The sequence below is a fragment of the Protopterus annectens genome, chromosome 16.part0, assembly GCF_019279795.1.
Source record: "Protopterus annectens isolate FY-2018-M chromosome 16.part0, PAN1.0, whole genome shotgun sequence".
Taxonomy (NCBI): domain Eukaryota; kingdom Metazoa; phylum Chordata; order Ceratodontiformes; family Protopteridae; genus Protopterus; species Protopterus annectens.
Window position 1 is genome coordinate 563,822,031 of NC_056750.1, and position 72,089 is coordinate 563,894,119.

The window sequence follows — 72,089 nt, forward strand, 5'->3', positions numbered from 1 at the left end:
TGAGCCCCTCTTTTGCAAGCTGTTTATTGTAACAAACTTACACATGTGCATTTCAAGTACCACGCTTTCATATACCCTATAAAATGCAAAACAAGCTATAATTCTTGGAACTTTATAATACCAGCAGTACATTAAGTTATGGCAACACACTGTGGAAAGGCAACTAACCATCATACCATAGCCTAGTTATAACAGTATCAGTGGCTGTAACTTGCAAAGCTGGACTTCTGTACTACTGTAGCTCTGGTGCACTGGATCACAGCTATCCTGGCCATGCCTGGACATGATCATGGAAGTATGATCTGTCACTGAGAAGAGGTCAAGGCTGTATCATGTACACCCAGCCCCAAAGAACCACAGTACAAACTGCCAAAAAATAATCAACAGGCTATCTGTGCTGTTTCTCAGTTATAATTCATGCTTGATTATTATACCCATATGAGCACAGATGCTACATATAGGATAAACATGAATAGTGCCTTCACATTACCTACAGAGGCTTAGCAAAGAAAATGGAAAATACTGCCTCAGCCAGCTGTCACAGTACTGTCAGCCATGCCAGTGGGTCAATGAAATGTTTAATAAGCATGCAGATAAAAATGCCTCATAGTAAGGAGCATCTCATCCCACTCCTGACCTGCGATTCATAACAGTATCCTTCAGCGATGGCCTTCTAGACAGAACACAAAGCCTGTGGTTGTCACATACTGTATTATACATACTATTATCACTATCCATCAGAGAAAATCTGGCTATACACCTGCAAGTGAATGATGGGCACAACATGTATGGAAATCATGTCAACAACGGTCCATGATGGTATGTCAAGTTAGTGTCAACTGTTGGCTTCCTGTTGTATTTATTGGATGAACTAAAAGAGTACTGTTTTTTTTTTAAACGAACTTTTGGTATTCCCTACCCAGAAAAAAATGTTCCAGTATTTGAACTTTTAAGAGATGGGACAATCTTGTTGTGTCTTTCGGCTTTTCCCGGTTAGTGGTCACCACAGCGGAACTCCGGTCCACTAATGATTGGCAGTAGATTTTTACATGCCAAGTTGCCGGCCCTGATGCACAACCTTCAATGAAAGTACGCTCATTCACGCATGTCTCCACACACAAGACGCTCTAGCTAAGAATCGAACAGGACAATGTCTTACTGTGAGGCGAAAACGCAACCGCAGCACCATCACCGCAGTACAATCTAATATGTTTAATTTAGACTGAAGTATTACAGAACAGAAATATGATATATTACATTACCAGGGATCTTTCTCTGTAATAGAACTATTGCTAATTAGCGGATGTCAAAACCTCATTGGGCCACTAAATCCACTAGTGGACTGTCTGGTCACTGGCCTTCCAATGAAATACTGCAAACAGTATGGCACTGCACCAACTCACCAATGTTTCCAAATGAGATGCTGTCAATAGTCACAGGCATTCAAATGAAGGCAAAGTCATCATCATTTCTAAGTCTGAATGATGGTGCACAGCCTAACAGGCATAGGTAGATGTATGCATATTCAAGCAGCATTGCCTTAGAAAAATAGATAATCTCATGCAGGCTGCTTTGTGCAGTTCAAGGGGCACTTTTAATCTGGTTTTAGGTCGGTTTATACCAAAGGTAGATATCAAAATCAGTCAATAAAAAAAAAAATGACATGAACTATACAGACAAAACAAATCATGCTTTTTCATTTCAGTTGTTTTGCAAATTTGATCGAGCTGAAGTTCTTCTTTGGTGAAAAGTGCAAGGAAAGGTTTTAGAAGTAATATGCACTCAATTGTGATTTGTGATTGACGAGCTCATGAGCTGATACACCAATTTCCTGAAAGTGCTATTATTTTCACAAAGAAAACAGAAATGAATGCAGAAACACAAAATGTTCTCTTAACAGAAGGAATGTCCCATGTACCTCCTATTTGAGGTTATACTCCCAACAATCAGAGGTTATACTCCCAACAGACACCTTTAAACAATAAATTTGGAAACAGAGACACTTAGAAAAACAAAACACAACGTTTAGAAGTCCTTTCTTTACTAGTCTCCTTTTTAAGGCATCATCTTTCCTAGTGTTCTGTGATTTGCTGAATCAGTCCTCCATAAACCTGCAGGTCCATTTTCAGTGGGGAAGTTGTAATACTGGCAATTGAGCTACATTTTAATGGGCAAAAGGCACTTTGACAAGTATAACATTTTATGGTTTCCAAATTGTACTGTCTTTCGCATTTGCATTTCATTTGGCAACTTTTGGTGGAATAGTGAATTAAAGTTGTTTTTTTAATGTTTTAATTGGCAGTTTTGTGTTTAAGTTGAATTTGTTTCTGTGTTGTGCTGAATCAAAATGTTATGGGTACAGATTTAACCAAATAAAACTTAATTTAGCTGAAGGTGGTCACCACAATACATACCAAACTCATCTAAGTACAGTGCACATTACCTTAACTGGGACATGTGCAGTGTGGCTTGTGTACAGCCCAACGTAAGTGTGATTTATAAAACAAATGTATTACAGATTTGAACTGCAGAGTGATGCATCTTACCATATATGCTATGCCATAATCACACTTTATGGATATACTGCTCTTATTTCCACATATAACGTGTTACACATTGGTGTACAGACCTATGGAGGAACATATTAGAAATGGAGGACAGTTTCTTTTGGTGCTTATTTGGTGTACAACATGTAGATACTTTCCCCTTGTTACTTGTTCTACTACTGGTCATTTCCAGGTATATGCAAAAGCTGGGGGCTGCATAACACTATAGCAGGCTACAGTGTGACTATATCATTGTAGAAGGTGACCAGTGTTTGTAAATGCACTCAAACTCTGACCTGGCATGATGTCTCAGAGGTATTGCTGCATCTCTGGGGGCTGTCATGCTCCAATCTGAACTGAAACACATACACAATGAGTGGCTGTGCCTGAACAGAGTGCCATCTTGTGTTCAGTCTTCCTTTATGCATCACAAAATGATACTCTGGTTAGGTATATGGACAGACAACAGTGTGCTGTTGCCCTTTCTACTCCACATATATGACCCAGAATGATTTATACAATCTTAAGGTTATACTGCCATGACTTTGTAGTTGCCTTCATTTACATAGTCTGTAAATAAAAGGGTCTGACAATGTTGCTGCTGTAATTTGTTGGAACATCTTGATGTAGGGGTGGTGGGTGCCATGGACTGTGGTTGTCACACTTACTTGTAATGGTTAGTATATGATCCCCTGTGGCAATAATTTTGCTTTACAGTCTTAGGCATCTAGTGAAATAGACCATGGCACAGAAACAGCTCTAGCCTGCAGTGCATAACATCAAAAAAACTGAGACATTAGCTGTAAAATTCTGTGGATCCCCTTTTGTATACCTACCGTGTATCTGGGCTCTGGATCACAGTATGACACTACTCCGAGGTGGGATTTAGCAGGCCTCTGTTATGTGGCTTGGACTGTGTACCCACCTTGCTATAGAGCTGTATCTCATGTTTATAAATCTCATTCTCAGTATTTAGTGTTAGAATTGGTTTTTGGACAGAGGTTAGAACTGATGTTTTGGTTTGGGTAATTGTTAAGATTTATGGCTCAGTTTAGGATTTGGTTAAGGATTAAGGTTGGCATTAACTTTACAGTTGGCGTTATTGGGTATGCAGTATGGAGGATTTGCATCTCTTGAGGAACTGTAAAGATAATCAAGTCTATTGATATGTTTTATGCATTTTCTGTGAATGTGTACTTCAGTTTAGACTCACCTATGCTGTCTCCAGTGAGACTGATTTCAAACCAATGTTTTAGACCCTTAAAAACTGAAGATATTTTGGGGGCTATAAAATGTTTAATGGAAAATAAAAAAGACATCACAGCAAATTTAGTACCCAAATTAAATTTTACCGAAAGGGTAAAAAAAACATTAGAAGAACAGGCGCATGTAACCAGTTTCTAAAAGCTTGTAATTTTATTAATTAACATGGTCTTGACAGTCAGAGTTGTGCACCAGCTATTCAGTTCTGAACTTTGGCAAGATCACACCTACTAACATTTTAGATCACATCTACTAACATTTTAGATCACACCTACTAACATTTTAAATGCCACCTTAACTAACATGTCAAAAAGTATATACAAAACCACAAAACAATATGCACAGTTCATAATCAGCGTATGCAAAAACCCACATACCATGCCCTTTGCAAGCAAACCTCACCTTCCAGTAGTATATGTGACTGCATATGTGGAAGACCCAGGTACACAACTGATATGGAAATATACAGCTATATAATGGTCCATGATTCACAAATATGGAAAGGCAGATTATATTGTGCATGGGATGCCAGATATTAAACCTGTGCAACCACAGACTAGCCATACTGCATATAGGGTGCCAGACACTATGTCCCTACAACCGCAGACTAGCCATACTGCATATAGGGTGCCAGACACTATGTCTCTACAACTGCTGATTAGCCATACTGCGTATAGGGTGCCAGACACTATGTCCCTACAACCGCAGACTAGCCATACTGCACATAGGGTGCCAGACACTATGTCCCTACAACTGCAGACTAGCCATACTGTGCAAAGGGTGCCAGACACCATGTCACTACAACTGCAGACTAGCCATATTGCGCAAAGGGTGCCAGACACTGTCCCTTCAACCGCAGAGTAGCCATACTGTGCATAGGGTACCAGACATTATGTCCATACAACCAGTGGCAGCTGGTGACTTCAAATCAAAGGGGGGCTGCAGGAGACAGCTGAATGAGTGGGGTCAATGGGAAGGGGTGTGGCCAACTAGAAAGGGGAAGAGCTATGCTCAAAACCACAAAAACTAACTAAATACACTGCCCTGGGTGCAAAACGTCATTATGAAAGTCCAATCAAGACAAAATGATGTGTAGAAGAATAAAAATATTTCAATGCATTGGCTGCATGACAGCTTACTTAATATCTAGATGGAAACAAAAAGGTTGCGAGGCATGAAAAAATGAATTACTTTTTAAATATATTAATGGAATGCCAGTCAAAATCAAGTATAAGAACAACAAGCAGCACTCAAATCAACCCACTTCTTGCACTGCAGTTCTAATTATAATTTATATTTAGCTTTATTAAAGTACCAAGTAACATGCTGAAAGTAGAAATCTCTGATGCCCCCACTTGTAAAAATGTTTCTTATCCAAACAAAGACCTGCTGCCTGACAACTATCTACTTGTTCATGGGAAAAGCAAGATCAAAGTAAAAAAATGAAAAGCAAACAAGAAATAAGCTCAAGATACATTGCTTAAAAGGATTACTGTACATGTTATGGACCACACAACTGGCATTCTGTTTAGTTTATGGGTAAAGCCTGCAGAGATGACTGGAAGTCTCAAAGTGTAAACTTAGAAAGATAATAGAATAGGTCTTGCATTAGTATGAATTTTCTGAATGGTATGAAATCTGAAACTCAAATGTCTGCCATTATTTTTCTAACTTCAGTCTTTAATAATTTGTCACTATTTTGCCAAAAAAAAAAAAACACAATTTTATGAAAAAATGGACCACAAATGTGATGTAAAAATATAAAATAGCCACACAATACAGCTGGGAACCTGTCAAAGAAGGGACACTTTAATATTAGTACTGCTAACTTGAGCAGCTGACAAAATAAAATAATCTACATGCATTTCTGAAATAAAAGTAATCTATAACTCTGATTATTACAGTTATTTCTTAATTGTAAACCCTCCATGTTTTCTTCCAAAATTGTTATTTTGCAGAGGGATTATTAGGGGGAAGAGCAACATTTTGAGCCAAAATCAGGGACAGTTGAGAGGTTTGGCTATGCCTAATTCTATAAAGCAATGTATTTGGATGTACCTCTCAACCTGTTAATGCAATAAATCTGGACAAGACCAAATATATTGGGGGAGCATATAAACAGTACTAAAATTGCTCTTGTATAAACTGAAACAGTTGATAGGACAACAGGTCTTACTTTAGCATGCATTTTTCTGAAGGCTATGAAGTCTGAAACGCAGTGTGTCATTATTTAGTGACTTAATTCCTAAATGATTTGCCAGAAAACCACAAATTTTATGAGGAACAAACCAAAAATAAGAAGCAAAAATCTATTCATTCTTTGAAAATCTGGACAGTTGGGAGGTATAGTTCATCTCGGGCAGTAGGTTTGCCCCCTTCCCCCTCACAAAATCATGGTCGAATGGAGCCTCCCCCTGCAGCCATTCCAATGATCCATTACTTGGCTATTTCACTCCATTTGCCATAAACACTAATGTGCATACTGATTTACTTCTGATGACGACTTGGACTTCATTTGAAAGTTTTATTTTGCATTTTACAGCACAAACACTAAGACATCTGCTAAACAAACTTAGCATTAAAACGTCTCTGCCCTTGAAACTCACATTCATTGAAACAGCATTGAAACCCACATTCAAAGAAAATACATTTTACCAGTGGCAGATAAAGATTAATTCTGGGCTGTTTTCAAATCATAGGCCCCCTGCATATGAAACATACATGTGCTCTTTGATACACCTTCCTATTGTTTTGAACATTTTTCCAGTAAACTATGAAACAAAACGCATGCACCAATAATGACAAAACTGCCCAATTCAGAACATCTTTCCAGTAAACAATGAAACAAAATGCATGCACCCATAATGACAAAACTGCGCAGTTCAGAACATTTCCATCATAAAAGTCTACTCAAACTTCTACAGTCCATCATTATCAGTAAATATGCACAATTCTACAGTCCACCATTATCAGTAAATATGCACAATTCTACAGTCCACCATTATCAGTAAATATGCACAATCTCTGAAGAAGTAAAAAAGTAATCTAATTAATTCCATATTAAATAAATCTGTAACTAATAAAGAGGTTGCTGCTAGCAAACACCTTTTTATTTTTCGATGAAACCATGAAATATAGAGTCTGATGCCCCTGAGGAATAAATTACCTATATTGCCTCACATTAAGACACTGTCCGGTTCGATTATCAGCTAGAGTGTCATCTGCGGGGAGACATGTGTGAATGGGCGTACCTTCGTTGAAGGTTGTGCGTCAGGCCTGGCAAGCTGGTATGTAAAAATCAACTGCCAATCATTAGCAGACCGGAGTTCCGCTGTGGCGACCCCTTACCGGGAAAAGCCGAAAGACACAAACAAAAACATTAAAAATGATATGCTAGTAATATTGCAATAGGAAATGGATGGCAAACTGAGAACAGGCTCATAGTTAGTATCTTAACTTTTTCAGTATGGCAGCATTCATTCCTTGTGGGAGTAGAACCAACAATCTTCTGCATCAAAAGCAAATACACAACCTGTTGTGCTATTAACAATGCAAGCTGACTTAGCATAAGCAGCACTAAACTTCTCTTCCCCTGCAGCTCTCAGCTCCTTGTAAAATCTACTCAATACTCAACTGCATCTCAACTTAGCAGCACAAGAAATCTAGAAAAAGCCAGATTTATTGGGGGGGGGTGGTCAAAAGCCCAAAAACCAGGGACACATTAAGCATTGCTTGTATAATCTTGGAAAGTTGCTAGAATAAAATGCTGTTACCACCATACATTTTACTGCCAAGGTCCCTGTGCAAGAGAGTCAGAGCAACATACCACTATGCCAAATCAGCTGCTTTGTGAAAGAAAAATGCTGTGTTACCACCATACATTTTACTACCAATGTCCCTGTGCAAAACAGCCAGAGCAACATACTACTATGCCAAATCAACTGCCTTGTGAAAGAAAAATGCTGTTACCACCATACATTTTACTGCCAAGGTCCCTGTGCAAAACAATTAGAGCAACATAACACTACACCAAATCAGCTGCTTTGTGAAAGAGCGGAAGACTGAAACTTAAATGGCTATCATTTAATGAATTCAGTTCTCACCATAGCTGTCAACCTCTTAGCATAAAACACCTGGTCAAACCCAGTAATGAGGGAATACAGCCCTCAAACATATTCAGTGAATTCAGTTCTTGCCATAGCTGTCAACCTTAACACAAAAAACCTGGACAAAGCCAATAATGGGGTAATACAGTCCCAAAAATAAGGACAAATTTCAAATATTTATTTATAAACTTAGGTTGTGTTACTATGTATTTTCTGAAGAATATGAAGTCTAAAATTCAAATGCCTGCCAATTTTACTTCTGACGGAACAAAAACAATTTTCAGCAGAGGCCCAGGGAGAAATACTGCAGACACATGTCTTTGTAAAATGGCAGGACACCAGAGCAAATCCACACAAACACAGGGATAAGATGCAGACTCCACACAGAAGGCACCCCAGCCAAAAATCAAACCGGAAAACCTATAGCTGTGAGGCAACAATGCTACCACTGCACCATCAAATATGTAAGGAATTAAACATTGAGAAACCTGAAGTCTGAAATTCAAATGCCTGTCAATTTTATTTAACATTTGTTAATCAGGACAGTTTGACTTGGAACAAAAAAACAATTTTCAGCAGAGGGCCAGGAAGAAATAATGCAGACATGTCTTTGTAACATGGGAGGACACAAAAGCAAACCCACACAAACACAGGGAGAAGATGCAGACCCCACAAAGAAGGCATCCCAGTCAAGAATCAGACCTGAGAACCTGTAGCTGTGAGGCAACAATGCTACTACTGCACTATCAAATATCAAGCATTGCAACATTTAGAAACCACAGATATTATGAGGAACTGATCAGATCAAATATGAGGCAAAAATCTGCAATTTATTTTTACAAATGGTGGTGGGTAGGGAATTCAGGTCTTTAACACCTGCATACAAGGTACAGGGTTCAAGCCTGAGGTATTCCCTACCACACCACCAAGAGTCTAGCCACCAGTGTATAGCAACTGGGGCATTTACACACACACTTACACACACACACCAAATCCATAGCTGAAAACGACACACACACCAAATCCATAGCTGCAAACCACACACACACTTACCTGCTCCAAATCCCCGTCCACACATAAAATCCATAGCTGCAAACCACACACACACACTTACCTGCTCCAAATCCCCATCCACACATAAAATCCATAGCTGCAAACCATGCCCGTCCACATCGTGAGATCTTCCTGCCCATCCACAGCTCCAAATCGTGAGATCTTCCCCCTGACGAGACTGCAGACTCCAGACTGCTGACGTTGCATTCCGACTGCGATGAGTTTCACAGCAAGTTTCCAGGACAGTCTATTGCAGTTACAACTGCATAGACTTCTGGGATCTTGCTCTTCCATCTTTCCCAGTCCAGACTGCTGCTGAAACAGTCTGCACATGCTCCAGACTGTCTCAGCAGCAGTCCGGACTAGTACGCATGCGCAAAAGTCTGCGAATTTTGAATTTTTTTTTTTCATCTTTTATTTTTTTTTTATTTTCTTTTAATTTCTTCATTTTTTACAGCTGGGGGCGCTGCAGTCCAGCAGCATGGGTCGCCCCTGCATACAACTTCAGACTAGCCACATTTAAAGCCTGAGAATCAGAACTTTCATAAAAGTATTGTTAATATGGCTCTCAGCACACACTGGTTGAACAACAGCTTTATCAATACATGAAAAATCACTGCACATAACAAAATTCTTTGAAAGAATGTAAAAGCACTTCCAGATATGGAGTACACTGTAACCATGAGCAGTAGTGCAACCAAACACCTTCCCATCCCAAGAAGATTACATCACCAAGCTCTTGTCAATGGGCAGCAGCAGGGGTACCTGATGCCTTAATGCTGGTATCATTTAAATGCCTCCCATCCCCACTGCAATAGCATCAGAGCCTGATTTATAAAAATAAAAAAATCACTCCCTACCATGAATGTAGTGTAGGGAACATAATTGGTGTGCTGCTCTCCCACTATACTCACTAGTGCAATAATTTAGAAATTAAGTCCATCTTATTATTACTGCTTCCATATATATCCATCACAGTAGTAACAGGAAGCCATATTAAACAGAGTGCACACTGCATTTGTGCAAGTATATACTAGGATTATAAATCTAGGAGTCTAGAAATATGAAAAATGCATCATTAACTGATAAAACAGAAAAAGGCTGAAGAGGTTTACTAATGATACAAAGCCAGTACTGGTAGCAAGGACATGAAGATTCTCATTTCATTTGCTCATTTTTGTACTTATTAGCAGGCAAAATCTTTTGTCATGACAACAGGCTAGAAAGCAAAGCACTCAAAACCGCATTACTTAGTGTCACATGACTTTTCACATAATTGTGAAAAAGGACAGACTTAAGTAGAAACAATGATAAATTTATATCCAAATCTTTAAATAAACAGTGCAGTTGAAACAAGAAGGCACAACATTTAGGGCTTTAATTATTTCTAAATAAGGACTCAAGGCAGTAAAGCAACATGGTACAAATGTCACATCTTTTATAAAATAAAATAAAATAAAATAAAATAAAATGCTGGACTTACCTTCTATAGCACTGGTCTCAAACTCCGTTAACTGGAGGGTTAGATGAGGATGAGTCCATTGAGCCAAAGTCCAGACCGATGACAACCCAAAAACAAAAAAAGCCAAGAAGGCATTCTCAACAAAAAATCCTTCACAATCAGCACAAGCACACACAGCAGAGACTTTGAGTATCTAATATTCCTGTGGCATTATTTGCTGGGGCAATTGATTATCCTCACATTGAAATAACTTCATGTTTTCAGCTTTTGTTCCCACCATATGCAGGTTTGTTTTAAATACTACATGAATTTATATGATAAAGGCCTGAAATGCTACAAATGTTAACCACATGACTAAACAACCTTAATTGGTTCTTAAAGCCACACATACACAAACTAGCAAAAAGTACATACCATCTGGAGACTGTGGTGTTTTTTATTGTTATTGGTTGTCTTTTTCAACACTGAGTGAGTCCTGTGAATTATTTCATTAAAATGTATATATGCACTGTTTACTTGTGCTGCCTATTTCTACAAATACATGTGGTGTGGAACTTTTCTCTCCAGGTTTCTGAAAATGGTTTCTACCCAGTCAGACTTTGCTGGTAAACCAAGGCAAATAAATAAATAGATATCTTTATACATTCTCTGGGATTCAGAAAGACTCTTACCACCAGCACTAATTGGCTAACTTGGGACTGCCAATTAACATGACAGCAAAAATCTCCCATTCAGAGACATGTTAAAACCATTTTGAGAAATACCTTATTAGTAGCTAATTCCCATGTCTCTGAATCAAACACTGCGCTCTCAGACTTGAATGTACTAGTACTCCCAAACCTGCCTATATATCACAATTGCATAGACACTTTCCAATATATACACACACATGCACATCCAGCCAACAGCAAATAAACTGTGGCAGACATGCACACACTCATGGAACCTCTCATTCACACACCCACATGCATACTTACCTCCTGTAGGGTGACCCTCTAAACATGTACACATACACACATACACATTTACATGGTATCTACCTGTAGCTGCGCTATGCATCATGATCCATCCCATACGATTGAATGGGTGTGCGCTGCATATAGAACTATGTTTCCTTATAAACATATTATACGTAAAAGGTCTTAATATATGCAGCAAGCATTTACTTACACAGGTAGGTTAGACTCAATGCACCCTGGAACTGCTATGTTTCTGACTAAACTAAAACAGCAAAACCAAGCAAGCAGTTAGGACTTATGGGTTGATAGGTTCATATGTGTATACTAGGCTACCAACCACTAGGGCCTTTATAAGCCTAGTTGTACTACCCAAATGTGTCCCACAAGTTATATATTTTAAACATTTATTTAGGGTGATTGTTGTCTATGACATAATTTACTGACTGCCTCTGTCCATCAGAGACAGAGGTGGCAGAACAGGGGTGAATTTTCCATTACCCATCCAATGCACAAAGTTAAGCTTAAATACAGTTAGGGAGGGATTTGGTTTCACATGGATGAGGAGCCTATTCCAGATAATGGGAATTCACTGAGATACATCTCTGTCTTTCCAGTATGTCCTAGTTATGTTGCAAGCAAAGGTTAGGTCTTTAGATCTAGTAGTTCTGATGCTGTTTGTTTTGTGGATATGCATAAAAGTTTATCTGAGGGGATCCAGGCTTGCCTTGTATGCCAGGCATAGATCGCCTCTCAGTAGTCTGTAGTCGACCAAGTGCATTGACAGAGCTTTGAGGCTAACCACATAGGACATTGTGTTTCTTCCCTGTATTCTTTTTGTCAGGAATCTTTGCTGACATTCCAGTTGCTGCATGTGTCTGCTGAGGTACATACTGAAGGGGGCATTATACTCAATGATGGATCTGATGAGGGACGAGTATAGTGGTACAATGACTTTCCTAGACCTAGATGCCATGTCCTTATTTATAAGTTGAGAAACATAGAAGGATTTCCTTACTGGCTTTGACACTTGTTGGTCAAAGGCCAGGTTACTGTCTAAATGTGTTCCTAGATCCCTGACTTGTGGGTCACCATTTAGGGGATGGACAACTTCCCAAAAAGTACTATAATGCATTTCTTGGCATGAATTTTAAGAAATGGCTTTGGCAGCAGTCATTTGTCTGTGTTAGACCCTCTTGTAAAATGTTTGCATCTTGGGGGATTCTATGAATGCTCTCAGTTTGCAATCATCTGTGAACATGGTCAGCCAGAAACCTTTGACATTGGCCCTGATTTCTGACAAGTAAATGCCCTAAGGAATTCCACTGGTAACCGGCCTCTTTGTGGAGGTGGTCTCACCAATTCTAACTTCCTGTTTCCTATCTGTGATCCAGCTGGCTATCCAGCACATTATGTAGGGGTTTATGCCTAATTCTGTAAGTTTCTGTCAAATACCTTAGCCAGGTCAATGTAAGCAGTGCGCACCATTTTACCCTCATCCATTACCTTGGTGAACTTCTCAAAAAAATCTACCAGGTTCAGTAGGCATGATCTTCCTTTGACAAAGCCAAACTAGGATGGATTAGTGTCTGAAGGTCTCCTGTGTCTTTGTTGATCATTTCCATGATACTTATTTCTATGGCTTTGTATATAAGAATAGTCACACTAATGACTGTAGTTTCCGAGATCTGTCGAAAGTCCACCCTTATGAAGAGGGATGACTGTTAAGTCCTACATTTTCATGGCACAAAGCCTGTTTGAAGACTATAGTTAAACAGTAACTCAAGGGGCTCTGACTGGTTATATTTTAGTCTGTTCAGGAAGCATCTTGGGATACTATCGGGACCCAATGAGGCTGTGTTTTTGGCCTTAGCAAGCGTAGCTAGGACATGCACTCACTTTATGATTGGAGGTATTATGTTTGAAGATATTTCTTGGGAGTGGCCGGGGGTAAGTGGGGTGTAAAGATGGAACTGAATTTGTCAGCCAGGAGTTTCACTATATGCTCAGTTAATTGAATGTAACACCATTAATCATCAGTTCAGCACACTGCTGTATGTTGCCTTTGAGGTTTCTGACATAGATAAAGGCGGCCTTATGATTGTCTTTTGCCTGAGAAAATATCTTGACTTCAAAATTGGCTTTATTGGACTTAATTAACCCACTTAGTTGCCTATTTAATTTGATGAGAGAGCTCTTATCTTTATGGGTGTTACACTTCCTGATATTAGCCATGTTTATCCTGGCTAATACTAGGGGGACAATCAACCTGTAATTAGATAATCCTTTAGGATCCTTTTACTTCTAACTTATTATTCAAATCTCCCCTTCTTAAATTTTTAGCAACCATGTCTATTACCCTAAAAGAAAAAAAAAGTGTACTGCTCCCATATCACTGATGTGTTTAGCTAAATAATTAGTAGGAGCATTTCTCTTAATCTCAGATCTATGTTTATTACATTAAAACCAATTCTGAAACATAAACAGTTATGTTTGAAATAAATTTTGGCATGTTTCTTTAAGTTTTTCAAATGCTTTAATTGTTTAATTGTTAAATGAATGTTATTGCCTGTGCAATTTTTAAATTTCTATTTAAGAGATGTTGATTTATGAACTGGCATAGCACTGAGGAAGGGTTGCTACCTGAAAGCTTGAACACAGCAACATGTAGCTAAAATAAAACTTTAATGTGTAAACATTAAAGTTTTATTTTAGCTACATGTTGCTGTGTTCATTTTAGCACTGGTTTTCTGTGTATGAATTTTAGCTTTGCCTTGACTCTTGGATTTTTGGTTGTGGTTTGTGGTTTTGATTTTGAGGATTTTTGGTTGTGGTTTGTGGTTTTGATTTTGAAGGACACAACGTTATAGTCCAACTTTACCAGGGAGGATGTGATGTTGGAGGTGCAGTGTTTTCCCATATTTGTGAGTACAAGGTCCACTATGTTGGAAACTCTAGTGGGCCTATGGACTAGTCAAGAGTGCTATTATGGGCCTACAGATCTGAGGCTAAGTAGGATTCCCAATCTGCAGAAGAGTAATTAAATTCCCCCATGACTAAGGTGTTAAGTTGGATGGAGAGTGTCTCCAGTAGGTGTAAGTATGTGCTATGAGTTTCATGGGAAATTGAAGATGACCTAGGATATGGTACGGGGTTTTATCTGTGGTGACCTGCACATAGAGAAAATCCAGTGCATCATCCTGTTTAACTAACCTAGAGGTAAGCATGTTACTGATTTATATCGAGACACCTAAAACCTTAGTTCCTGTCTGTGCAGCTACTTGTCTAAAAGTGTGGAAGTCACTGAAACCTTGCATTGCTGGGGTACTGTCTGCAGCTTTAAACCATGTCTCAGTAACTGCACAGATGTCTATATTCTCCAGGGTAAGTAAGGTTTGGAAGGAGTGCAGTTTTGTGTTTGGCCTCCTGCTTGGACAAAGCATAGTTTTTTGTTTAGATTCTGAAACAAAAGATGGTTCCACATTTGTTAAATTTACCATAAGCCTAGCACTACTCCCTTTAAACTGTTATAACAATTATGTGATTTAAACATCAAAGGATCACAGAATATTACAAAGTAATTAAGTCTAAGCAAGCAGTAATGCCCAAAATACTGAGTATAACTGGGGAAATAATGCATACCAAGGGGTGCTGTGAAGCTCAATGTCACAGAAGAAGGGCAAATACACTCCTGGAAGAGTGTTATTTCCCCAGTAACACCCACAATGGAGAACATTACTGTAAATAGATGATGGGCTATTTCTTAAATTGTTTCCAATTTGATATGCATACATATAAATATATATACATACACAGATAGATAGAGTTACATGTTTATATTTTTTGATGTAAAATAGTTTTTCAATCTAATATTTCAAAGTTGCTGTAGCATATGCAATTATTGGAGGAAGTATTTTACATCCATAATATGGGTCTAGGACTATTCACTGAAAGCACATTTCACTGAAAGTCAAATGACTGTGCACAGATCACTGAAAGCACAATTCACTGAAACACATTTCACTGAAAGTTATATGTTGCCTTTTCCCCACTGTAGTGCAACCCTGGAGTTAAAATATATAGTAAGGGGGCACTGCCCCCCACATTGGGGGGGTGTGGGGGCATAGCCCCCCACATAGTTTGGATATATATTAAGTTTAGAAAAGAGTAATTTATTGAAATTGCAAGTATCCATGTGTATATTTCAAAATATTTAAAATAAATGTTCATGTATAGATAAACGTACAAAAACAAACAATGTTAAAAGTAATACATGGATTTTAATTTTAATAAGGGGCCAAGGGACAACCTATCATTAAGCCCAGGTGCAAGGCACACATTAGTTCTGATCTGCCACTTGAGTTCCAAAAACTCAAGATATAGGTCAGAAGGTCCCCCTCCAGGGCCAAAGTCCACATGGTCAATGGCCCCAAATTTAAAAGAATGTACATGTTTATCTATACATGAACATTTATACATCTATTCATGTATCTATAAATATATATATATATATATATATATATATATATATATATATATATATATACATTTGCAGACACTGTAATTATTATTTTGTAGAGAGATTTGGTGTCATGTTATTCAAGTACTACCAGTACGATATGTTTTATGATTTAGTTGCTCATGTTAAGTGGTTAGGGTCTAGTAATGTGTTTAGTGAGGAGGAAATTATGTCAATTTTTGTGGTGATTTTCTAACCAATGATATTTATTTATTCATTATTTATTTATTTATATTTGTTGACCGGGAGTGTCCGACTGGACGTAGGTCCATTTTCAGCGGAGGCCCGGGGAGAAAAGCTCCACAGTTAAAATAAACAGACAGTAGTTACATTGGATTACATAGCGATTAACAATTTACATAGCAATTACTTACAATATATTTACAGATGAAGAACATAGTACATTAGTAGACAACTAGAATCTTTATCTGTGAAGTACATACCAAACATTAACAAATGTTACAAGAAGAAGTTTGTGCTGTATAATAAGTACTGGCTTATGAGCATCTGAGCTTGCTATAATCAAGGTAGTTAGTGGAGTGGAAAGAAAGGTAGTGGTTGGATGGGGTGGGTGATATTAGACTGGGAGTTGCAAGGGCATAGCCAGCATGTTTTTAGGTGCGCTTTTAGTAAAGTTTTGAAGTGGGTGCATGATGGTATGGAGGTAATTGTGGGTGGGAGGGAGTTCCATGATTTGGCTATGGTGCAAGAGAATAGTGCTTCACCAGCAGAGTTATTTACTTTAATGATCTGCAAGTTATTTTTGTTGCTGGATCTTAGTGGTCTGGTGGTGTGATAGGGTTGGAGTAGATTCTGGAGGGATGGGATATTCAGTGGATGGTTTACTAGTTTGTGGGCGAGTGAGAGTTGATACCATTGAAGGAGGTGAGAGAGTTCAAGCCAGCCCAGTTCAGCAAGTGAGAGACAGTGGTGACTACGGTAGGATGCCCCTGTGGCACACTTTGCGATTTTGTTGTAGCAGGTCTCTAGCTTGTTTAGATCGCATTGCCTTAGGTTGGTATATATTGGAGAGGCATAAAGTAGGGTGGAGATAAGGTGGGAATTTGCTATTGAAATCTTTGCTGCTTTGGTGAGAAGTTGCTTATTTCTGTATAGCGCTCCTAGTTATTTGTGGACTTTTTTTATGGTCATGGATATGTGAATGTCAAATTTTAGTTTATTGTCTATTTCCACTCCTAGCAATTTGGTGTGTTCAGTTGGGTATATAGTGGTGTTGTCTTTTGCTGTGATGTTAAAGTGAGAGTTGTTTTGAGTATGTTTGGTGGGTTGGAAGATGAGTAGTTTAGTTTTGTTTGGGTTGAGTATTAATTCGGCATCGGATAACCAAGTTTCAACAGAGGAAAAGGCTGCCTGTGTGACTTTTTGCAGTTTGGGTAGGGACTGGGCTGAGCAGATGATGGTTGAGCCATCTGTGTATTGTATGAGTGTGCCATGTTTGGTGGCAGAGGCTAGATTATTGGTGAAAACAGAGAAGAGTAGGGATCCACGGATGGATCCTTGGGGAACCCCTATGGAGACAGGTAGTTGGGGAGATATGTCATTCCGCCATACAACAGACTGGTTTTCTGTGTATGAATTTTAGCTTTGCCTTGACTCTTGGATTTTTGGTTGTGGTTTGTGGTTTTGATTTTGAGGATTTTTGGTTGTGGTTTGTGGTTTTGATTTTGAAGGACACAACGTTATAGTCCAACTTTACCAGGGAGGATGTGATGTTGGAGGTGCAGTGTTTTCCCATATTTGTGAGTACAAGGTCCACTATGTTGGAAACTCTAGTGGGCCTATGGACTAATCAAGAGTGCTATTATGGGCCTACAGATCTGAGGCTAAGTAGGATTCCCAATCTGTAGAAGAGTAATTAAATTCCCTCATGACTAAGGTGTTAAGTTGGATAGAGAGTGTCTCCAGTAGGTGTAAGTATGTGCTATGAGTTTCATGGGAAATTGAAGATGATCTAGGATATGGTACGGGGTTTTATCTGTGGTGACCTGCACATAGAGAAAATCTAGTGCATCATCCTGTTTAACTAACCTAGAGGTAAGCATGTTACTGATTTATATCGAGACACCTAAAACCTTAGTTCCTGTCTGTGCAGCTACTTGTCTAAAAGTGGGGAAGTCACTGAAACCTTGCATTGCTGGGGTACTGTCTGCAGCTTTAAACCATGTCTCAGTAACTGCACAGATGTCTATATTCTCCAGGGTAAGTAAGGTTTGGAAGGAGTGCAGTTTTGTGTTTGGCCTCCTGCTTGGACAAAGCATAGGTTTTTTGTTTAGATTCTGAAACAAAAGATGGTTCCACATTTGTTAAATTTACCATAAGCCTAGCACTACCCCCTTTAAACTGTTGTAACAATTATGTGATTTAAACATCATATGATCACAGAATATTACAAAGTAATTAAGTCTAAGCAAGCAGTAATGCCCAAAATACTGAGCATAACTGGGGAAATAATGCATACCAAGGGGTGCTGTGAAGCTCAATGTCACAGATGAAGGGCAAATACACTCCTGGAAGAGTGTTATTTCCCCAGTAACACCCACAATGGAGAACATTACTGTAAATAGATGATGGGCTATTTCTTAAATTGTTTCCAATTTGATATGCATACATATAAATATATATGCATACACAGATAGATAGATAGAGTTACATGTTTATATTTTTGATGTAAAATAGTTTTTCAATCTAATATTTCAAAGTTGCTGTAGCATATGCAATTGTTGGAGGAAGTATTTTACATCCATAATCTGGGTCTAGGACTATTCACTGAAAGCACATTTCACTGAAAGTCAAATGACTGTGCACAGATCACTGAAAGCACAATTCACTGAAACACATTTCACTGACTTTTTGCAGTTTGGGTAGGGACTGGGCTGAGCAGATGATGGTTGAGCCATCTGTGTATTGTATGAGTGTGCCATGTTTGGTGGCAGAGGCTAGATTATTGGTGAAAACAGAGAAGAGTAGGGATCCAAGGATGGATCCTTGGGGAACCCCTATGGAGACAGGTAGTTGGGGAGATATGTCATTCTGCCATACAACAGATTGTTGGCGGTCAGACAGGCAACTCTGAAACCAGTTGGTGACTGATTGTGAGAAGGATAGGTTATTGAGGACAGAGATAAGTTGTTTGTGTGGGACCATGTCAAATGCTTTAGATAGGTATAGGAAAGTAGCAGAGGAGAGATAGCCATTGTTTTTATGCTGAAGGATAGTGTTAGTAAAGGAGAGTAAGGCAGTGCTGGTGCTATGGTTTGGTCGGAAACCATGCTGAGTATTGGAAAGGAGGTTGTTAGTAAGGAGGTAGTCTGAGACCTGAGAGTGTATGCATCTCTCTAGTATTTTGGAAAGTGGAGAGAGAATAGCTATGGGGCAGTAATTGGTTAGTTCTGTGGAGGGTCCACCTTTGTGGAGGGGAATTATATGTGATACTTTCCACAGTGTGGGACCGTAACTTTCTGACAGAGATCAGTTAATCAAGATGGATACCTGGTAGGCCAGAGCATCAGCTGCGATTTGTAGGTATTAACTTGGGAGGTTGTCTGCTGCTAATCTGGTGGGCTTAAGTTTAGTTAAGAGTTTTTTTATGTTGGAGGTAGGTACAGGAGAAAATGAGAAGGCAGTGGGGAGATTACTAGTTGAAGGTGTGGGTTGGAGGGAGGGGAGGTTGTGTTGTTTACCTAGTGATAATATGGTTTGTGTGAAGTGTCTGTTGAATGAAGTAGCAATATTTTCTGAGGAGTGAGGGATGTTAGGAGGAGGGGTACTGACTTTACCTGGGTGGAGGATGGAGTTTATGGAGGACCAGAATTGTTTGGGGCTGTGTTGGGAGGAGTCTAGGGCAGACTGGTAGTATTGGAATTTGTCCTGTTTTATTAGCTTTTTGACTCTATTGCGTAGTTCTAGGAATTTCTGTCTAGTTGAGGGAGTTTTGGTTCTGCGCCAGTGCTCCCAGGCTTTATCCCTGTTTTTCATTTCTGATTTAGTGGTTTTCTGTAGCCATGGGGAAGGTTGTGCTTTGATTCTGGAAAGTCTTATGGGGGCATGGTAATTAAGGATGCTCAGGAAGGTAGTATTAAAAAATGCAACTGCATCATCAAGACTGAGGTACTTTAGAGGATGCCAGTTACATTCTTTGAGGGAGGAGATGAATGTGATTGGGTTAAAGTTTAGTTTTTTATGTATTTGACGGTAGATGACAGGTTTAGCTTGGTATAGGTATTTTTTGAGTATGAATGTTGGGGAGTGATCACCGAGGCTATCTGATAGGCAGCCTGTTATATATGACAAGGGGCTCTTACTGACTAGTATCCAGTCCAGCGTAGTGTGCTTGCTGGAGTTTTTATTTATCCTGGTTGGCGACTGGACTAGTTGGGTGAAGCCATGAAGGTTTACATGATGGGTTGGATGGTTGCCAGAACAGGATTGCCAGTCAATATTGAAATCACCTAAAATGATAGTTTCTTGGGGGAGATGGTGGGTAGACCAGTGAGGAACTTTTCTAGTGGAGGGCTGTTTTGCCCAGGTGGGAAGTAGCATCCAATTATGTTGATGGTTTTGTTTTGGTTTATTTTGAGGTTGGTATATATTATTTCTTCATTGCCTATTTGTGGAGCTGATGATTTTAAGATCTGGATGTTTAGATGCTGTTTAAATATTATAGCTACACCACCTCCTTTCTTGTTTAGCCAGTCTACTCTTAGTATGCTATAACCTGTAGGGAGTATTTGCTCACTGGTAATGTGAGGTTTTAGCCAGGTTTCTGTCAGGATGACTATATCTGGGGAGTACAAGTCTGGTGGCATGGAGTTCATGGACTTTGTTGGATATACTTATAATATTTAGGCTTAGTAGAAGGAAGTCACTTGGCTTTCTATTGGCTGTAATATGGGAGAAGTTGTGGTTTCTAGTCTGATTATGAGGATTGGGGTTGGAGATGGTAGGGCCAGGGTTGGGGTGGATATCTCCACTTAGGGCTAGTTTAGATATGCATGAGGTTATTAGTTTTCTCAGTTTTTGAATGTGTTTGCTTATAAGGGAAACTTTATGATTGTGCTCTTTGGGTAATAGATATGGTGGGAGGGTTATTGTGTTAAGTTGTAGGTTTGCTTTATGTTTGAGTAATATAGTTGGTAGAATATGTGGGGGGTGCATAGGGATGTTTCTTGAGTTGGTGGGAGGGGAGCTGAGTGAGGGTGAGACATGAGTGGTGGTGTGAGTAGTAGTACAGTGGTAGTGGTTGAGTGGGGGAATGATGGAGCTTTGGTAGGATGTAAGATATGCAAGGAGAGTGCATGCAGTGAGCATAGGTAAGGTATGCTTGTACATGTTAGCTGAGGTGGTGTGATAGTATTGGGAAGATGGAGGAGGTAGTGTTGCCTTCGCCACCTCTACTCCTTGCATCCTCACCATTCCTCTATTCTCCTTCTCATTCACACACATATATTCTGTCTTAGTCCTGCTGACCTTCATTCCTCTTCTCTCTAGAGCATATCTCCACCTCTTCAGGGTCTCCTCCACCTGTTCCATACTCTCACTATAGATCACAATGTCATCTGCAAACATCATAGTCCACAGGGACTCCTGTTTGATCTCGTCTGTCAACCTGTCCATCACCATTGCAAATAAGAAAGGGCTCAGAGCTGATCCTTGATGTAATCCCACTTCCACCTTAAACGCATCCGTCACTCCCACCCCAGACCTCACCGCTGTCACACTACCCTCGTACATATCCTAAACCAGTCTTACATAGTTCTCTGACACTCCCGACTTTCTCATACAATACCACAACTCCCCTCTAGGCACCCTGTCATATGCTTTCTCTAAGTCCACAAAGACACAGTGCAACTCCGTCTGACCTTCTCTGTACTTCTCCATCAACACTCTCAGAGCAAATATCACATCTGTAGTGCTCTTTCCTGACATGAAACCATACTGCTGATCACTAATCATCATGTCCCTTCTTAACCTTGCTAACACTACTCTTTCCCATAACTTCATGCTGTGACTGATCAATTTAATCCCTCTGTAGTTACTACAGCTCTGCACATCACCCTTATTCTTAAAAATCGGTACCAAAACACGTTTTCTCCATTCCTCAGGCATCCTCTCACTTTCCAAGATTTCATTAAACAATCTAGTTAAAAACTCCTCTGCCATTTCACATAAACACCTCCATGCTTCCACTGGTATGTCATCTGGACCAACAGCCTTTCCATTCTTCATCCTCTTCATAGCTATCCTTACTTCCTCCTTGCTAATCCACTGCACTTCATGATTCACTATCCACACATCATCCAACCTTCTCTCTCTCCCATGCTCTTCATTTATCAACCCCTCAAAGTGCTCTTTCCATCTCCTTAACACACTCTCCTCGCTTGTGAGTATGTTTCCCTCATTATCCTTTATCACCCTTACCTGCTGCACATCTTTCCTAGCTTGGTCCTTCTGTCTAGCCAATCGGTACAGGTCCTTTTCTCCCTCCTTAGTGTCCAACCTTTCATACAACTCTTCATATGCCTTATCCTTAGCCTTTGTTTTGCTAGATGAGGTTTTTTTTATTTACCTATTTTTCATTATTTTATTCTAAAAAAAGTTGCATTAAATAAGCATAAAAATGGTGCCAATTTACTTTTTCCTGTCCAAGCATCATGATAGCTGTATATGATGCTTTGAAGTGGCAGACATGTTTTTAGCCAACTTTACTGGCACATTAACACTGTTAGAGAATGTTTATTCTTCAAACAAAATGAGGATGTATATTTTCCCCTTGTCTAATAACCATTTACACCTTGACAGTACCCACCCTCATGATGCTCCTCCTGCCTCCAGGAGGTCAAAACAAATCAATCCAGGAAAGAATTCAAAGGTGACCATAAATTATTACAAATCATATTGAAGGATACAAGAGTGTCATTCTGCATTACATGTAATTTTCCAGAGATAGGGTAAGCACTGGGTAATACATCCACCCTTCTAGAATGTTTTGATTTACAGACTGAAACCCTTAGTTTGAGAGTTTGAAGAGTTGTTTGTCTTGCAGAGGTCATGGAGATCTAAAAGAGTTGGGCCCTCAGTACAGCAGACTGTAAGACATAGGATGTCACTCAGAAATGTACATGCATAAGGACAGGGCGTCTAGACTGTCTTGGTAGCTAAAGGTCTTCAGACCAATGATATTTTTAATTAGAAACCTTCAGGACCTTTTCACCTATACAATGTGACTGGATTAGTAGATTTTGACGGGTGCACCTAGTTAAAACCCACATGAACACAGGGAGGACATGCATACTCCACACAGAGGGCATCCCAGCCAAGAACCAAACCTGAGAACCTATTGCTGTGAGGCAGCACTGCACACAACTATGATGATGTAGTTGGATACAGTTAGCCCTCTTACAAACAGTATATGTATTCATGGGCTAATATCAAAGTTGAAGAATGTTCACATCCTCTAGTTTCTGCTGTTTGCTCAGTTTTACACAATGATTGTAATAACTCTGACTCATTTGTGAAGAAATGGGCATGCATCTAAATCCTGCTTCACAACTATACTCCACAAATGTATTTTGTAAAGAAGTTACAAAATACATTTGTAAAGAAGTTAGTACTTACTCTATAGCCATAATGCAATAAAGAATAGTTTGCAAACCTGCATTTCATATTTGCACTGACATGTAATTAACATGCAAGACATGTTTCCAAGGATTGCTAGATTAGAATGAGTAGTCCCTGGGTAACACAATCTGTATTTTGGTCACTGAATGATTACATTTGCAGACCAAGTTACATATTTATTTTCTAAGCAATGTCTAATCCTTCATAGTGTTTTAAAAGACCATGGTAAATTGGCTATCTGTTTTTCTTGTGCTGTATATTTTGCAGATTAACTTTATTCTAATATCTCCCTGTGGGCATGTAAAGAAAATATAGGTACGGTATGTATATATATAATGTTCTTATGCCGCGGTGGTACAGCAGTAGTGTTGTTGCCTCACAGCAAGAGGTTCTTCTGTTTGATTCTCGACTGGAGTGCCTTCTGTGTGGAGTCTGCATGTCCTCCCCGCAGTCGAGTGGCCTCCGAAAGACATGCGTGAATGGGCATGCCTTCGCTGAAGGTTGGGCATCAGACTGGCAACTCTGCACCATAAAAATCTACTGCCAATCATTAGCGGACCAGAGTTCCACTGTGGCGACCCCTAACCGGGAAAAGCCGAAAAGACAAACATGTATATATAATGTTGTTATGATGTAGCTGCTGAAATGTCCTGGATCCCATGTCTTCTGATAACTGAATTACAAAGAAATTAATATCTTCTTCCTCTTCTTTCGGCTTTTCTCGGTTAGGGGTCGCCACAGTGGATCACCTGTCCGCTCATGAATGGCAGTGGAGTTTTACAGTGTTGAGTTGCCAGCCCAGCACCCAACCTTCCACAGAAGGCACACACAGGGATGCACTCACACATAGGGCCAATTTAGAGTGTCCAATCCACCTACAGCATACAAATAAATGAATATAAATGTCAAAATTACAAAAAACAGAGTCAACCTTTGCTGTCTTTGTTGTACAGAATGATAATTTCATGGCAATACAAGCATATTTTTTCCAGACAGAATTTAAGAATACTGTTATCTCATCCCTGCTTTATTCATTTTATCCATGTATTTTATTTGTCATCTGTATGGTTCACAGGCAGGAGTATTAACAGCAACTTTAATTATGTGGAAAATTCAGTAACAAAGAAGCGCACTTTCTAACTCAGTAATAATGGTATGGGCATTGTGGACTGAAACATAGTTACTCATGGTAGAACTGCTAAAATAGTAACATAGTTACCCATGGTAGAACTGCTAAACCAAAAACATAGTTATCCATGGTATAACCACTAAACTAATAACACACATCTGTATTATCATTATTAAATAGATGGTTACAGAATAACTGTCTGATACCATATCAATTAAATGTCTACTCTGCAAAGTAGCTTCATCCAAACCAGGACTTTTAGAGCTTATACTATTTTGAAAATAAATTACATCTAAATGTGGTTGAAGAACAAACTCGGACACCTCCAGATGTGGTACTAGTCTTCCATTCCTCTAAGTATGACAACTCCAGAATCAGTGTAGCTTATATAAATGCCAGAGTGCAGGTGATCAGATTCTGGAACCTCTGTCTGCCCAACTCATATGTTGATCATTTAGCAATCACACTGTAATCCTAGCCTAGGTAGGATATTTTAATGGGAATTGTGGGATGAGTTGGAATGTGGTTTGGGTATCCAGTAACATAACAGCTAAAATATGGAGTTTATCTGAGCAATTCCAATTATTTTTGTCTTCCATTGATACTGCATTCTTTTTACAGTGTTATTTTACTTATATTTTCTTTGAGTTTTATTTATTTATTTTAGTTTTGACTTTTAGGACAGAACACAAATGTTATATATTTATTTTGTGAGACATTAAGCTCAAACAGTCTGTCAATTTCATCCAAAATCAGCCTTTAATTAGACTTCTCAGCTACATTGTACAAGTTGTCACAGACTCCTAACCTCCTTTTAGCTACTTTTACTTGATCCAGAATTTCCTACCATCTGGTCAGGACTGAAGGGTTGACCTCTGACCTAGAACTTAATTTTTCTGGTAGCAAGGATAGTTTTATTACACCATCCCTTCATCCACAGTTCTTCCTCCTACACAGAACTGTCCCCACTTTTGTAACACCCCTGTCAGATCCAACCAAACTATAATTGTCAAAATTCCTACTCTTCTTTGCAACCTCACTAGCATAATTCTTTCTACCCAAACTGGCCTCCTTTCTTGTCATTGACTAAATAATCCTACTTGCTGTACATACTAGCATCTGGCATTATATAATGAAATGTTTTTATTATTCAAAAATGTACAAGCTGATTGGACAGCCCAATATTGTAAATCTAGCTTTACTCATGGAAAATAGTTTGGTAACAATGGCACAAGGATATTTACTTTTTGGCACAGCTGCAGGGATATTTACTTTTTTCAGAACAGCTACCAAACTCAGTTACAACTGCTCTTTAAACTATGCCACTATGAGTACTAACTGCAAAACAAAAATCTGGGCAGCAAAGCATTCTGCATGTATACTCATCTGGTCTTAACTGAAGAAAAAATGAGGGTGCAGGATGCTAGGAGATGCATCTCCAAAAATACAGCACCTTGATGCCAGTTAGAAAAAAGTAACATCTATGAGAAAGAGATACTTTGCAAGCATCACAACATACATCCTGAACGTCTGAGCAGTACATACTTTAGAAATCTACAAGGAAGAAGCTGCAGAAAACATCAAGAGTTCATTTATACAATGGCATTATTTAAAAAGTAAGGGTTTCTTTTTTAAATAATTTAATTATATAATAGCAACAGTCCACAACTGCCTGTGGGTACCACAGGATTTAGTCACAGTTGACTTTGTCTAATCACAAGGGTAAAACACTCATGAACAAATTACACCAACGGTGGGCAAATCTACAATACCCACAACCAGTTGTGGATTTCTGTTAAATTAACTCGTACTGAAATATTCATTCTTTTTGGATTAGTTCAGCCTAGCAGCTCTTCTTTATATGTTACATTTACAGCACATTAATTTACTTACTTTCTTTCCTAGTTATTCTTTAAACTTCTGGTGACTCTCTCAGACAAGATCCAATAACCTACTTTTGCCACGGTTATCTAAATGGGTCTATATTATATATTCAAAGTTTCAAAACGTTGAACCTCATATGCTCAACAAAATATGAGCAAAGTTTGAAACATCAAAAAATATAATAAAATATTTAAAAAAAAAAAACTTACCTCAACGCTCTGAACACCCCCCCCCCCACTTAAATATACCAACTCTGAGATCGCACTTCAGTGCAGAAAAGGGACATTTTCTCATTCTGTGCCATACGGAGATGCTGCTTTTCACCTTCAAACTTTTTAAAATTCGATCATATGGTGTTGACCATATGACATTCGAACTTTAAAACATTTGAATAATTAAAAGGGACCCATCTAAACTTGACTCCTCTATTTGTGGTCTGACACATGTCTGCCCTTTCCACATTATACCACTACACTGAACAATTAGTTCCCTTCTCACGTTACTTTCACCCCACAAAGATACTGCCTGCAGCCTTCCACTACCTGAGCTTGTAAGCAAAAACATGTCTCCTTTGGTCCAAAGAAACTGTAGTCTGTAAACTTACCATGTAAATGTAAACAAATGGATTATTTTCTTGTGCATGTAAAAGTTTGTATCTCTCATGCATAACTGCCTTTTATGTAATCATGTAGCACTATTTTGTATCATGAAAGTCTCAAGTTCCAAAATGTGTTTGTTGAAACTCTAGCATCTTCGTCTATACTATGTTATGTATTTTAACACAGCATTTCAGGCGAGTTGGACTGTGCTTTCAGCACAAGTTTGAATTACGTAGCTATTTGAAACTCAGTAATTTATAATTGAGCTACATTTGGAACTCTTTTGAAATCTCTTTCAATCCTACCAGGCTGGCTTTGAGTACATAAGTGACATAAATCATAATATATGTGCGCTCAAGTTCTGTTGAGGTAGTATAGTAAGATGCATAAATGTAATGCAGACGGATTCATGTCATTTATTTGAACATCTTGAATGTCAAGTGATAAAAGTCGACATTCAGAATGTCAAAAATCAAAACTGGAAATAAAAGCAGTAAAAGTATCCTTTTCTAGCGGCGGGGGTGCATAACTCCTCTGAGCACCACACCCCCTGCTAATTATATGTATTAATTCAATGATAAACTACAGTGGGAAAATTCCCTGCTCTCCCACAGTCGGTTCCCCAATCCCCACTATATTGTGGCACATACGTATTCAGTCTTCTGGATGGCTATATTTTGTCACTTATGCTCCCTGTGCATACAGGTCTAGGCAGCATGCCTGCCAACAGTAAACTGCACTCCCCGCAATGCTATTTGTTCTAACCATTCAAGGTAATATGGTGTTACAAGACGAGAAAGTATACTGCTGAGCATTAAGTGACTGGAAAATAGCTGAATCCAGACATTTTAACTGCCAAATAGTCACATACCCATATTATTCTGTAGTCATGTGATCAAAGTATGCAATTAAAGGTATTATTGTGCTTTTCTGTGTTGTTATTTCTCACAGTTGAGTGGCTCTGAGGATAGTGTATAAAAGTTAGGGAAGTTGGGGTGCAGGGATGGCGAGGCCCCCCCCATCACCGTAAAATGATATTTTACTGTATTGTTTTAGTTTATTAGTCAAACATTGTAAATTAACTGAGAATGTGTCATTGCTAATCAGCATGTGTATTAAGTCTCTAATTTTCTCTGATGTATTGTATATAACTAGCATACGTGAAATGTTTCAGCTCTTTTTTGTCAATAGTTTCTACTCTTCTTTGTATGTTGGAAAGTTTTATGATTCTCACTTACTGTCAGTGAGACTATGGATGTGGTTTAACATAGCATTTTTTGTTTTTGATTATCTGAAATTGCATTTGTTGGCAATGTTTTTGATTTTTCATTTGCAATATTTTAAATTCCAATTAGATGAGGTCCAATTAGTTGCTATAAATCTGTTCTAAATTATGAATTGCGCAAAGATGGCACAATGGAACTGTTATTTTCATTTCACAATACTATACCTTGTTTTATAATGCACTTAGGAGAAAGCCCCTTGTATCTTATTGAGTTTTCAATAGTGAGGGCAATGTGAATTTTACAAATCACATTTGCAAATTATTCTGACCATTGCATAGCACAATGATGCATAAGGGAGTTGCTGTTTATTGCACTATAACATTTTGTTCCGCAATCTTAGTTTATGTTCCATGGCCAATATTGTTCAGCATCTTTGCATCAAGCACAGACTGCAGCTGTCAGATCTTAATGGTTAAATAAGCTGATGATATTAAAATAAAAAGGGTAACAATTAGTGAGGAAAGTCACACGGCTTTATATCTAGAAGAGAAATGGAACACAGACATCATCACTTCCAAAGGCCTCCAGATAAACTCAATGAAAAGGAGACTTAAATTTTGGATAAATATACAAGCAATTCCTCTGTTCCTGAGAGTTCTTGTTAATAATATAAATCAGTCACTAAAGAGGAAAAACATCATTCAGTTGCATAAGAAGATTCAAAAAATATACTATATTCTCTCTCTAAAAATCCCTAAAAACAAACAAGAGTTTCCTAAAATAGTGTGGCCCCCTTACCAACATAAATACATAAAAAACAAATCAGTTTATGAAAAGAATAAAGGAATAAAGAAAACTAAGTTATAATGTAAGACTAAAACCCTGGGACTAATTACACAGACACCTCAAACACTTGAGTAATGTGTGTTCAGGACTCTGAAATGTGATTACTTAGCAGACATAAATGAAATTGACCGTATATAATTTCAACACAACAGCAACAGAAGGAAGTCATGGTTTACTCCGAGGGTAATAATTACCTGGAAATACTTTCCGGTTTGCATAAAAGAAACAATGGGCAGCTCTTCCTTTTCTTCATTAAGAAGCACATAAGTCAAATAAGCAGGTTATGATTCATAGTCTTGTCTGAAAAAATATGTATTAGAACACATCACTCTCATTTTGAATTGACTTTCTCTACAGCTCCTGAATTTGAAAAGGGCATAAGAAAGCATATCAAATGAAGATTTTTAAAAAGCCCTATATGGGTATGCAAAAGAAAAAAAATACAGTTGTGTGAGATGAACTTCCCATAACAGTAGATGTTCAGATGATCACTGCTACAGTAGCCTTAGCTTTATAGGTTACAGCCTGACATGGATATAACAGCCAGTCAGCTTCCAAAGCTTCAGGGCACCTTCCAAGTTACCAAACTGTCAGGCAGCTCAAACTGAGCCCCATTGTGAGGTCTTCCCTAGTGAGATCTGACCATAAATCAGTGTCATTCTAAGTTACTATCACACCTGACCCCAGCCTAGCACCAAAAAACTAAAGAACTTCTTCAAAGCAGATTACAAGCTCTTACGGGATGGTATAAATAGCTTCACTGCACCTCCCCCCAGATGGAACTGGCAACTACACAGAGTTCTACACAAATGCTTTATACAAACACCTGAACAACTGCATTGACTCAGCCATACCTGATAAGACCAAAACAAGCTCCTTAAGGAAGAGCAAACCTGTCTGGTGGGCAACTGCCATTAACAGGATTTATAATAAGAGGAAGAAATTGTTGTCTAAGTGTAAGAGGGAGCGATCTCTAAACTAGAAACATTCCTTCCTCAGCTTAAACAAGCAAATAAGACTTCTTGTGAAGTCCTCCAAAGCTAACTACGAATTGAAATTAGCTTCCTCAACTAAGGGCAACCATAAGGCATTCTTTAGTTACATTGGTAACATAAAAGCAATGACCCAGATTTGTGCTGAACTGGTAGTTAATGATACCACATGTACAAAGCCTGTGGACATTGCTAAGCAGTTAGCTGACAGGTTCTGTGAAATGTTCACTACTCTGTCCCTGCCACACTTACCCCAAGACATCCCTACCACCTGTCCTCTACTTTGTATCTCTAAAGAGCAGGTCATGAATGCCCTCTCTAAGGACAAAAACACAGCATCCATGGGACCTGATAACATCCTAAGTTGCATCCTACATGGGCTATAACAAGAATTAGCAATGTCATTTAGTGCAATTTTCATTCATAGTCTATGCACTGGCTTTATCCCAGCTGAATGGAAAAAGGCCACCATTATCCCCTTGCACAAAGGTGGTGCTTCCATTGACCATGGGAACTACAGACCTATTAGCCTGATTAGCCTTATTTGCAAGGCCATGGAGAGAAAATCATCATGGACTTTATCAACAAAGATATTGGTAACCTCCAAACACTTGATCCAACTCAATTTGGATTTGTCAAAGGGAGCTCATGCCTGTTAAACCTTGTGGACTTCTTTGAGACAGTCACCAAGGCCCTTGATGAGGGGAAATCTGTGCATACAGCCTACTTAGACTTAGCCAAGGCTTTTGACACCATCTCCCACTCAGGCATAATTGACAAACTCACCCAGCTAGGTTTCAACCCGTATATCATTAGATAGGTCACTAAATGGCTCACTGATAGAATCCATATAGTCAAAATAGGGGAATCCACCTCCAACAGCAGGCCTGTAACCAATGGTGTTAAACAGGGATCAGTCCTGGAACCTATACTGTTTGGAATCTATTTCTCCAACATGCAAGATAAAACTAAAGGTCTGTGGCTGACAAGGTTTGCTGATGACTGCAAACTGGAAGCATAGAATCTCCAAATAATGTCAATATCCTACAAGAGGGTCTCACACAAACAAATGACTGGTGCCAAAGTCATGGCCTTAAACTCAATGCAAAACAAAATGTATTATCATCCCTTTCAGTAAGAGTCTTGTTCCTGCTAATTACCACATCAATAACAACACCCTAAGTACACACTCTGTGGTGAGAAATCTAGGCACACAGGTTGACAGCAACCTTACCTTTGATCACCATGTCTCAACAGTGGTAAGAAGGGTATTATATATTGCTCATTTCATAAGTTAGGGCATTGCCTCCAGAAAAGATGTTATAACCTCCCTGTACTCTTCCCTAAATAGGCCAATAATTGAGTACAATGCCAGTTCCAAGCATCTGCAGCAATTGGAGAGACTACAAAGGTTCCTCTCAAGGAAAATTCAAGGTCTTCACCATCTGCCCTATGAGGATCATCTGAAATCACTGTCACTTTTATTCTGTTTCATACAGACTACTCAGAGGCGATCTCTGCCTTCCATATAAGGCAATCTTTGACCCTGCTTTATTGGAAATGCTGCATATCCATAAGTCAAATGGTACACGAGTTACTCGCTCTAATGGCCTTAATGTGGTGTGTGACATTAACAGAACCTGCTGGAGAGACAGAATTGTCTCCCAGAGGTTAACATACCTTTGGTATAGACTCTCACTTCATGTCAAGCAGAGCACCTCATTGACCCTTTTCAAATGCAATCTGGACAACTGCATGGGTAACCATAAATTCACCCCAGGGGTTCCACCTTTGTCCCTCTTGTATAGGGGTGATAGGTGCTGATCATGGAAATAAGAGTAAAACTTGGCTAGGCTTGTAAGGGACCTAGGGTCATTAGCCTAGTAACCCCCTATGTTCTTCTAATCCTATTACTAAAAGACAAGTTTGGGTGCAAAGCCCTTCAGAGCTTTCCTGCCAGCAAAGACAGGGAAGCTGAAAAAGGAAAACACTAGGAATAACAAAAAATAAATGTCCACACCCTGGCATAAAAATACACCAAAAAACAAGGGGGATGGAGGTAGCAAGCTGCTACTGCAGCAGTGATCATGGAAACTTCTACTGTTCTGATTAAGTTCAGCTTATACACCTCTTCTATGTTCTTCATATTGATCACATTTCCAGTAGCCTTAGCTATATGGGTAAATTACCCTTGTTAATTATATTTGGGAGGTGGAAGGCAAAGGGTCAAGGATCCCCTGGAGAATGGTCCTAGCAAAGCTTGATCTAGATCTAGAGAAGGAATCAGGCTTATAGTGCTTTGTAAAAGTATGTACAGAGGACCAAGTAGTAGCTTCTAGAAGCTAACCCTTTCAAAAAGCAATAAATGAAGCCACATCCATAATAGAGTGGGCCTTGATCCTGCTTGGAATAGATTTGTCATAATGAATGTAACAAAACATACTAGCCTTAGACAACCATTTGGAAATAGTCTGTTTTAACACAGGTTGTACCTTCTTCTTTCCTTCACAAGAAATGAACAATTGATCCAAACATCTAAAAGATTCATATCTGTCAAGCTAGTACCTGAGTTGTCTGTAAACATCCAAGGTGTAGTGTACCCTTTCTCCCTCAGTTTTGAATTTAGGAAAGAAAATGAAGAGATGGACAGTTTGTCTTAAAGTAAACGCAAACACCACTTTAGGCATAAAAGAAGGATTCGTTTTAAAGGAAACCCTGTCCCTATGAAGAATGAGGGAGGGTTGACTCACCGTAAGAGCTTGAAACTCAGATACCCTTCTTGGAGAAGTCAGAACAATCAGTAAAACTATGTACAATCTTAAGAACCTCAAGTCAGACAGATTAGCTGGTTGAAATGGAGGCACTGTTAGCTTCTCTAACATGAAATTAAGATTTCAAGTATGGGACACTGGTTTACTTGGAGGCTTCTTATGCAAAAACCTTTCAAGAACATTTTGAAATTAGACTGCCATGAATGAAGAGGATCCATGGGCAGACATGTTGAAATGGATGATAAATGAACCTTGATAGAGGAAAAAGAAAGGCCATAGGATAGTAACTCACATGAATATTGCATAGCCAGAGAACAACTGGCCCTGAATGGGTGCTGATTATGTTGTTAGCACCAACTAGAAAAACTCTTCTATTTGCTAATTTATGATTTTGGTGCCTTCTGTGCGGAGTCTGCATGTCCTCCCTGTGGTCGCGTGGGTTTCCTCCGGGTGCTCCGGTTTCCTCCCACATCCCAAAGACATGCTATAGGTGGATTGGACACTCTAAATTGGCCCTAGGCATGAGTGTGTGTGTGTGTGTGTGTGTGTGTGTGTGTGTGTGTGTGTGTGTGTGCCTTCTGTGGAAGGTTGGGCGCCGGGCTGGCAACTCAACATCGTAAATCTCCACTGCCAATCATGAGTGGACAGGTGATCCGCTGTGGCAACCCCTAACCGGGAAAAGCCGAAAGAAGAAGAAGTAGCAGGCTTTCTAGCCTCCATTATTATGTGCTGCACATCTTCTGAAAATAAGTGCCTAAAAGGAATTAAGATGCTATTATTCAGGAAGTAAATTAAAGATGATTGTCGTTGGGGTATATCAAATACCTCTGTTCTTGTGTGAGCAGACCCATTCTGTAAGGAAGCTTCTGATAACTTAACTTGGCCTTTCCAAAAAAAGGGAGAACCACAGTTGCCTGGGCCAGAAGGGAGACATCACAATGATCGTGGTGGTTTCCTTCCAAATCTTCAGAAGCACCCTGGATATTAGTGGAAAGACATACAGGAACATTCCTGTCCAAAGAAAAGAAAAGCTATCTGTCTTCCAGGCCTTCTTGCATTGAGTCCTGGAACAGAATTTTTCCAATTGATTGTTCAGAGATGAGGCAAAGACATCTGCATGAAGAACTCCCCACAGATGGATCAAATCTTGGAAGACCCCCCCCCAATCTAGTTTCCATACATGAGGGTCTGCCCTGGTCCTGCTCAGCTTGTTTGCCACACAGTTTTGCTCTAAAGGAATCTAGGATGCCTGTAGAGTGAGTTATCCCAAGCCAACATGGCTAGTCTGCAAAGAGGGTACTACCTGGTTCCCCCCTTGCTTATTTATGTACTACATTACTGTGGTATTGTCTGTAACCACTTGAAGAGGTCCCAGGGAACAAAGATGGTTCACAGAGTTGAGTGCCTTGATCAGGACAACCGTTATCGTGATATTTATGTGCATGTAATGTGGCCCAGATATAACACACCCCCTGCACTTTTATCCCTCCTGAAACTGCTCCCCAAGCAAACACCAAAGCGTCTGTGGTGACTGACTACTTTGGAGCAGAGAGAGAGAAGGGGAGACCTGGATTTAAGGATATCTGTTGTCTCCACCAAAAGATTTCTCTTCTGATGAACCCCAGTACTAGGATCTAAAAATATATAGGGTGTTGGTGCTGGGAACAAAGGGATTTCAGAGACCACTGTATCTTTACTAAGTAGAGTCTTGCTGGGGTATCATGAGAATCATAGATACCATGAGACCCAAAATCCTGAGGTATTCCCTTGCAGTGACTGACGTGGAAAACCTTAAAAAAACAGATTTAAATAAAGACCTATTTTTTTCCTGTGGAAGAAAAGCTTTTTGAACTGAGGTGTCTAGTTGATGTCCTAGGAACACAATTCTGTAGGAAGGAGTCAAGGAAGATTTTTTAATATTCTGTTGGAATCGCAGCTTTTGCAAGAGCTCGCTCATCCAAGAGACAAATTCCTGACATTTTGAAAAAGATTCTGCAAGGATAAGCAAATCATCTAAATATGGAAAATCTGGATAACTTGTAGCCTGCAATGAGACATAATTGTAGCTAGACACTTTGTGAACACTCCTGGTGCAGTGGATAGTCCAATGAGTAAGGAAGAGAACTGGTAATATGATCCAGACAGACAAAATCTTAAGAAAGATCTGAAGTCTTGATGAACAGGGATGTGATGATAAGCATCTTTTAAGTCTTAGTGTTATTGGAAAAGTTGAAAGAGGAAAAAGAGGTAGGTTTTGAAGTGACACAATTCTGAATTTTGCCACTATCACAGACAGATTTAGGAAGGAAAGATGCAGAATTGGTGTCCAAGCATTTTCTTTCTTTGGCACTAGAAACATCCTTGAATTAAACCCCTTCCCTACCTGGGAAGAAGAAACTGTTTGTATCACTCCTTGGGGCAGCACATGATGAAGAACAGGTGGAAACAAAAGAGTCTGATCTGCAGGATGAGGAATAATCCCCTGGAAAGGAGGAATTTACTCCTTCCTCTACCATCTGTAACCCCGAAGAATAATTTTCAGAACCCATTAATCTGAAACAATATGTTGCTAAAGATAAAAATGGAGGTTTAGACTTTCTGGAAGAGTGGGCAGCCACTGTGGTTAGCATTGCCGCCTCACAGCAAGAGGTTCTCTGGTTCGATTTTCAGCTGGGGTGCCTTCTGTGTGGAGTCTGCATGTCCTCCCTGTGGTCATGTGGGTTTCCTCCCACATCCCAAAGACATACAGTAGGTGGATTGAACACTGTAAATTGGCCCTAGGTGTGAGTGTGTGTGTGCCTTCTGTGGAAGGTTAGGCGCCGGGCTGGCAACTCGATACCATAAATCTCCACTGCAAATCATGAGCGGACAGATGATTCCCTGTGGCAACCCCTAACCAGGAAAAACCAAAAGAAGAAGAAGAAGAAGACTTTCTGGAAGAGTAAAGGGGCCACAGTAGAAGGGTGTCACAAGGTCTCTCAAATAGTCACTTGGACTGTTCTTGTTTTTGTGAAGCTGAGACTTATTTTTAGAACCCCCCTTGCCACTTCTTCGTAAAGATCTGTTTACTATGAATTCTGTTGAAACTGCTTATTCTGCTTTTTTTCCCTAAAACTAGATGAGGAGAAAGAAAATCCCTTGGACAATTTAGAAAAGAAGGGCTGAAATATCTTAGAGATTCCCTGGTTCAGCTTTCCCCTTTTATCACACTTTTTGATCACCTCTGCAGCAGAGGGGCCTAACACTAAATCTCTATACAAGAGAGAGAATTTAAAATCTTACTTTTTACATCTGGATGGTTTTGAGAATGCAGCCAAGCAAACCTCCTTAAAACATCACAGTGGCCATAGCTCTGAAAGAAGTATCAACAGAGTCATACACACATTGCAGACAACGAGTAGTGACCTGTGCTGTAGAAGAAAGTAGGTTATTTAAAGCATATTTTTCTTCACAAGAAGAAACTCTAGATAAAACATTCCTCTTACTTTCAGAATTTGTCAGAACAAACTTTAGCATATGAGCTTGACAGTTTAAAATTCTGAAATTCAAAGTTGCAGAAGTATACACTTTTTTCCTATACCTATCAATAATGTTCCCATCTTTATTAGAAAGAGTAGGATTGGAATTAACTACGTGTTTAGCAATAGCTGCTGGATTGGGTTTGGGAATAGTGTATAAACATTTAAAAGAATAAGGAATATTATACATCCTGCTATCAGAAAGATTGCAGGCAGTAAGACACACACCTTCTAAAGCAGACAGGCTAGGAGGAATGGGTGTAAGTTCTAGAAAATTCTTATGCAACAGCTCATAGTATTTTCTGAGGGACTGAGAAACTTCAGTGTTCTCCCACTGAAAACTCTAGGACAATCTACTAATAGTCTCAGAGAAAGAGAAACCCCCCACAGGGGGAATCAGAAACTGAGCCCTCCTATTTGGAAGCAGGCCAGCTGTTATATCCTTTTCAGGATATATATAGCTGAGGCTACTGCAGCAGTGATCAATATTAAGAACATCTGGTACGCTGAAAGGTCTAAAGAGCTTTTTGGCTTATGGTCTAAATAACTGATGACTGAATATAAACCATTCCTATCTCCTTCCTAAATGCAAACTTCGTCCCCTCCCCATCTTAATTTATCTCGCTGCACTCAGCCATGTACCAATACATTTAAAGATGTTGCTTTTAACTATAAATATTAATAGTCTTTTAAAGAATGGGAGGGAATCCATGTTACTCATATAAAGAAAAAATTTGTTCAGAATGCTGTGTGTGATATAATATGAAATTGATCATAAAATAATATCTCAGAAAAGCCATCTATCAAGTTAATATAAGTTGGGCCTCAAAATTAAAAAAAAAACGTGGAGGAAAATCATCTTATCAGTCCCTGACAGCATCCGTTCAAGAATAGTGAAATATTACAAGAATTTTTTTATAGCTCCACACAAGCTTGGACACTTAATGCATCCCCTCCCATCTAACACCTTACTTACTACGTATCAGCATCCTATTAGAACAAGATATGCCAACCTTAAAACCAAAAGATACCAAAGTCTATTAATTAAAATCTGGAAGCTCACAATCAGATTACAATGCAACTTGACAATGGATGGAGATATCCACCCAAATCCTGGCCCATCCTCATCTACTGGCTCTAGGTCCTTTACTAACTGTCCCACTACTACACAAATCTTAGACAAACCCCCAAACTCACTCTTGATCAGTCACCTAAATATCAGAAGTGTAAACGATAAGATTCAACACCTACATGCCCTCTTAGATGCTCTTTCCCCAGACATACTATGTCTTACTGAAACCTGGCTAAAACCTTCTACTTCACATAAAGAAGTTATACCACCAGGCTATAACATACTAAGGCTTGATCAAACCAATAAAAAGGGAGGTGGGGTAGCTGTTCTGTACAAATCCATTCTTGAAGTGTCCAATAATGCCCTGCAAACATTTCTGTTTGGCAATGCTGAAATTCTTATCACTAAGCTCCACATTAATAAGAACAAATGTATAAATCTCGTCTGTGTGTATATTCCCCCAGGCAATAACATAAATACTCTTGAAGATATACTACATTGGTTATCCAGCAATTACATCCAAGAAACCATTGTACTTGGGGACTCCAACATAGACTGGAACATGTGTTCCTCAGAACCCCCCACTCACCACATAAACCTTTATGGATTTTCACAGGTCATATTCTCCCCCACTAGGATCAGTAAACCCAACAATAAAGCAAGTATTCTGGATTGGATTCTTGTAAACACTCATCCCCTCAAATACAAGATTGGGACCCTGCCTGATGATGTAAGTAATCACCTCCTCACCTATTTAATCAGGCAAAAAGCTGATATCCACAACCAGTCCATTTTTAAAACAATAAGGAACAATAAGAATTTCAATTGCACAAATTTCCAGAATGAACTCAAATCTTACAATTGGTCAGTTCTGAAACAATTACCACTTGAAGAAGAAGTAAATTACTTTAATACCAAATTACTATCCATCCTTGACACACATGCACCAGCACAGACTATTAGAACCAAAACAAAAGTTGCTCCTTGGCTCTCAAAAGAAACCAGACATAAAATGCAGCATATAAATAGGGCTTGGACCACTTCAAGGACCACAAAAACCCCATAGATCAACTTAGATACAGACAGCCAAGAAATATAACAAAAAAATCCACCACATTAGACAAGAAAAACTATTACTGTAATCTACAAGAAAAACACCAAAACAAGACAGGTATAAAGAAACTCTTTAGTCCAGTATAGTCCTCCACTCCTACCCCCTTAGATTCTAACCAAAAACTCTCAGCAGAAATTGCCAATAACATTAACAGCTTCTTTACAACAACCATCCAGAACCTAGCTAACCAATTATCCCCTGGATGCCCATATTCTCCGGCCACTAGACCCAGCTCCCAACTCCCCTTTAACTTCAAGCCAGTTTGCACATCTTTGGTCTGAAAATTACTTAAAAAAACTAAAGCCTACAGCCTGTTGGCTGATCTCCTCCCTGCAGAATATCTACAAAAAGCTGCAGATGCCACCCCATTACTATCCTGATCAATAGAACTATAACTGAAGTATCCATTCCCTCCGTCTGGAATATATCCCATGTCATCCCAGTCCATAAAGGGGGCAGCTCTACTGAACTTCCAAACTATAGACCCATAGCTATTCTGTCACCCTTGGCTAAAATTATGGAAAAATGCATCCACAATCAACTCCTGCACTATCTTATCCATAATAATCTTCTAGCCAACACCCAACATGGCTTTAGACCATTCCATAGTACAACCTCAGCCCTCCTCTCCTTCTCTAATGTCATTAACCAACACTGAAACAATAATAAACTTTCCTCTGCTATCTTTCTCGATCTTTCAAAAGCCTTTGATATGATAAACCACCAAATACTCATAAACACTTTGAAATCCATCTCTCTAGAGGACCAGGCCATCCAATGATTTCAATCAAATCTCAATGGTAGACAGCAGGCTGTCATATGGCAGAGCAAACTATCCACCCTTTTACCCATCACCCTCGGAATACTCCAAGGCTCCATACTAGGTCCACTATTATTTTCCATTTTCATCAATGATTTGTATAGGTGCAGTGATGTTGCTGCAGTAGCATTGTCACCTCACAGTAAGATGCTGTTTGGTTCGTTTCTCAGCTAGAGCGTCTTCTGCATGGAAACATGCATGAATGGGCATACCTTCATTGAAGGTTGTGCATCAGGGCTGGAAACTCGGCACATAAAAATCTATCTGCCAATCATTAGCAGACCAGAGTTCCGCTGTGGCGACCCCTAACCGGGAAAAGCCGAAAGACACAACAACATCAATGATTTGTATAAGGTCATCCCAAATGCAACATGCATTCAATACGCAGATGACTCCACTTTAGTATGCTTTGACACTTCACCTACAGAATTGCAGATTCTATCCCAAAATACTTTTAACACAGTTGAAAATTGGCTCCTTAACCTTCTTCTCATATTAAATCCTAATAAAACCAAACTGCTGCTTTTCTCCCCCACTCGCAGGTCTGCCCCAATAACCTTTACATTAAAATCCAACAATGGCACCATTATTTCCCCAGATTCCTCAACCAAACTGTTAGGAGTTATAACAGATAATAACATTAAGTTTTATATGCATATCAATAAAACTATTAAAACAGTTAATAAACAACTTGGCTCACTATATAGGATCAAGCGCTTCCTAACGCCATTAGCCAGAACTGTAATTGCTCGTACACATCTACTCTCCACCCTCCTCTATGCTTCCCCTCTATTTACAAACCTCAGCAAAACTAACCTTAATAAACTTTCTAGCAGCTACAATCACATTGCTAGATTTGGTACCGATGCAGCCTACAGATCTCACCACTGTCATAACCTAAATCTACTGGGATGGCTTGAACTGCCTAACCTATTTCAGGTTAACCAACTAATAGATGCACACAAGATCCTGTACCAACCAGATAATACACCCATACTTAAAAACCTTATCACCCCCTACAGTAACCTTAGCACACTTTGTTCATCTGAAAGAGTACTAGTTCAAACTCTCAAATCCAACAACACAGCCGGTAAATCTCTTTTTGCTAACTCTGTTGGCCAAACTTTAAAATCTCTTCCTACTAATCTTACATCTGAACTCTCTCTGCTCAATTCAAGAAAAGTCTGATTCAGTACTTTAAAAAATGATGGCTATGTCCTTGTCCTAATCCAGACAAACTCTAACCATCACTCGTGTGCACATGGAGGACGTCTGCCTACACTTTATTGTTTCTTAACTTATAAATCCTATGATCTCCTTGTATCTACTACCAGGTTAGCCTACTAGACATTCAATACCCTATCATTCTTAAAAACACTGTCTAGAATTTTCCATCTGAGTAAAAATGTAATAATTTGTTTATGTACATCTGTTTGTTGTTTGTTTACATTTGTGTAAAAATCCTTTTATTTGTGTTTTATTTTGTGTTTTAAACTGTAAAAATGTAACAGCTTGTTGAATGTCTTTTTGGAGCTTATCTCCCTGGGCCTCTGCTGAAAATGGACATATATCCCGTCAGACTATCCGGGTAAACAAATGTAAAATAAATAAATAATAAATACATTTGCTTTCTGGGCCATTCACAGTATATAGTGAATCTCTAGTTGTATCAGTTGTGAAAATGGATTAAGGACTTAGTGGTGCTTACCGACTAAGCACAACGTGTTAAGCATCCAGTATACTGTTCTCTACATGCTGGGCAAATTTAAGAAAGAGCTTCATGTAATGAATAGTTAAGAAGCTTTTATTGCATTAATATAACATCAACATTTATACTATGGTTCAAGCTAGAAAGTAACTCAGCTTTTCATTTTATTATCCAGTATAGACCCAAAAAAATGTTGTTTGTGTTCAGTCATGACATTAATTTCTGGCTGGATTGTCTATGTAGCAACTATGTTTTCCCCCTTTTTGAAAAAATATATTTTTAGTCCCCGTGTTACTGTGTCTCTATGGCTTAGTTAATAGTAGTGATCAATGTTTTTCTTTTTGCACAACTATTTGTATCAGACAGACGTATCCTTTATTTTACACAAGGGTGTAGCCAGGAATGCTAATTGTACTCAACACAGTATTTTATTTTTTAAGCAGCTCTGAAAACCAAAGTGGTATACAGAAAAAAATATATGTTCAGAGCAATCTAAATTAATAACTACACCATCGACTGATAAAAAAAAGTTTTTTATACTGTGGTTACATGTTTGAAAACCAGCCCCATCTCATTTATTTATGCAAGAGGTAGCACAGGAAAATAACGCACGGTTTGCTCAGTGTATGGGAGAAGCATTTAAAGAGATGTGTACAATTATGGAATGTAACACGGGGTCATAGCAGTAATATGAAATTGTGAGTACAGAACACCAGTGTCGGATTACACCCCTGTTTTTCAGTATGTAAAGATATTCCAAGTAGGCATTTAAAATCTTTGTCATCTTTGGAAATCATAAAGCAAACATTGTCCTGCACTGACACTAATGCAACATCCATAATGTAGAGAAGTATTACTCAAATCTGAGCAGCTGCATCTGCTGCTGACACAAAGCTGAATTATCACACAAATGCAGTACTAAGCGTTCATTGTTGAATGAGGTTAGTTGTACTGTTAGACATAAATGTGTAAACGCTTTACTTTTCTGATAATCTAGCTGCAGTTTTTAATGCACATCTTTTTTTTCCATAAAGAATTTATTTTTGATTATTCATTCCCAACTACTTTGCCATACTTTTCAACACTGTCAACAAATACTTTAAAGGCATGCTAAAGTGTACTTCTGAGACCTAATACATATATACACCTGACAGCATACACTATTATAGCAATAACCCACGCCTGGGTGTGGGTAATGCTAAATTTACCCACGGTTGGCGTGGTTTGGTCCCGAGGGCGAAGCCCGGAGGACCAAACAAAGCCAACCGTGGGTAAATTTAGCATTACCCACACCCAGAAGTGGGTTATTGCTATTATACCATGACATTATTTAAGAAAAGAAACTATTACTTTTCTTAAATAATGGCATAGTATAATGCCTGTTTACTGCCCTTCCGCAGATGTCTTGGCATCCGCGGCAGTTCTGATGTACTGCGCGCCGCGCAGTACATCAGAGTTGTGAGCAAAAGCAACGGAGAAAGCAAGATCTCCGTTGCTTTTAGTGTCTCGCTATGTTAAATGAGTTTAACATAGCGAGACAGTTTTAAAATAAGTAACGGACATCTCCGTTGCTTATTTTAAACTGTCTCGCTATGTTAAACTCATTTAACATAGCGAGACATAAAAAGCAACGGAGATCTTGCTTTCTCGTTGTTTTTAAACACTGCCTCACTATGTTAAATGGGTTTAACATAGCGAGACAGCTTTAAAATAAGCAACGGAGATCTCCCTTGCTTATTTTAAAGCTGTCTCGCAATGATAATCCCATTTAAAATAGCGAGACAGTGTTTAAAGAGTTATACTAATGGAAAAAAGTCCGGGCGACCGGACCTTTTTCCATTAGTATAACTCGATTTACAACGGGCACGCTGGCCAATCAGCGTGCACGTTTTGGGGGGATCATGGTATAATTACATTTTAATAAGGTATGATTCATAAGTGTTGCAGTTAAACAGCACTCAAAAAATGTTCAAGTATTTCTGCTACTGTAATTAATTTTTTCATGCATTCTGTAATTGCATTGCTGGATCAGAGAACATTAAGTACCCAGTTAAGTACATACTTTTTATTGCCATTGTCTGTACTTTAATTATCACAAAAGCATCCTTTATGTGTCCAGAAACTGTTATAACTACCTTACATTTTCTCATCCTTCCATCTTAGCATAATTATTCTGAATGACCCCTACTTCTTGATTATGACCAAGCATGTTTAGCACAATTAGCAAGTTTGACATAACAATACCTGCAAGCAAATGAGCACCCTCTCTCTTTCTATAAAAGGGAACACTTTTGGAGTACTCTCTTGATCCTTGAGTATGAACTGAAGTTGTGATCACACAATCCAGAAAAACTACATATGATAAATGGTTCCTCTTGCCTTAATATGGAATGCCATTGTCCCTTAAATATAAACCCGCAAGTGAAAATTAGTCCATAGACAAGTGAGATACAACCCTGAATATTTAAATCTATAAGTAAATGTACTACTAAAGATAATCAATTACTCTAGTGTTGACTCATGGAAGTCTGAATTTTGGTGAATAGCCTTAATCTTAACAAAGAAGCTTGTCATTTACATGTCCAGAAATAAAGAAAATGTATCATTAGTCATACTCTCCAGTGCTGACAAGATGAATTCACTAACTCCCCCACCACAAAACACACACACACACACACACACACATAAACACACACACACGCACACACACACACACACACACACACACACACACACACACACACACACACACACACACACACACACACACACACAGCTTCAAGGTATGTCAATAACAAGGTGTTCATGATATAAAACTGTGAGTAAATTATGTAGTATAAGAACTGTGATTTAAAGAAAATAGAAAGCCACTTGTATTTGCTGTTTGTATGACCTCTTGGTGATTTAGAAAAAATAGTTGTGATTATATATCAGGATACTTCATGCAAGACCATGAAAATGATACCAGGTTCAGAAAACAAATTAAACAACATATATGCTAAGCACATAGAAATGTTACTCACTTACATACTACAATGGCATCTCAGCAGCTTAGGCTTTTCTCAATAAGATATTCCGGAACAGGATATTCTTGCAGGTGGAGTGCATTGAATAACAGAACGTACCATAAAGATATTGTGATATAACTAGAAATTATCTCAAAATGGTATTTTAGCAGTCATGCCATATAGTGCAGTTCTGAAAACAGCAGAGCAATTGTCAATTCAATAAAGTAGAAGGAAGGCCAGATGCAAAGTGGGAAATCTGATCCAGAGCTCTATTCCTGAGCATGAGTGGCAGGAAATCCTAGAAAGATACAAGGTTAATTAGGAAACACATGGAGAACCCTGCTACATATGCAAACTTTGGACAAAACTGTGTGAAGTTCATGGACAGGCCATACTACTGGAGATCAAGGTATCCACAGCATTGTACATCTTAGACATAGGCTCCATTCTTTAACCATTTGACAATATTGTAGGGATATCACGGGCCTTAGCTTCCAGAAAATAATAACACTTTCTTTGATGTCATGATAGAACATATCACGGAATACATAGCTTTCTCTGAAATACATCATAAATTATGTTCCACCATGAAGGACATTTCACATGCCAGTATGCCTGCAGCATTTACGCCACAAACTGCACATGTGTTAATTCTGACATCCACCAGTCCTGGTGAGATGGGGTACACCGATTTCAAAGGCTATCACAGTATCAACTGCCATTGTGTGGTCAGAGTTCAAGACATCAGTGTCCACCACCTCAGTGGTTCACACAGTGCATTTATCTAGTACAACAGTAGCCTCTGCTATGCATTTGTCAGTTAACATAAATATATTATATATTTAGCACAAATGTATCATAATGTCCACATTAAATAAAGACAAGAAATCAGAAACACAAAGAAGCAGATGCTTTACAGAACAACAAATTATATGCATATGTTTGCACATCCTAAAAAGTGCTGGATACCACAGCAACAAAGGCTAATGCCACCTATAAGACATCTCCAAAGAGATACAGAGGAAGTCTACAACTATGTCCCTACACAGACTAAGAACATTGTGCAGAATTCTATGAGCAACTAAAGTAATATTTCTACTGTCTAGACCTCCCAGGTGGTGTCATGCAGTGCAATTGTTATACAGTTAGCTAGATTGTCCTGGTATATACCATTTTGTACAACATGTTGTTTCATTAATAGCTTCAAAGGCCATAACCAGATATGCAGTTTCATCACTAATTCCCCTCACAGCAGGGTAGTACAACTGAGAAAGACTATAATGATGATGTGCTATCAGCAACCACAGCATACCACTCAATTGTCCAGAATTTCGCAAGGTGCCCAGATTTTTGCCTCATATTTTTGGTCAGTTACTCATGTAATCTGTAGCTTTCTGGCAAATCATTTATGACTGAAGTCAGTAAATAATGACAGATGTTTGCGTTTTAGACTTCATAGTCTTCAGAAAATGCATGCTAATGGAAAAAGGTGTTATTCTAGCAATTCTTTAGGTTTAGAAGAGCAATATTTAAAAACAAAATCTGTCCCTGAATTTGGCCCTTTGTTCCCCTATTCTTGTTGGCTTTGTACAGAATTCTTGACCAAAGAAATTGAGGAGGTCTGGCCTACACCCCATAATATCCAGTGTATCCTGTATTCCTGTGATTTGCAGCAGCCTGTTGAGATTGTAACTGACTGTGGGCAGAGCCTTTCCCTCAAACACTCCGCTGCCAACATTAAAGCAATGCTCCCAAGCAATGTGCAACCCCAGTCAAAAGACAAGAAGTCCATGTTGAACATTGTTCTAGGTTGTGACAATATAGAACATCAGACAAAACACAAATATACAAACATAACAGAAAATAAGCAATGTTAACAGCGCTGCTTCAGACACTAACAACTGAATCAGTTATGTACTTTCTCACAGAAGGTGGAAATAACTAAACTGGGTAGAACACAATATATGCACTCCAACAACAGACCAACAAGATCATACTAGTCAAAAACAGCCATTGTGCTGGTTGGTCCAACATGGCACAACTCAGACAGCATTACATGATATAATAGAGGCAGCATAAATTATCAAACACAGCATAAATATAAAACAAACAACAACATGAAATATATCACTTCTATGGCTGCACAGGATATCATGCATAAAACGGGCTTACTGTTGGTATACCAAAGGTTCGTGCCATGTAGCAGTCAAATAATGACTTAATCAATGGGCTGAGGTAGTAAAACTAAGTGTCCAAACTACACACATGCAGTAAAAAAATGTTTCCAAGCTACATGCATCACCAGCAAGATGGCGCCAAGTACAAATTCACCACTGTGTTAGTTGATTCAACATGGTACATCAGATGCAAGATAAATATCATAACACATCTGGAAGTAAACATTGTTACCGCTTTTACACATGATGCCGAGCATGGAAGAGGTTGTGTGTCAGTGTATCAGAGTTGCATATCAAGACGTAGTCAAAATACCACCCAAGCAACCAAAAATGAAAGCATTGTACATAGGCCGTAACCCAAGATTCATACAGTGTAGCGTGCATGCTTTATTGGTGCAAATACATCTGTAAGGGAGCCATATGATGCTCTTATTTCAAAACTTCAGACTGAGTTACATGTATGTTTCTAGTGGGTGTAAATCAAAGCAGTGACTATAAAGTGGCAAATACCCAGTAAGGTAAAGTCACATGTAAAGAAGTAATCCATGCTGTGGTAAAAGGATGTGCCACACTTATCATTTTTATCATTACATCTTGTATATGTCTGCTTAGTCCCATAGGTCAGTCATTACCTTTGTTAAGTGGTACACATTGAGTCTGCAGTATTTCAGTTAGGCTGTAAATGGTTATTTCATAAGCATCGTCAGGAATGTTAAATAACATTGGTCACATACCACAAGTATTTTATTTCACTTTCAGCTCCTGGTTGTATACAAATTACATGTAAAATAGTTAATGCCAGCTTTAAAGATTGTTCCAGTGATTCAGTATGCATGTAGAATGCAACTATGTAATTGAGGCAAGGGGGCTTTCACAAATCCATGAAAACATCCTTGCATCAGATGGTGGAGTTTTGAACAGAAAAAAAACATATAATTAATGCAAGGGTGTTACCTAAGGATGACTTATTAACCTAAGTAGGCTAATTAGACAGAACCTATTATAGTAACAAGGCTAAATTCGAATATAACCTGTTGAAACAAGGAAGTCAACTGGAAATTACCTATTTTAGGCAAGCAGCAATACATTATTTTCTGTAACTGATGACTGGAGTGGCACAGCATATTTTATTATTTTACTTTTGCGCTAGTAGTGCAAGGTATAAGAGCGAGGAATTCCATGCAGCTACACGACATTTAATTGACACAGCCTGAAGCTTAATGCAATGTGCTTCATTTAGTTTATCTTTCTTTTTTTAATCTGCTGGCTGATTAAAATATGAATACACATCATAAACAGCCTATTCTTCCTGAGAGAATAGAGAAATTGACTTTGAGTTTTGCAGCTATTAGGCTTGTGAATACTTTGTATATATCTGAGTTCTCAGCCTGTAACTTTGCTGAAGCCATTTTGTTTAATGGGTTTGGATGTGGTCAATGCATCAGGCTGTGCTTTGGCTCTTCAGTACAGATGACTGAATTCTGTTCCTGGTACCCTGGGATGACCAGCAATTTCTAAACTTTATCAAGTAACAAGGGGCTTCTCTTAGTTAAAATGAGTGCAATAATAAGTAATTAGATACGAATGAAGGCCTGACTTCCAGTTATGATATCTGCACTGATAGACGTTCCCACTTATTTATAAAGTAATATTTTAGAGCATTCAACTGCATGCTACTTCTAGTTTAATACCTTTCCACTCTATTAGACCAAAGTATTATATCCCCCACAGTGTGGTCTTGTGGTTAGGACCTGGCGCACTCACTGTTATGGCCTGGGTTCAATCTCCAGTCAGGGAATTTCAATGAATTTTTTCCCCCTTTGACATGTATCTAACCGGACACTTGCAACAGCTGCAACACCCACTAAGGTTTCTTACCAGGAGAATTCAGGACATGAATACCCTGTCCTACACTGATTGCCTAAAGGTTCTGCTTCCATATTCAGTCTCCTACAGGCTGCTGAGTGGAGAACTTTCCCCAACTTACAGAGCTTCCACAGACCCAGCCCTGATGGGTCTGTTGCACATGCACAAAACAAACAGCACCAGAATCATTAGACCCATGGATCAGAACTTTAATTGTGAATGTGCTAGAGAGAGAGATATGTATCCCAAAGGATCCCTGCACTATGGAATAGACTCCCCATCCATGTAAAACAGAGTTCATCCCTGACCCTGTTTAAACAAAACAATCGAATGGTAAACTTCATTTTAACCAGAGTGAAAATGGAAGTGGGGGTGGGGTGAGACTGAAATGTGCTTCTGACAGTCACTAAGAATTTTCAGATCAAAAGAAAGGAAAATTAGTTAATATAGAAGCTGATAATGACAGCTATCATATAGATGCGGCTAAACAATTTCATGAGCTATCAGAATCCTGAAATAAAAACATGTCAGAACATTCCATGCAAAAAAAAGGACAAAGAGACCAGTGTTAGTACTTAACACAGTGGAGTGTAATGACTTAAGCACAAAGCAATTACTAGCATAAAAAAACAGGAACAATGCCAAGTACAGATCTGAAAGATAAAATTGTATGCCAAGTAACACTATCAAGGTCTTAGAGTAATTTAGTTATGAAACTTGCACATAGTCATGGACTTGGAGATCAAGTGACAACAAATAAACCTAAAGCCTGAGTATAAACCAAATTTTATTGGCCAGAAATTACAAAATCAATAGAAACAATTCTGTTCATTGTGTCCAGAATGTTGGACAACAGCAGCTCCACAACCAGGATGCACACATCCTTTGATGCTATTTTCCATTATAGATGCACCATTTGAACACATCACTGTAGATATTCTTGGCCATTGGTCAAATCTAGCAGTGGGATTCAATATATTTTGGTCGTAATGGGTTACGCAACAACATTTTCAGAAGTTCTACCACACTAATACTAAGTCTATTTGCAGAGAATTGGAGCTCTTATTCTCTAGAGTGGGTCTGCTTAAACAAATACCTATCAGCCAAGGTGCACCTTTTATCTCAAGGGTTACGCAGTGATTGTGCCAATGTTTACAGGTTAAGTAGTTAAAAAATGCAGATTACCTGCCACATACAAATAGCTTTGTAGAGAGAGAGAGAGAGAGAGAGAGAGAGAGGTTCAGTAAAACATTGACATTTGTATTAAGAAATGGTAATTGAAGCAGATGGCAAAAAATGGGATCAGTTGTCACCAAACTCACTGATCGCAATAAGAGACGTTTCACAAGCTTCCCCTGGGTTTTGGCCTTTTGAATTCATACTGTAGGTATCCAAGAGGTCTACTTCATATTGGTAAAAGACCTGGGAAGAGAAAACACCATTAAAGAAGAGCTGCAGAGCAATACATTAACTTAGAAGGGAGATTTAAAATGGTAATACCCAAAGTGAAGGAAAACATAGTAAACGTTCAGGACATGCTGAAAATAATATATAATAGGGATGCTTAACAAAGAGAATTCAAATCAGTAGACAAAAATCTTGGTACTTACACCACCAGCAGAAAATATTTTTTTAGTTAAGTGGCAAAGTCCGTTTAAAACCTTGGAATGGATAAACAGGTAGATCATAAGAATCATATTAGATTCCTGCTGAGCATGGAGCCATCGTTAAATTTCTAGTCTCCCACCAGGACACAAGTGCTCTTCAGCAATTACATTCTGCTTGCCGAGCACACTCAAGCAAATCTGCAGTCTGCAGCTACCACTCCACCCATACAGTATAAGAAGGAATCAGTATTGCAAACTAAACAAGGATATACATTTTGAGCCTCAAGAGTAGGAGCACACTCAAGCAAATCTGCAGTCTGCGGCTACCACTCCACCCATACAGTATAAGAAGGAATCAGTACTGCAAACTAAACAAGGATATAAATTTTGAGCCTCAAGAGGAGGGTCAGTCCACCCAGGCATTCTACTTGTATGTTTTATGAGAGTGAAGCTATAACATTAGCAGTATTTCTTAGTAGTTCTCAGCTTGCTAATAAAACTGACTGTTGTAGCCTTGTGTCCTCCCCACCCCCCCACTAGTACAGTAATCCTAACTGTCCAGTAGACAGTATACATTTAATTCACATCCCTGTGACTAAACTAACCATCAAGCAGCCCTCTCAGTGCTTTCTGCCTTAGTTTGTATCACTTGGAGGCCCACCTGTTTATTTGCATCTCTATACATTCCCCTTCATTGCTAATGTATCTCCCTACTCTAATCTGTGCACAAACTGGTTACTAATCAGCAAGTCAATGTGAAGACACACTCCCAACCTTAATAAACTTTGCTGTCTCTTCTCTCCTTCACTTTACAGGTAGTTTGAATTATTACTTACCCCCTCTGAGGCCTTCACTGATTCCCACTGATTGCCTCTCTGGTTTCTTTGCATTACACCTGGTTTACACACCTTGTGCTATCTCCCTCCCCCAATACAAAGTCTATATTAGAATCCTGCTGAGCATGGAGCCATCTTTAAATTTCTAGTCTCCCACCAGGACACAATTGTTCTTCAGCAATTACATTCTGCTTGCCAGTAAGCCATTAGACCTCAGGAATTTGTTTTAAAAGTGCTCAGATTTGTAAAGTAATACTTACTTTTTTCCCTTGTCTTGGTTGGCTCTGCCCCACTCCATTCACCCTTACAAATGCTCAGGCTCTCTCCACTCCCCTGCCCTGCCCCCTATTCCCTCCCACCCCCACTACCTCTACATTTATAGTAATCACAGCCATACCCACAGCTCATCCTCACATCACATGATCAGGCTGTAGCATATTTCAACAAAACATTTCTACAACACCTAGACACTGTCTCTCCATTGAGCAAAATCAAGGTTAGAACCTCTATAAACCCCTGGCTCAATAAAGAAACCAAACAAATCCTCAAGTCCAGAGACACTGCCTGGCATTACTATAAAAAAAACCAAAGAAACACAAAGCCTAACTAAGTACCAAGAACTGTGCAACCGTGCAAAAAATGCATTAGGATGAACAAAAAATCCTACTACACAACATTACAAACTAAATACCAACACAACCCGCAAAAATTTTGGAAAAATGTTAACCAGCTTCTAAAATTCACCCAAAAGGCTACCCCCAAACCAACCACCCCTGACACTAAAGTTCCCATCGAAACACAATTCAACTCCCACTTTGTGAACTCAATTCTATCCTAGTATCACAGGACAGTTCCTTCCTTACTACCCCCCTCCCAACACAAATAACACTAATACAAGCTTTACCCTCAAAACAGTTTCCACCACTTCAATCAAAAGCATGCTCTCCAAACTAAATACCTCATCAACAGCAGCCGACCTACTCCCCAGCTATTTCTTGAAACTCACAGCAGATGCTATTGCTATACCACTCGCCACTCTCATAAACAGATTAATTGTTGAAAACTATGTGCCCAAACTCTAGCAAATATCCTATGTTACACCCATACATAAAGGTGGGACCTCCACTGAACTTAATAACTACAGACCCATTGCTTTACTCTCCCCCCTGGCCAAAATCCTAGAAAAATGCATCCATACCCAGATGCTAAACTATCTCCTAGACAGCAACATCCTGTCACCTACTCAGAATGGTTTCAGACCTGCCCATAGTACCACTACAGCCCTCCTCTGCTTCACAGACACAGTAAACAGTCTCAAAAATGAAGGCCTACAAGTGTCAACTCTTTTTTTGGATATGTCCAAAGCATTTGACACAGTCTCACACCAAATCCTGCTAAACAAACTAAACCAATATCATCTATCAAATTCCACTCTTACCTGTTTCAAAGCTACTTAACTGACAGGTGCCAAGCAGTGAAATGGGAAAATTCTCTCTCTCCTCAGCTGCCCATAACTATAGGAGTCACACAGAGTTCTATCTTAGGACCACTACTATTCACAGTCTTCACAAATGACCACCATACCTCCACACAGCATGCATCTATAATTCACTATGCAGATGACACTACCTTAATCTGTGCTGCACAAAACATTCCCACCCTCCTGCAAACAACTCAACTAGCATTCTCTGACTTTGAAACCTACCTTACCAAAGCCCAACTTATCCTCAATCCAAAGAAAACTCAGTTTATGATTATAACCAGTTCAAACAAAAAACACTAACAGTCAATTCACTATCTACTCCACAAATGCTACTCCAATTGCTCCAGTGGCACAGGCTAAGCTATTGGGAATAACCATAGACTCCCACCTAAAATATGATAGTCATCTCAACTTAACTATTAAAAAAGTACATGTCAAACTGGGGTCACTCTACCATATTAAACCATTTCTTACCAACAACACAAGATCAGCTATTGCTCGCTCCCAACTTCTATCCACCCTACTCTATGCATCTCCCATTCTGACTAATCTCAACAAAACTGAACTAAGGAAAATGGAAGACTGCTATAACAGAATTGCCCATTTTGCTGCAAATTGTTCATATAGAACTCATCACTGTACTGCTTTGAGACAGCTCCACTGGCTTGAACTGCCCAACCTCCTAACCTACAATCAGCTCTGCCTCTGTCATTCTATCTATTACCACCCCAATAAGTGTCCTGTCCTCAAAAACCTAGTACAACATCACTCAGCCAAAAGGCCTCTTAGATCATAAAGCAAACTACTACTAGAAGTCACCAACAACTACAATAGCTTTGGAGATGCACTATATAGTAGTTCAGTGGCTAAAAAATGGAACTCTGTTCCTACTAGCATTCAAAACACATCATCCAAAGCCTCCTTTAAAGACCTCATCAGGCAACATCTCAAGCAAAGTTGGCAGTGCTATGATTGCTCCCCAGGCTAGTGAAAGCGGATAACATATACATACTAAATCGAGAGCACTTGATAATAGTTTTCAATCTTACTCACAAACACTGGCTAATCTACAATCTATGTACTGTACCTGTGTACTATGTATGTATTCTACCTATGTTCCAAATTTCAGCTGTACACCACAAATCTATTAATTACCTTTATTTTTAAAATTAATATTTTTTTGTTTTTTCTCTCCACGGCAACTGTTTATGTGCTGCATACCACTGTAAAAACATGTATCTTGTAATTTGTGTGTATACTGATCATGTCTAAATAATTAAATGTGTCTGTAATTTTTCTTTGTGGAGCTTTTCTCCTCGGGCCTCTGCTGAAAAAGGGCCTTTCCGGCTCAGTCAGACACCCTCGGTTAACAAATGTAAAATAAAATAGGGTGAAGCAGAATGGTAAATGAAAAAAACAGAAAATTATATATTGTACTAAGAATGAAATATTCAGTAGTCAGTTATGGCACTGTGGTAGGGAAAAGTACTCAAGAAAGTAATCCATCCATACTCTTCATATAGGCGAGTCTTTATCTTAAACATAGAAACAAGAAGTGATAGGACTTTCCATCCATAAATAAAGTAGCTTTTTCAGATCAGTGTGGGAGGGCAAAACTGGTAGAGCACAGAACAGAAATGACTCCAGGAGTAAAGGTATATTCAGATCATTAGAGAATGACTCCAGGAGTAAAGGTATATTCAGACTATTAGAGAATGACTCCAGGAGTAAAGGTATATTCAGATCATTAGAGAATGACTCCAGGAGTAAAGGTATATTCAGATCATTAGAGAATGACTCCAGGAGTAAAGGTATATTCAGACCATTAGAGAATGACTCCAGGAGTAAAGGTATATTCAGATTGTTAGAGAATGACTCCAGGAGTAAAGGTATATTCAGATCGTTAGAGAATGACTCCAGGAGTAAAGGTATATTCAGATTGTTAGAGAATGACTCCAGGAGTAAAGGTATATTCAGATCGTTAGAGAATGAATCCAGGAGTAAAGGTATATTCAGATCGTTAGAGAATGACTCCAGGAGTAAAGGTATATTCAGACTATTAGAGAATGACTCCAGGAGTAAAGGTATATTCAGATCATTAGAGAATGACTCCAGGAGTAAAGGTATATTCAGACCATTAGAGAATGACTCCAGGAGTAAAGGTATATTCAGTTCGTTAGAGAATTACTCCAGGAGTAAAGGTATATTCAGATCGTTAGAGAATGACTCCAGGAGTAAAGGTATATTCAGATCGTTAGAGAATGACTCCAGGAGTAAAGGTATATTCAGATCGTTAGAGAATGACTCCAGGAGTAAAGGTATATTCAGTCTATTAGAGAATGACTCCAGGAGTAAAGGTATATTCAGATCATTAGAGAATGACTCCAGGAGTAAAGGTATATTCAGACCATTAGAGAATGACTCCAGGAGTAAAGGTATATTCAGTTCGTTAGAGAATTACTCCAGGAGTAAAGGTATATTCAGATCGTTAGAGAATGACTCCAGGAGTAAAGGTATATTCAGATCGTTAGAGAATGACTCCAGGAGTAAAGGTATATTCAGATCGTTAGAGAATGACTCCAGGAGTAAAGGTATATTCAGATCGTTAGAGAATGAATCCAGGAGTAAAGGTATATTCAGATCGTTAGAGAATGACCCCAGGAGTAAAGGTATATTCAGATCATTAGAGAATGACTCCAGGAGTAAAGGTATATTCAGATCGTTAGAGAATGACTCCAGAAGTAAAGGTATATTCAGATCATTAGAGAATGACTCCAGGAGTAAAGGTATATTCAGATCATTAGAGAATGACTCCAGGAGTAAAGGTATATTCAGATTGTTAGAGAATGCCTGAAGCAAAAAGAAAAGTCATATAGCAAGGTATTGAAGGCAGGCCGATGGAGAAGGAGCTTTGTCAAACGTCAAATGTGTAAGTCAAGGGAAAATGTTGAAAGCAACAGAAAAGCAAAATGATAGAGCCAAGAATTGTGTGACTGAAAATGAAATAAAATCCACCTTGTTGCAGTAAGAAGAACTAGAGACATGGATCCACACAAATAGCAAACAAAAAAGTTTAATAAAACTTAAGCGCTTTCATTTCCACTTTGAAGAAACTTCAACAGAACAGTAAAAATCTTACTTCCTGTTCATTTTAAAATCTGTGCACAGCTGTAATGATGCATGTGCTTTTGTGCACAGATTTTAAAATGAACAAGAATTAACTTTTTTTATTGTTCTGATGAAGTTCCTTCAAAGTGGGAATGAAAGCACTTAAATTTTATTAAACTTTTTGTTTGCTATTGGAGTGGACCCGTGGCTCTGGTTCTTCTTACTGTATGTTGGATTTTGGTTTCTCCGACTGAAAAAGAAAACAATGATAGATATTATAACAAAAGGATGTGAGTATTACTGTTCTCTTTGAACTGAATACTGAAGAATTGTTATCTGAAGAGAGTAAACACTTACATGACTTGGGTTCTCAGCATCAAAACAATCTGAGAAAGGAAAAACAGAAGCTACAAAAATGTTTGGTTCTACGTATAGTATGGTGGATAACATTAGGAATGACAATACCATCAGATGTTGTAAAAACAAGAATGGGTTTACAGAACGCAAAATTAAGGAAGGTGGCATAGCCAGGCAAACCAGGTACACAGCTTCAGAAGCAACTGAATATGGTTGTTTTTATTTCTCCCATAAAATTCTGCATTCCAGTTACTCTCTTTGAACCACAAGAGGGCCTTCATTGCAAGAATTAACAGTGGCAGATGGAGTGGTAGATTCTAGAACAGTAAATAAGAAAGTTGTGTTTGTTTTCAGGAAATAGTGCCTACGCTGTCCTTACATGGGTTACTTATGGCCTCAGTAATATTGCTTCTGTGGCCTTTTGGTCTGTATTTCAGACTGACATTTTGTTCTCTGCCAAGCTCTCATCAGCACAAATCCAACTTTGTTCATATAGCTGGATGGGTATTCCAAGTCCTACAGCTCCTCCATTTGAGTTTAACACCCACGGTTGTGAGCTGGCACAGGGGCTGTTTGGCATTTAGGGTTTTAAATGATGCACGTGATTTAACTATTGTAAATAAATGTAGCAAATGTTGCAAATAATGCTATATATTATAACTATTTTGGTTTTGAGGCATTGATAATACAGTGTATGATGTAACTACAACTGTTTCTTTTAAACCAGCTGAGCATTGATATGCATAGATAAAGGACAGATTCCTATATGTTTTGGTTAATGGGGAATTATTAAACCAACTATGCAATTTACTTTGGTATAGATGATGGTCTTGCTCAAGCCTTGGTAGATTAATTAGAGTCTCAGTGGAAAGGCTTATTGTGCTATTATACTTGAGTCTCAAAAGGGAAGCTCGATGTCTAGTGTTTGAGTAGAGACTGTCGTTGATTCTTATTCGGAGGTTGAACCTTATGCCCGGAGAGAGATTCTTGGGGAGGGTGGAGGTCTCCATCTGCTTAGAATGGGAAGCTCTAAACCATTGGTCTTAAATTCTGGGCCGCATGCCTGATGTGGCACAATTTTAATCAAATATGCAAAGTTTTGGCCAAATCAGTATCACTTCATAAAAAAAAAAAAATTGTCAAATATGTGGCAAGGATTGCCAGTAGTAGCTTCCTTCCTTTATTGACTTTTCTGTGGAGCCAATTGGGGTGCAAGACTTTCTAGAACACATAACATGCCAATAATAGACTTGCTTATATTAAAAGATGTTCTGCTTTTGGTCTGTTTGAGCTCCAGCAAGTAGGAGTATGAGAGCAGATGGAGCCGTTTGTAGGCACCCGCACTGCTGACCACTCAAAATATTCACAATTCTTTTCAGGGTAGGGACTTCTAAATATGTGTACCTACATTTTTTTAATTCTACACTTCCTTTTATTAAGTGAAATACAGGTGTGTGTGTGTGTGTGTGTGTGTGTGTGTGTGTGTGTGTGTGTGTGTGTGTGTGTGTGTGTATGTGTGTATATATATATATATATATATATATATATATATATATATATATGGGTTTACTTCACTACATCAAAGTGCGACATTATCGAATCTCAATTTGTCGACACCATAAAATTGAAAGCTCACTTACTCATACTCCCAGAACAGCGAAAATGGCTCCCAGGAATGTAACCACTTGGCCACCATTGAAAATCAGCAAAACGAACCACACAAAACCCACCAGAGTGGGGGGATTCACCCCAATACACCCCTAACTAAATATATCAACTCCGAGATTGCACTAAGGTGGGGAAAAGGGCAAGGTTCTCCATGGTCACCAAGAGATACATTCCTGGAAGCCGTTTTTGCTGTTCCAGGATTTTGAGTAAGTAAACTTTTGATTTTATGGTGTCGACGAATTGAGATTCAATATTGTCATACTTCGATATAGACTCAAACAGGGTTAGTGATTACATGCAGAAATCTGATTTACTATTTAGATTACTGAATGCTGTCAAGAGAGTCAGCAATAGGCATACTTAGGGCTCCTCTAGTAACATTAGCAGTCAGCAATAGGCATACTTAGGGCTCCTCTAGTAACATTAGCAGTAATGAACTCAGTAAATTATTATCAGCCATAAACTGATTATTAAAGATCGATCTTCAGGGTATGCAGCAAAATCAAGAGATGCAGTTCTCTAAATGTAAAAATGTCACTTTGAGCAACACGTGTGTGTGTGTGTCTGCTACATGGTTGGCTTTCTTGTTGGAGGGGTTGACCTCAGCTCAGTGCACTCATCTTCATTCGACCCTTAAACCATGTGAGATTGAGGCCATTGTTCTAACAGAAATATAGACTAATCAGCCTGGAGTAGGATGCTCTAAGTAAAGATGAGGTTCAACAGGAGCTTGCTATTAGCTGGACTGCAGGATCATTTTATGCTTATCTTCTTAAATGGTGAAGAAAACTATACAGATATATAATTCTTAGTTTTTAAGACCATGTTTTATACTTTTTTTTTTTTGCAACCTAGAACTGAGACCTGAATGATGTTTTTTGTTTGTTTCTGGGCCCAGCATAGTGAAAATATCACAGTATATAAACCCAAACTGAACTAGCATTTGTACAGCTTTTGTCATCCAAGTTATGTCCTCAATGCTACTCTTGAAGTTTCATTTCTCTGTATCTCTGTAGAATCATAAAGCAGAGTTTAAACCTTTATTCTTTTCTCCCACTGTGAGGCCTTATCAAGACATGAACAATTCTTCCTTAAGGTGTTCTCAAACAAATTCGGTTTTACTGACTTCAGGGAAGAGAAATAACAACAAATAGAGAAAGTAAACCACTTTGTTCCTCAAAAACATATTTAGACATTAGTATTACTCACTATTTTATTTGTTTAAACAAAGCACACTGTGACCAATTCAATATGGAGGTCATTAATCTCCAAGCTACATTCAGCCCTAAGAATTGATGTTTGTGTTAATCAATCATACTGGACTCTACAGGCACTGACAATGCAGATTTGTTCTGTTGATTAATTGCACAGTAAAAATGGGTGGAAGAACATAAAACACTGGCCAAACAATAGATTTGTAAATAATGACTTCTTTACAAATGCCATGTACACACACACACACACACACACACACACACACACACACACACACACACACACATGTAGATACATACATATATACAAACAACTATCTCACATACCTACATCTTATTTTCAAATCATGTGCCATGCTTTTATTTTTGGAACACTATGCCGCTTGTATAATTACTACCACCACTGTCGTCCAGTTTCATGATGGCCTTTTTAGAGAGCAGTGAAAATAACAGACAAAAATAATTTATTCTGTATGTTATAGTAGGTTGATAGCTAGTTTCCTTTTTAAATGCATTAGGGTGATCCAGACTTTTTAGTGAAAAAGTGTCATGTCACCAAGTTGATTTTATAAGCTTCTAAAAACTTAAGAATCATGTGGAATTAATGCAGAAACATCCTTGAGCATCTTCACTCTAAACAAGAACAAAGAATACAATTATGCTAAGTGAAAGACAAACTGTTTCAAGCACTCATAACAATGACTCAGCAGCTGGAAGGCCTACTAAGACAGCCATTTAATTTCCTATAGGGAACATATGCTCTCTGAAAAGTAGACAATCTAATTACCTTTCATCTAAGGAATGCAAAAAATAAAAATGCTGACAGCCTGACAGGGATGATGGATTATTTGAAAATATATGGACAGCAAAATATTTACTAAGAGAGGTATGGAATGTGTCCAGCAAGTTATACCTTTGGAATAGGAAAACACAGCATAGTGAGAAGAGCCTATGTTTATGCTGCAAATGGGTATTTTAGTTGGTTTCTCCCCAGAGAACAGTGGCTTAACCTAATTGACAGGAAAACAGCTGAACAATTATATGACTTACAATTGGACAAAGATTATGGGGAATTGTTTACATCTGTGTCATTTTAATGGCCAAAGTCCAAAGATTTGAATCTCCTGGTTAAAGTAAAATGAACATTTTTTTTCACAAGATGAATTTGGATTTTTGTCAAATTTAGTGCTTTTACCACTGGAAGCATGTTTTGCAGGCACCACTGAAATGCATGCCACACAGTCCTACAAGGTACTGTGCAGAGGTCCATCAGTAGTTGTTACACCTTTTAAGAGAACGTACCAGCACTGGCAATGACTACACTTACATACCCTGTTTTCTCCATGACAGTTATGAAAGCTACTCAGAACATTGAATTATGACTGTTTTAACTGTGACCAAATACTCCCCAAGAGGGAATAATAAGAGTAATACTGGTAACGATACACAAGTGACTCATACTGGTAAATTAGCATGAACGATAGCATCTACATAGCATACTGTTTGGTAGTATAATCTGTGAAGTCGTTACGAAGTGATATTAAGCAGCTGGGTCATTGTGACACCACAAAGGTGTAGATGGAGGATTTAAATGCCAAAGATGATAGAAAGCATAGTCAAGTGAAACTTTTTCAAAGTCATTTCAGGGAATATTTCACTTCTAGAATGCAAACTGACCCAAATGGTTAGCATTAGCGGAATGACAGAATTATTATGGAAAGGAAAGATAAAAAAATCCCTTTAAAATGCCTAGATTAAAGAAAAGTTAAATCATCACTTTTAATTTCCCGGAGATGGCAGTATCATATTTTACATCAGCCTTACCATACCATTATGGGGACTCCAACAACCCTCCCTTACTGTATAGGACTAAATAGATTTTTTTCTATTGCAAAGAGACAAATGTAGGGGGAGTCAGAAAAAAGGGTGATGGCAAAGTGCTGCTACCAAAGAAGAGTGTGAGTCTTCGGCTGCTGTTTGTGGAAAGGCTTACGGTCACTTGGTCATATCACATGAGCTATGGTCACTGCTGTTCAAGTATAAGAGCTCAGAGTAACAGTTGTTGGTGATTCATTGCCCAAAACTCAAGCCACATAGTTGGGGCAGTCCAGTGCTGAAGCACACTGTGGAATGAATGAAACAGATAATCTATTTCCAGTCAGTAACTGCTCTTTCTTCAAGAATGTCAGCCACAGATAAAGAAAACTAAAGTTGGTGCAGGAGGGTTTCCACTCTGCAAAAAGTGTTTTTTTTGTATATGTGTTTGTCACATTTGCTGATAGCATAACAAGTTTTTTTGGCATTATTTCTCTCCTACTTTGATTACCATCTGGTTCCTTCTCTCCACTCACTCCATTACTCCATTAATTTCCCTGGAGGGAAGAGCCCTGTGGCCATTTTGCTCTTCCCAGTGACAGGAGATGAAGAACACAGAGTCAATCCACCACATGTCCAAGGCTAAGGGATTTTATACTTTAAGGTCCTAATCACACTACACATTCCCAGTATAACCCCTGGGATCAGAGTGCAATGAGCATCAGCAGAGCTGTACTACTCACTTCAGCAAGTGAGGTAACCCCTCAGTGCATCTCTGCCCTCCTCAAAGCAGTGCTCCCCTAGTATTTACAGTCTCCACTGCAGATACTACAAGAGGACCATGTTCCCAGACATGTATCCCACTCCCCTGCCCTGAACAGAGGACAGCTAGCATGTATCCACGTGCAAATAATTTAAGAAATGCAGCATTCACTAATTTCTGTATATTGTACCACCACAAGCCTTCATTCACTAGCCTGAACTACATGGAAATTATTTCGACAAAAAGTACTGCTAACATAAATGAACATGCATGCATGCATAAGTCAACAAATTAATAATACTAAAATCTAAGAATCCCAGATTTAAAACAGAAAGATGTCTATTAGTGGTTGCATAAGTAAAAACATTTGACTGAATCATGCATCTCAACCTACAGACATTGAAAATAGGCACAAAAACACTCAAGTAAGAACAACAAGCCAACTATCTAAACATCTCATTAGCATAAAATTTGATTAACAAATAACACATAACTTTTCACACTTCCAGTAAGAGTGAGGGGTATTACTCAGAAACATGTTTAAAAAGCAGAGTGACAAAATGATGGAAAAAAATTCAAGCACATTACAAACCACACACTTCCATTTATTTTTGCTTCTAAAAAAGATAGATGTAAGATGTATGTCCTCTTTCTTTAAATTATTATTGCCATTGGTATGTTGGTCATGTAGTGTTTTTTTTTTTTTGTTTGTTTTTTTGTGAATGTGTACTGGACAGCTTCAAAAATCACATGTGATAAAGGAGGGACTCAGAAAATTGTGTGAAGGGATAAATCAAGCCTGAAAAGAGGAATGTACCTCAAAAAATATGTACATCCAGTGCAGGAGTAAATCAAAACTGATAATAGGCATGTTCCTGCAGAACAGGTGCAGTTGAGAGGTTTGAGTTAAATTTTAATGTGCCAGTGTCTGCACAACATGGCTGCTCCTTGAGTCTATCAGGTATGGTTGGAAGGAGTGCTCTTCTATTGGGTTTAGAATGCTCTTCCATCTGCAGATTCATAAAATAGTTTTTAAGAAAAACAGACTATACTACCAAGGTGATTTGCTCTTTGGAAAAGTACCATCTAATAGATACTTTGGTAACCCCCTAAACAGTAACAGCAGGCAGCTACATCCAAACAAGTAACCATGCGAGTCTTTTTTCGATTTGAAAGCTGTCAAAAAGCTGACAGTCTAGTTCCTGTTTTTTGATTTACCTAATCCAGATGGTTAATACTTATTTGATAACAAACATAGAGGATACAAGTATTAACCTTCTGTAAACCACCTTACTCATATTTTGCAGACAATTGTTTGTAAACCCCACAATGCATTTGAAAGTGGCATTGCAAGAAAGTCCCATGATCCTGATTACTAATCATATTGTCCAAGCAACAGGTATGTTGACTAATGACCAGACAATCCAACATGATGACCATATAGTGCCTCTGGTCCTGCAACAAGAAAACGTAAAACTCTAGGAAAAGATCAATATGCTTCAGAGTGGTCACAAAGGAAGATAAAATACAAAATCCACTTTGCTTTATTTTCAGTCAGTTTTAAAATGTGCTGCAAAAAAAAAAAGTTCCTGTTACTCAATCTTAACAGCAGCACTAGAAATGACTTCCCTAAATATTTCACAGGAAAATGTCTAAACTATATGAATAGGATATCAGTCCTAGACATTGCCTCATAAATGGAGAAGAATATAGTCATGAGAATGCTGTAATGTGCATTATTATCAATTATTCTGCCTTCCCTGCAGGGAAATGATATATCTGAGACTGAGGATCCTGCCACTAGTCACTAATTCTATAGACTGCACTTCTCCTCTCAAAGATACAAAGACCCTTGCATGTGATTGTCCATGTTGGAGTGAATGATTTGAGACGTACCTCACTGGACTACATGAAAAGAGACATGGAAGAGCTCTCAGATCATGTGGCCCAGGCAGGTATGACCCTAGCCCTGAGTAGCATCCTGCCTTCACCAAGAATGATACCACAATATAAGGACAAAATGATTGACTTCAACAATTGGCTAAGCTTCTGGTGTCATTCAAAGGGGATCCAGTATCTGTCTGCCTGGGATGACATGATCGACAGACCACGATGCTTTGCCAGAGATGGTCTGCACCTGTCGCCCCTGGGATTCAGGTTACTGGCTAAGGCTCTTGCCACCCCTATAGTGCCTTTTTTAAGCAAAGATCAAAGGACAAAACCATCACCGTAACAGGTACATGCATGCAAAATCTGAAGGTAATGCTACTCAATGCTAGAAGTCTAAACCTCAAAATGCACTCTCTCGAGGCACTCCTAAAAATGGAGAACATCGATATCTGTGTAGTAACTGAGACCTGGTTCAAGGCTCCAGAGAGCACCCGTGTAATACCAGGCTACAACTCTTACCACACTTTTCGGCCATCAAACCAGGACCGAAACACTAAAGGTGGAGGAGTGTCAATATTCACCAAGGATATTCACAACACGAGGCAAGTAGCCCAGCACAATGCATCTGGAATTCTCCAGGTGCAACTAACACTAGGTAAGACTGCAATCCAAATTGCAGCTTGTTACAGATCCCCCACCATACCCCAAGATTCTCTCTACACCTTTCTAAACATACTGGAAAATATTAAGATAGAACCAAACACCCTAATACTGGGTGATTTTAACTACCCTGCCATTAACTGGGAAAACTACTCATGTACCAATACCTTTGCCCAATGTTTTCTTGGAATTCATAAATTCCAATGCCCTGGATCAACTAATCCATAGTCCCACCAGGGGCTCCAATATCCTAGACCTGGTCATTACCAACATGGGAAATTGATGCTCCACACCTGTGGTTACCCCCTCATTAGTCAGGTCTGACCATAAGCTAATCACCCTTAACATCCACATCCCACCCCACCCCCCAGTAAGGAAACCTCCATAAAAAAACTTCTCCAAAGCCATCTTCATGCTACTCAAGTCAGAAGTGACAAACTTCATGACACCCATGCAGATGGGAACTGAAAGTTCAACTGCTGAATCCTACACTAAGGCACTGTACGAGCACATCCACTCATGCATGAATCGTGCATCCCAAATAGAGCCAAGATGCCCTCATCCAAAAAAAGGAAGCCAATATGGTGGTCCCCTGCCATAAACAAACTTTACAACAAAAGGAAGAAACTGTTGCAGAAAAGAGGAAAATCCCAGGATGCAAAAAACTCCTCACCAGCTTCAGTAAGAAACTGAGATCCCTCATAAAATCCTCCAAAGCTAGTTATGAAAATAAAATTGCCAAATATTCCAAAGACAACCACAAGGCATTCTATAACTATGTCAAGAATCTAAATGGCAATGCTCAGATCTGCTCTGAGCTAAAACAGAATGGCATTAAATATACTGATCCCAAGGATATTGCCAATATCCTGGCAGATCGATTCAATGCCAACTTCACCCCCCCATCCCCTAAATGGCCCATCTCAATACTGGAAGATTGCCAAATTCCAGTAATAACGGCCACACAGGTAAAAAATGTACTCTCCAAAGCTAAGAATACAGCATCCGTGGGACCAGATGACATCCCGGGCTGTGTACTACATGAACTACAATATGAACTGGCACCTCACCTAAGTGTCATGTTTAATCATAGCCTCACCTCAGGTTTCATGCCCACTGAGTGGCGCAGAGCTACAGTTATCCCACTCCACAAGGGGGGATCCACCTTGGATCCCGGAAACTACTGTCCCATCAGTCTGACGAGCCTTATCTGCAAGGCTATGGAGTGTATTATCATGGAACTTATAAACGAAGACATTGGCAACCTTCAAACACTGGACCCCACCCAGTTTGGGTTCGTGAAGGGCCAATCTTGTCTCCTGAACCAGATTGACTTCTTCGAATCAGTCTCCAGAGCTATGGACAAGGGTAAGGTGGTCCACACAGCCTATCTAGACCATGCCAAGGCCTTTGACACCATCCCCCACTCTGGAATCATAGATAAACTTACTAAGCTGGGCATTAATCTCTATGTCACCCAATGGGTTGCTAACTGGCTTACTGATAGAACCCACACTGTAAAAGTAGCTGACTCCAAATCCAGCTCCAGACAAGTGACAAGTGGAGTACCTCAGGTTTCAGTCCTGGGACCGTTCTTGTTTGGCATCTACTTCTCTGAAGTACAGGCCAACACTAAGGGACTCTGGCTAACAAAGTTCGCAGATGACTGCAAACTGGGAGCCATTATTGAATCCCCAAATGATGTGGATACTCTACAAAAGGGCCTTACAGAAACAGATGCTTGGTGCCAGAGCCATGGGCTCAAGCTCAATGCCAAGAAATGTATAGTTATCCCCTTTGGGAAAAAAAATGTACCCATGAATTACCATATAGGTTGCAGTACACTAAACACTGAAAGTGTGATAAGAGACTTAGGGACACAGGTGGACAGTGGTCTCACCTTCGATAATCACATCACCACAACAGTCAGGAAATCCTTCTATGTGCCACACCTCATCACTAAGGGCTTTTCATCCAGAAAAATGGAGGTCATTGTCCCAATGTACTCATCTTTCATTAGACCCATTATAGAATACAACGCCCCGTTTGGTATGTACCTCTGAAGACATCTGCAGCAACTGGAAAGGCCGCAGAAATACCTCACTAAAAGAATCACAGGCCTAAAGCAGATGCCCTATGCTGACCGGCTTAAAAAACTCCAGCTATACTCTGTCACATATCGTCTACTCAGAGGCGATCTCTGCTTAACATACAAGGCCATGTCAAACCAGAGCTGTTGGACATGCTACACTTAAAGAAATCCCAATCCCTCAGAGCCACACACTCCAGGGATCTAAACCTTGTCATCACAATAAACAAAACATGCTGGAGGGATAGGTTCCTGACCCAGAGACTCCCCAGACTCTGGAATAGATTGCCCATACATGTCAAGCAGAGTGCCTCTTTGGCCCTCTTCAAAAGGAACCTTGACGATTGGATGGGAGAAAGGAAATTCACCCCAGGGATCACGTCAGTCGCCCTGCTAGACAGGGGTCCAGGGAAGTAAATAGTGTGGGAAGAAATAGCCAGGGAATTGTTATGGCTAGGCTTGTATAGGCCCTAGGGCTGATAGCCTAGTACCAACCTATGAAGAGAATCTCGTGAAACTTTCACCAGAGGATAAAAATCTACCATAAGCACAATTTCAACTTTATTACAATGCTTATCTTCTATTGTGTTTTGAAAATGAAAATGAAACAAACTGACCATCAAATTAAATAACAGATAAAATGTAATTAATAGCATCAATGTGTAGAGACAGATACAAAACAAAACACACAAAAAAACAGAATAAACTATACACTATTAACAAATAAGATATTAACTTTATATATTAAGTTAACCGAGTCTCAAAAACACATCTCATGAGTCTGATCATTTATAAAGTTTGAAATAAAATCCTTGTAAAGTATCAGAATTATTAAGTCCACAGTTCTTAGGCCAAGGCATACACTCATGGATCTCTAAATGTCTTCCTGGCACTGCTCAACTGTCCTCAACTACCCAGCCAGTGAAAATAGTTCTAACACAGCCACAAAGAAAGCATTCTACACAAACAAATTCTAAAGTTTTGGTCATAAAACCAGTCTACACCAGCTTACTAAATGCAACAAACCAGTGTTATGGATTGACAAATCAGCTGTGGAATGATCAATGTGCAAACTGGATTACTTTGTTTAACTGTCTCTGATTTCACATAACACATGTTTAGTGTGTTACTCTGTGACAAGAATGTGTTTGCCTTTTATACCTTGAAGGCAGTTGTCTGTTTTAGGTGTAACAGTGGGGGTTTCTGCTGCCATCTAGGAGGATATGCATTATTTTTTACATGAGTATACCCAAGATGGATAGTATCTAATGGCAAAGCGGATGCTCTTTGCATTAAAAATAATTGTATTGTTGGTTAACCAACTTTTCCCTGTTTAATCAGTGGTTCTTTCTGCAGAGGTAACAATAAAACTAAATGAGAATTTAACCACAGAGTGCAGCATACCTGGACTTTGCAAAGCCATTTGACACATTTCCCTAAGTGCATTATAGATAATATGAGTCTATTAACTGAGGATATCTTATCAAGGTACTGGGCATTATTGGTTTCAGCACTTGCCTGCAAAGTAGGCAAAGCTGCCCTGTCCTTAGCAGTTACTGAGAATTTTAGTTAATGGAATCCTCTTCTATTTTCAGTTCAAAAAGTTACTAAACAAAGGTGCCCTCATTCCCTGTTACTTTTCCTATCAGCTATCGAGTCTTTCAGTAAATATAAGAATAGTGTCCCATCTATAAGTCACTGGTTTATTAGCACTACCATTCCAAAACGTCTATGCCATGCTGACAATTCTGCGGTAAACTTTCCAGATCATTCCCATTCCCTCCTTACACATACAGCGGTACCAGTACAATTTAATACCTTTTCATGCCTAACCATCAGGATTACCAAATCAATTGTTCTGCTTTACAGCATTGTTTTATTCCAACTGCCCTGGATCTCATAATTTCTCTCCCTTCAGTTAAATACTTGGGTACACATTTTCACATTTCTTGGGGAGACCTACAGACTAAATTCTCAAAAATTACTGAGAATGGTAGATGCTGTGATCATATCTTGAAGAAATATCTCTTCATCATCTGAAATTGCTGCAGCTAGGATAATGATCTATCCTCATATGCTTTTGGTAACAGTTCAGAATTCCAAGACTTATAAATATGAGTTCTGCAACAGTCAGTCTGAATGTATGAAAACAGACTTCTCATTTACTAACTCTGAGATTGTTTTGTCTCAAAGTGGTCCCCCTTTCTCTATGGTACATCAGTCATCAGTCTTGGATTTAGTGAATATAGGACTAACAAGGGGAGTGGGGGTGTATTCCCTCACATCGAGTGCTGCAAGATGGCTTTCTACCTAACATTAACAATTTTAGGACTCAAAGATAAGGTTCTCAAAATGACAACATAATACCAACATTTTCCAATTTATGGAACACATTCTAGTCCATGTTGTTCTTTTGCATCATAAATATTTTCAGAAAGGATTGGATACTTTTCTTTGCAAATACAAACTTTACTTCTTCACCCACAGACTAGAAAGACATGCTTTTCTTTCCTAGAAAAACAAACAGCTACAGGATACCTCATCTAGTTTCTGACAGCCTTTCAACAAAACATGTATCCAGTTGTAAACAAACATACTACTAGACTGCTTCCATGCAATATCTGCCTCTGTGCAGAGAATCACTTTTTACATAGTGACAAGATCAATTCCACAAAAGAAAAAGAAATTAAAACAAAAGCCATTCTCCACTACTGTGCTAAAAAAGTAATGTCTTTTGGCTTTTCCCGGTTAGGGGTCGCCACAGTGGAACTCCGGTCCGCTAATGATTGGCAGTGGATTTTTATGGTGCCGAGTTGCCAGCCCAACACCCAATCTTCAAGGAAGGCACACCAATTCACGTTCGCACCTACCTGCATATCTTTAATGTCACTCTCCACTACTATGCTAAAGTTCTTAAAATTGTATTCATAAGTCAATAGATTCCCAGGTGCAAAGGAAAAATGGATTATTTTAATATGGATATTACGGTGATCAGCACTGACACTCAACCTGCCCACTTCCTGCAGTCTGCAGGCAAGAGTATAAAGACCCTGGGTAATCTATATACTTCGGGCAAGGATTTAGAGATTTTGAGTAATCTTCACTTTGCTAGGACTAGGTGGCGAGATTACTTCTACTCCTTTCTCAAAAGATACAAGTTACAGAGCAGAAACCACTGGAAGTATTTTCATATCCAACATGCTGATCAGTGCTTTTGGACTAGACACAGTCTTGAGATGTACAACTGGCCAGCAAAAAGATTTTCTCTCTCTCTCAAGTTTTAATAAAGAACTAGATGTAGATAAAAGCAAGAACAATTTAATGAAACGTAATCCTCCTGGACAGGCATTAAGGTTGGGGGAAGTCTTGTTCCATAAACGGAGTCCCCTTCTCACTCACAATAATATAGACATTTCTTCAGAGTGACATCCTAAAACATGCATTCAGTCCTTTTGTATGAATTACATAGTGTTCATCAATGGACAATCTATACTGTAATGTCATATTCCACAGAAACTGCCGAAGTCTTTAATTTACTTACTAAAAATTGATGGAGATATGAGCACTGTTATACAGACCATATCCACCTGATTTGGGACTGTCTTTTTTGATAGGCAAACTGGGAACTACTTCTGTGTAATTGATTAGAATATTCTGGGGAAGTTCCTCCTTTATAACTGGAATGGGTGATGCTGGGATTCCTCATCCTAATTTTTCCATGTCAAAATTTTTAAGTCTCGGCCAGGTTATCTGAACTATAAATGCTACATGCAGGTGGACAGTAGTCTCTCCTTTGATAATCACATCGCCACAATAGTCAGGAAATCCTTCTACGTTGCGCACCTCATCACAAAAAGGTTTCTCATCCAGGAAAAAAGAGGTCACTGTTCCCCTCTACTCATCACTCATTAGACCCATTATAGAGTACAACGCCCCTTTTGGAATGTACCTCACAAGACATCTGCAGCAGCTGGAAAGGCCACAGAAGTACCTCACAAAGAGGATTACTGGCCTCAAACAAATGCCTTATGCAGACCATCTCAAAAAACTCCAGCTTTATTCTGTCACATATTGCCTACTCAGAGGCGATCTCTGCCTAGCATGCAAAGCTATGTCAAACCCAGAGCTGTTGGACATGCTCCATGTAAAGAAATCCCAATCCCTCCGAGCTACACGCTCTAGAGACCTAAACCTTGTCACCACAATAAACAGAACATGCTGGAGGGATAGATTCCTGTCCCAGAGACTTCTCATACTCTGGAACAAACTACCTATCTATATCAAACAAAGCTCCTCATTAGCACTCTTCAAGAAAAATCTTGATGATTGGATGGAAGATAGGAAATTCACCCCGGGGATCACTTCTGTGGCTCTGCTTGACAGGGGTACAGAAAAATGATTTTCTTGGTTGGCAAAAGCCAGGGTACCGTTTGGCTAGGCTTATATAGGCCCTAGGGCCAATAGCCTAGTACCTACCTATGAACCTTTGAACATAGATAGTTTCTAAGCTAAAAATTCAGACAGCTTCCAAGTAAAACAAAATTAAACCACCTACTAAAAGATGTAATCTACAAAATGCCTTTTACTGATAAATGACTCAGTGCTACTAACCAATGGTAGGAAATCTGGGAATATTTAATACAGAACATATAGGGAGATGAAAAAAACATGAGTCTTTGAGGATGAAAGCAGAGGTTCAAATTTCTACAGTCCTGTATTTCAAGTGAATGCTGACATATGTATACATAACATGCCTCCTCATTCCTCAACCTAAACTGTCAAAGGCAGCTACCTGCATACATGTCTGAAGTGTGATTGTGAGGAAAGTGAAAAAAATAACAACTTTGTTGCTCCTAGACAGTACATTGCCCCTGCACACACTTCAGTAACCTTCTTTGTACACCTCTGAGGTCTGTCAGAAAAGCAAAAGAAAAGAATGAACACACTGTCCTCAGCAGAAACACAGGGTATAATAACCTCATGTGCGCACCTGTAAGGTTTGACTGTGATGGCAGTTGAAGAAGTAATAACCACACACTCCATCCCTTGCTCTCACAAACACACACACACACACACACACACACACACACACACACACACACACACACACACACACACACACATCACAAGCCATAACAATACTAGTTTTGTACTTCAACAAACAGAAATCCACTGTGCAACACTGGTATTGTCACACCAGATCAGTGACTGCCGTTTAGCAGTTGCCAAACAGCAGCAGGGGTAAGTCACTCTTATTTACCTTCCCTGATTTTTCTCATAGTTTTGCTCTATCATTTGTAAAAAGTTTGATTTGCTTGTAAATCATCCAGGATTACAGTCAATAAATCCAGACATCAGAGTTTTATACTTATTTTACCAAAAAATGAAAGTTGATGAAAAAGGTGTTACACTATTAACTTTTTAATTGAATTATAGTAATATTTGGAACATGTTCATTATTTTGAGCCTTTATTCTGCTATTATAGATATTGCAATGAATTCTTCTGCAATGAAGTTGAACGTTGCAGTAGTTGGTGTTCTGACAGTGTTTATAAAACTCCCTGAAAAAAGAAAACCATCCCTAAAGATCAGAAGCATCAGCTTTTTGTAAAATCCAAGGTTTGCACAGAGAACAGTCACTCTGGGCTGCTGACCTCTCTGGTGCTTACCTTGCTTATGTTATTTATCAGCTTTATCCTAACAGGGTTGTATCAAAGACCTCTTCAGGTTAAAGAGCATAATTAGGAAATTAATACATTTTTTATTCTCATTTTTCCCCAACCAGCAGCAGCTTTTGTGGGGCCCCCACACACAATCAAGGATGACTAAGCGGGCCCCCTTGCAGCCATGGGTATTGCAAGTACCTAAGATTGGCTATGTTGTTAATTTTAGTGGGCTGAATGTTCACTAGCAGAGTTTAACTAAGCCACGGGTACTATATCAGTGGTAAAATATTTAATGGAATTGTGAAACCTGTTGCTTGATAAAACACTGTTACTATAACCAGAGATATCTTTGAATTTTAAAGGTGATATAAATATGACTTATTACCCATCTGGTTTATTAAGTACACAGGACTGTTGTACTAGCTTTTGTTAATTTGACAGACCCGTTGCAAAATATCAGGGTATGGCAACCTGCTGTGGTTGGGGGCCCCCCAGAAACAGGGGGCCCTCAGCGACCACAGGTTTCGCTGGTGCCTAAAGCCAGCTATGATCTCAGTTCAATTAATGGTTTGAGTGTTTAACAGAGCTGTAAGGGGAGGATGGGACAGAGTAGTTATTGGTAGCAAACCTGCCCTGGTTAGCAGAGAGGCAGCTTTGACT